Raw genomic sequence first — 69,674 nt, 5'->3', positions numbered from 1 at the left:
TGCAAAGCGATCGATGTTTTTGGAATTTCCTCTCTGCTTGACGAACAACGAGCATCACTGTGTAGTGCCCACTCAGCAGTCTAAGCTCGTCGCTACCTCATCGCTTTATCCTTTCTTCCTCTCTGTATCTCAGCCACGCACATCAGATGTGTCGGGAGCGTTTGTTTTGATCGTGCACCCTTTCTCCGCGGAGGCCAACACCATCACACCCTCCTTGAGCACTGTGCAGCGCCCCAAACGGTGACTAAACAAATCTCCTCGTGCGCCCACTGATCTGCTCTGCTATCAGCCCAGCGAGCGCCATTGTGCGGGCTGGACAGGGTCCTGGTGCAGCCAGACCTCTGCTGCACCCGCCTTCTCTCAGGCACGCTGCTCTGACCTGCGAAGGACACCACCAGAGAACAATGGCCCCTATCGGCCGGGGTCATCACGCGTCCGGAGCAATGCCCGAGCGGCGCAGTGACAAATGTGCACGTGCGCGATCCTGCGTGCCCTCACGCACTGCGCAAAGCCACGCAGCAGCATCGAACACTGCACCATGCAAGTGCACCATGCAACACGGCGCATAACTTCGATGGCTGATTGGGCGAAGAAGTCAGGAGATTTTGCAAATGCATGCCTTCCCCTGATAAGGCTCTGGAAGAGATGTTTTAAATTTTATCGTTTTTTGTTTTGTTTATTTGACATGTTTTTTCGCACATTTCTTCCACAATCAAAATAATCAATTTGCCATGGAATTGGAAAAGTAGTGCTTGAAAGTATGACAGTTAAAAATATCTCCTGTGCAATTGGATAAGCTGTTACATAGATCTCTGTACAACTCAGTGTCTATGATAAGCAGTGTACAGAAGTCTATGATTGTAAGCATTTAACAAATAAAAATAAGTAAAGGTTTGTTTCAATCCACTTTCAATTACCACTCAATAATATTTTTTGGGAACCGCGAAGATACCAATCGTGCATCAAGGCTTGGAACTTACGAAACGCAGACGCATAAAAGGCACAACCACGGAAACATTCCTTGGCAGAACGAAGGGAAATATTGCAGGTCAATATCCGTCCAGTAACTTCTAAACTCATCACAATGTGCCGTTTTCTGGGATAAAAATCTACCTATTTAGGTATCCAAACGTTTAAAAGTTGTTTTTCATTGGCAAATATTTGCTCTGAATTTCTTTAAGTATTAAAATGTTATTGTCGAAGCATTTTTTTGTAATTTGAAGATTATTTTGTAGAATATTATGCTCTTTACCGCTTTAGTTATTTATCTATTATCATGTTTCCTTATCAGCCAATGTCGTATAAGATCCTTTAGGCTCGCACCATTATAAGAAATTGCAAATTTTCTGCTGAAAGCAAAGCAATGTTTCCGTTTTGACGTGGCCAAGCTTGGACGCCTAACCAGTAGCGGCAGAACACCTCTTAACCCGCGCCCCACTGGGGTCTGTGTATAACACGCCCTACTGGGGGGAGGGGGGCTATTCATAGCCCCCCCTCCTAACTCCGAAACTACTGGGCCGATCGTCAAAATTCAAACGGCGTCTGATAGCCCCGGAAAACTGTCGAGCGAAACCTAATTTCATTGACCTCGAGGTCACCGATGACGTCACAGGTCAGGTCAAAGTAAAAATTATTAGCACTTTGGCTTGTTCACATTTTGGGCTCCGTCTTACAAGTCAGATCAGGCTCATTTTTGGTTTCCACACTCGTGAACAGATGCTCTAGATACCTTGAGGGTACCAAACTTGTACTTTGATTTTCAGGTCAGGGTCAGGTCATCACAGGTCACGAAAATATTATATCATGCGTCGGTCACGTGACACATGTTTTATGGTCCATTTAGGCCAAAGATTTCGAATTTGATGTCGTCTGTGTCATTCAAGGTCATTTGGAGTCGAAATTAGCTTAAGTCAGGTCACTTTCAGGTCAAAAAAGGTCAAATTTTGAAGTTGAAATTTTTCAACAAAAAAGGTGTCTATTGGATGCAGTTTGAGCTCAGGAACACGATGGTGCCATTTATATTGGTGTACGATGCCAAATACGTACTGAAAAATTGATTTGAAAAATTAATAATTGTGAATTTTTTGCAATAATGCGTATAACTTGGCCATTTTTGAAGATATTTAGCTAAAACTTGCTAGAGTTAGTCATAATCATGCGTTCTGTCACATATATTCCGGTTTTTTTTTCGAAAAGTCAAAAACTTTTTGAAAAAAATATAAAAATATAAATTTTGAATATTATTATATAAAATTTTCGAAATTTTCAAAATTTTGAAAATCCGAGATAGCAGTTTGATAGCGCGGTCAATTCTGAGTTCTTTCATGCAAAGAAATTGGATCTAGCTTAAAAACTGAGCTCTTGGGAGCGATTGCCGTGGTTCAATGTTTTGCATCGAAATCGGACCAACATGACGTCACTCTGACGTCATTTCCGGCCGACCTATGGTAGCTACGAAGTTCAAATTTTGACACAAGGTGTCAAATTGATGCAGCCGAAGGTACTGAAAGTTTGGCGTCGATTCGTCAAGCGGTTTGGAAGTTATTGCAGAAAAACTGGAGGGGGGCTATAAATAGCCCCCCCCCCAGTGGGGCGCGGGTTAAGAGGGGGGGTACCTACTGCCGACTTTTGGTCCCATTCTTTCCATGCAACGCCCATAGGGCTAATGTTAAAATGCCAAAATCAAAGGGGGGCACGGTGCTCCGGTGCCCTCCCCGTTCCGCCGCCTATGCGCCTAACGATTTGCGAATGCGCCGGCCCACCCCAGCGAGCTGACGAACTGCCCCTCTCTCGACAGGCCTCCGCGGTCGCCCGCTCGCCTCAGTCCCAAAGGTACAGGCAGCGCCATCTCAGGAGAAAATGCTGAACTACTATCTGCGGACCATTAGAGTAGCCGGTTTTAGGGATTTACGCAACCAGAAGCCCGATGGCGACGATGGGGTAAACATTAGCCTTCCTCATCGTATCATTAGGGCACACTGAATTATAATTTTATCAGAAGATGCTCATGGGTCTATATTGAGCGCATCCTACAGCAATATTTTAATTTCTAGCCAGGGCATATTTTAAGGCACTTACTGCGTCCCATTCTGGGACGCAGCCCCTGCTGATTTGACCGAGTAGTAAAGTAATCTTGATTTGACCCACTGCGTCCCTGCCCTGTGCCCTGTCCGGTTCCCTGACCTGTGCCCTGCTGTGTGCCCTGACCTGTACCCTTCCCTATAAAATGTCCTGTGCTATGCCCTGTAACCTGCCGTGCCCTACTTTCTGCCCTCCTCAGTGCCCTACTCTGTTCCTTGCCCTGTGCCCTTAGTCGTAGCACGTGCCCTCTGCTCAACTTTGGGACGCAGTAAAAATTTGTTAAAATATGCCCTGTTTCTAGCCGCCTTCTTCCAGACACGAACGACAAAAACCTATTGTGATTAGCCGTAATTAGGTATAAGGCAGAGGGGCACGGCTGAAGCGTTGCTGCTTGCTCCTCACATCAAAATATAACCATTCATGAGCTAAAGCAGTTTGTAATAGGGTGCTCAGTAGGCTCTGACAATTGACTTATGAGACCCGATCTCTGGTCACCCCTTCCCTCCACGACCTCCTTAGTCCTTTGACCGAGCTCCACGTCTTGTAACAACTGCCGGTCAGATTGCCGCTGTCACCACTCCGGTCACTCTGTGTGGTATCCGGGACTTTCCGTAACCGCAGTGACTACGTCTCCGCAACCCCGTGGGTGCCCCTTACCGACCCACGTGGCTTGGCCGAGTGTATTGTATCGCGCCGCGTCAGCACAGCGTCACTCATAACACCGTCATTGTCCCGTGAGTCGGCTGAGCAGTGAGTCAGAAGGGTGACTCGGGCTGACGAAGCGATCGGTGAGTAGGGGCTGAGTCGACATCATTCCGGCATGAGCACGTGCAGAGCGGGACACCGGTCACCGGCACGGAGCTGGGGTGAGGTGACGGGGGGGGGGGGGGCAGCATGAGTTGAAGCTCTAACGCCCAGTGTGTGTGCTTCAAGCAATTGGTCAGTCGTCAGATCTGGGCATATCACTCGGTCAATATTCGTTACCGTCGGTTTTACTCTCCGGCTTTCCGGTAACAAGATTTTTTCCTCAAACGACCTAAGCCGATGTTAAGTATGCTTAATTCCGTACAGATACCTACCTATTACTTACCACCACGATACAATTTTTTTATTATCACATGTTAGCTATACCTACAGTCATCACATACATGATCATAATGCTTCAGTCTCACTCTCGTGTTAGGACAGAGTGTGTTGACGGTGATCTCTGCTCCTACCTCGAGACAACTAACCGATCCACGTGACTTCGTCTTGAGTCACGCTCGAGTGAATCGCATGCACCCAGCTCAAATGAATGGCTCGCAAATGCAAATACAACACAGCGAACACCCGTGGCCACCCCGACGAGCCCCCGGTTCCATCTCAATCGGCGACCACTCCTTGAAAATACCGTCATCCTCGCCGGCACCACCTCACCGGTTCACATCAACATTCAACGTCAATCCCATCGCATATTTACCAGTGGCATTCCACCTATTTCGTTTAGCATCGACGGCATGACGCACTGGTCAGTGGCCGAGAGGACCGGTCCAAAACGGGCGGCGCGCGCCGCACGGGAGCCGCACCGGGCGATCTTTGACCAGCCGCGCCCCTCTCGCTGACATTCCGAGGTGGCTCGAATGGCCCCTCTGCTGGCCTCTCGGATACCGTGGGGCCGACGGTCCCTACTGGACTGGGTAGGGTCTGTCCTGCGTACTTTCGCTGGGACGAATGACATGCCGCTAGGTCAGCAGAGTTATGTTGTTGGTGTTTGGGGTGTGGTGCAGGACCACACAAGGGTTCGGGGTCACGAAGGTCGCTATATATAGCGACCTTCGTCTCCCTTATAAGGGAGATGTTAATTTGACCGGTAAGGAGAGACGGAAGGTTCTGTTCAGGACGGGGGAGAGGAGGGCACGAAAGGGATATTGCCTTGCTAAATGGGCTGTCAGTTGAACAGCAACGAGCCTGAGCCCTGACATGATGCAGAACGGAAAGGCATGTCGTGTCGGAGAGGACATAGAACTTGGGACTTGGTAGATTTGGCCATGAACTACCGCTTAGATGGTTTAAAGTGAGTTGCAGCCATCACTGGATGGCTGGGAGTGACCATGCATCACATGACGACCTTGAGAGACTTCTTTTCGTCACTAACAATTGAAAACCCATGCAGAACTTCCCTGTGGGCACGGAAAGGCATTAGCAGCAGTTCATTCAGTGGTGACACGTTAAATCGGAGCCCAGCATATAGTGACAGAGCGCTTTACCGTTTACGCCCTCTGCCCAGTTACGCCGAGATAAAATACACCGCGGAGCGGTAGCGGCTTCAGCACCTGTCAATATTGATTTCTGCAATGATCAGTATTAGTCCCTATAAGTCTCAGAAGCAGACCTGGAAGCAGCTATCAGGAGCTACCGGTGCCAACAGCTCTCAGAGCTTCTTCAGCTTTCAGTAGCAGCACCATATAGTGGCTCAGTACCTATAGCTCCAGCGGTTCCAGCGCCTCTGGATAGCTCTGACTAGCTCTAACAGCTTACAGCAGCTCCAGCAGCTCCCAGAAGCTCTAGCAGTAGCAACTGCCATTAACGGCCCCAGGAGCTCTCAGTAGCGGCTGCGCCCATCCATTCACCAAAGCCTCTGTCGTGCGCCTGCACCACACGCCTCGCTGACTCACGACCCGTGCCGAGTGCAGAGTGTTTGACCGGCCCACCGTGCAATTGAGCGATGACGCACCGGCGCCGGGTCGTCATCGGTCGGATTCCGATGACGCCGGACGTTCTACCGATTGAATATCGATCACCGCTGCCGTGGACTCATGACCTGTTACGGCAACAGCTGCGAGAATGGTGATGGGGACCGAAGGGGAGTCTTGTTGGGCATGGTTATATAACGGATCAGAGGTAATAGCGGCGCTGGACCGTCGATGGCCGGTGTTGAAGCTGCTTTAGGGCCCGCGACCGTCAGGGGTGGATGTATACAGGCTCGCTGAACGGTCAGTGGCAATGCCGGCAGTGGTCACAGACCGGGAATCGATCGCAAGCTCTTTGTGGATCGATTGGATCGGCGAATGCCGTCGGCGATGAGGGAATCGTAGGCGGACAGCAATGATTCAAGAATGCATTTTTGGCGACATAATATAATCAACTACTATGATTGGTTTGACAAGGATCCAGCCAAAAAAATTTCCCAAATAAAGAACCATCACCGTGCTCCTCTTTTAAATAGCACCCATTCCCTAGTTCTTCGAAATTTCGCTGTTACCTGGCTGCTGGTTCACAGGACATGGCAGAGTAGTAGAAAGTGTTACGACTTTAGACTAGCCGAAATTAATGCTTGAACTTATGGTAAGGCCCATTTTAATGTGGCGTAAATGATGTTTATCGTTACATCATAGGTAAAAAAAAAAATCAACGATAATTGGCAAACCAAATATCATATTATACTGCAATGTTTTATTATGAACAAGGTGAATGTCATTAGACACACTTGACAAACACAGTGGCGACGCGCGTGAGCCTCAATCATCCAGCATTGTGTCCAGCATCGATCGGGATCATATTCAATGGGTCGGTGTCAACACGAGTTAGGCGTCAATCTACTTGAAATAGCGGGCCCAAGAAGAGTACGGGTATCCATAGTAGCTTATGTAAGACATGGCCGAATCAGCCTGCTGGTCCTCGGCAGGGGCCTCGCGCTTCTTCAGGTAGTGAATGTACGAAGAGTAGGGGTAGCCATAGTAGTTGTTCAAGTACAGGGCAGGGTCAGCCTGCTGGTCTTCAGCTGGGGCCTCACGCTTCTTCAGGTAGTGGGCCCAAGAAGAGTAAGGGTAGCCATAGTAGTTGCTCCAGTACAGGGCAGGGTCCGCCTGCTGATCTTCAGCCGGGGCCTCGCGCTTCTTCAGGTAGTGGATGTACGAAGAGTAGGGGTAGCCAAGGTAGCTGTTGTAGAGCAGGGCAGGGTCTGCTTGCTGGTCATCAGCCGGGGCCTCAGGGGCAGACCGCTTCTTTCTCTGCGGATCAGAAAGCAAGATCAGGTTAGGACGAGATTCGTCAGCCTTATATTTACAGTGTGGACTGTGGACCTCGAGGGCGTTCTTTTGGGTCTTAGGTCAACCGGGACGGCACACGACTTGCCACTCCTACCTTGAAACACTTGTACTAAGTTTATACGCTTACTTGCGTTCAGATTCAAAAAGAAAGTACGTCCAAACTTCAAGAAACGCCTAAAGAAAGGCGATAGCATAATTATGGAAGTTGTTCACTAAGCCCTTTAAAATCAAAATAACGTTACATTTACAGTGGGCAATGTTGTGCTCTAGACGTATTGTCTGGTAACTTATACACTGTACTTGCCACTGTACTTGCTAAAAAGGTATAGAGTACTTACCCAGATGTAAGGGCTAACGCCGCCGTAGTAAGCACTTGGTGTGACGAAGTAGTACGCCGAGGCGCACGAGACCACAGCAAACAACAGCACCTGAAAATCGGAACAAATGTTGTCAGTATGTGAAAGTCAGAAATAGAAACGAGACATTTATAGATTAGTTATATTAAAATGAGAAAATAGTGAGGAAATATAGTAAAAAAATGAAAAGTCATAGTTCACGATAAGCCTGCGTTGCTCACACGTGCCAGATGAGGCGAGGGTTTAAGACAAAAGTCTAGCTATTGAGGTGACCATGTCCCAGTGTCAACTTACAATGCACTTCATCGTGAGCTGAGATGAGTTATGGTTTGACGAGTATGATACCTTCTGAAAATGAAATCTGCTTTTATACTTGCAGTTCTAAACGACACGCCCAAACTTCCAACCAATCAGAAGCAACCATTTAAGGGCGTCTCCAACTCCCTGTAGATAAGAAAAAACCAGTTTTCTTGGGACTCGTTTGTGTCCAATATGTGGAACTGTGTGCATGCTCGCGTCCCGCATTATTTTTGTGGGTGATAAAATCGACTGCAAAGCATAGCTAGCAAAGGTGTTTTGTGAAGAGCAACAAAGAAACAAGTATGCGACTCTGAAAACCACACGAATGGACGCTAACCAGTTCTTCCACCCCACGCGCAGAACACGTTTGCCGGAAACAACAACACTGTAGAAACGTGAGGGTTGTCGTGTTTTCAAACAAAACAGCAGCTAGCAGACACTGTTTGGCGTTTGCAGGATTTAAGCACCCACCACGCATAAACACTTGCTGTGATCTACATGTATTAATACCTGCATATCTACATAATATGCATATTTGCTATTACTTTATGTAGATTTCTGAACATTTAGATGTTTTACACTTTAGTTAAGCGCGCTACGCTAATGTTACGCTATATTTTGATTCATGGACGGCACCACCGTGGTGCATGGGGGCAGGCTGCCCCAACTGGCCCAAGGCAGTGGGCGCAAGGCCATGTGTTTGCCCCCACTGAATTTGTTAAATCATGAAGATGGCTGTGTTCAAGAGCAGTGTGAAGTCAGCGATGATATTAGCCGTTTTCACGACGGCCATCTGGTACACATCTGGTGCACATTTGGTGCAGATTAGGTGCAGATTTGGTCAAATCAGGTTCAGGGTGTCTCTTAGTAGCTATCAGCTAGGGTTACGCTAATTGCTTATATCCCTGCTTAGTGCTTTGTCATATTATCAGAGAGTATCATCGATGAAAACACTGAAATAAATTCATAAAATAAAGATATTTGCTGTAAAAGAAATTAGGTGCAGATTGGGTCAAATTAGGTGTACCTACTATCTGGATAGCCCGTCGTGAAAACGGCCATTGAGAGCAAAATTGATTCTAAAGAAGAAACGTTTTAAGATATTGCAGCTTGCAAAGCATATACATTTTTAAAGAAAACATTTGGGAGATTTGGAGATTTGGAGATTCATTTGGAGATTTCGTATCTATTAACCCGCGCCCAGATGGGGTCTGCCGAGCAACGCGGTCTGATGGGGGGGGGGGCCATTTTGGCCCCCCCCCCTCAGATCTCGAGAACCACGCAACATAGCGACAAGCGGTAAACGGTGTTGGATAGCCCCAGCGGGGAACTACCTTGTGACCCAATTTCATTGACCTCGGTCAAACTGATGACGTCACAGGTCAGGTCAAAGGTCGAATTTTCACCGTTTACAGGCATTTCAAGAAATGCGTTGTAAAATCGAGTAAAATGCATTTCATTGACAATCATCGATGGAGAAATGTTCTTCAAACACATATTTTGCTATTTGAGGTCACTGATACCAGGTCAGGTCACAGAGGTCAGGTCACTGGGGGGGTCACAATATGAAAGTGTCGTGTGATACATGTTTTATGGTCCATTTTACATGACAAATGCGATTATGTGGGTCAGACAGACTTTAGGGCCAGCTTAGGTCACGTTTTGGTCAAGGTCAGGTCAAGGTTAGGTCAAGGTCAGGTCAAATTAGGTCAAATTTCAAAGTTGATATTTTTGCATAAAATGGGTATCGATTCGATGCAGCTCGTCACGGGGAGTTCAATGGTGGTCTCCGTTTTGCGTTACGAGGTCTAGAATTGCTAAAAATTGAGTTCAAAAATTTGACGTCATCAATTTTTTACAGTTTTTTCGCTATAACTTGGCCAAAAAAAGAGGTATCGATCTAAAATTTGGTATGTATATCGAAGAGCGCAGGGACTATCACATATGTTCCGGTTTTTTCGAAATTCGAAAAAATTTTGGAAATTTTTTGAGTTTTTATAAAAAAATCAATTTTTTTGATTTTTGGGGGTCAAAATCCCAAAATTTCGAAAATCCGAGATAGCAGTTTTGTAGCGCCGTCTTTTCTCTACACAACCACATAAAGAACTTTAAAATTGCTTGTTAACTGTAGAATTGGTGAGCGTTTCAAGATGTCATGTTTTTTGCTCATTTTTGCTCGAACATGACCTCAGTTTGACCTCAATAACTCCTGACCTGAGGTGACCTGTGACTTGAAATTTTGTGTGAAGGTGTCAAATTGATGCCCGGTAAGGTACCCAAAATTTGGCGGCGCTGCGCGCCGCCGTTTTCTCGCTATTTAAGAAAAACCACAGGGGGGGGGGCCAAAATGGCCCTCCCCCATCAGGGCGCGGGTTAAAGTTTGTGAGGCAAACTTTTTAAAGCATTTAGCGGTAAAAAAAAAACATGGAAAACACTTCCGCCGAAAACTGAATCCCTGAGCACAATCAGATAAAAATATACCCAATTTCAAGGGTTAGGTGCTTTCTTCCGGTTGAGGGGAATGCGTTTTTGGCCATATCCGAAAGTTTGTCTTGCGTGTGTTAAAAAGCTGTACACATTGCAGAGCGCCGCGAAACTTGGTATATTATGACAAATCAATTTCGCATCGTATGTGACATTTTTGACCCCAGGGCCTCGTTTCATAAAGCGAGTCCGTATCTTACGGCGGTTTTTGGTCTTGTATTGCAAGCGCATGTGAAGCGATGACGGTAGTTTGAATCGTTGAATTTATTTATCTTGCAAGCAAGAACAGAAGGGAGAAGGGGAAATAAATTTATCACTTCACACGCGCTTGCAATACCTGCCCAAAAAACGGCGCAAGTTACGGACTCGCCTTATGAAACGAGGCCCAGAAGGCCAGTTCCCCAGTTCAAGTTAGTGACCCTGCCTCCAAAAAACTTCATCATGTAATTCTGTCATTCCTACACTTTACATCCTAGAAGTTGGAAAGTCGGGGAAATCGGATGAGGAAATCAGCACCAAGTATTTGTATATCTTAGAATTGTCATATCGGTGACCTAAAGCCAGGTCAATTTTGTGACCACTTCATTACATATAAGTCAATGGGAGAAAACTGAACAGCTCTTTTTGGATGAAAGTCGTACTACACACTCCAACATCGAGTTACAGGTAGGTAATCACACATACATGACACACTGAATTGGAAAATTGCATTTGTAGCTCCTTTCAATGCCCCTGAGGTCATATCAGGTCATGAAAGGTCTCAAGCATATTTTGAAAATAATTTTAGTTAGAGACATAATAAAACGATAGAAATACCTCAGATGCGTTAACCCGCGCGGGGCTGGGGGGGGGTAAATTTTACCCCCCCTCGCGAATTTTTGCGATATCTCAAAAACGGCGGCGCGCAGCGCCGCCAAACTTTCAGTACCTTTTCTTACATCAATTTGACACGTTCCCTGAAAATTTGAGCGAAATCCGTCGGAAAATTTTTGAGAAATTGACGTTTTAGTGACGTCATGTTCGCCATTTTCGCCTCAAAAACGGCAAAAGTTCAAACGCCGCTAACATCTTCATTTTTAAAGGAATCAAGACGTAACAAAAAAGGTTATACGTAATTTTACTTTGTCTATCAAATGGCTATCTCGGTTTTTTGAAAATTTTGGATTTTGGCCTAAATTTTTTCAAAAAACTGACTTTTTTGGGAAAATCATTATAAAATCCAAAATTTTGAGTCTATCGAAAAAACCGGAATATATGTCAGAGAAGTGGTCTATGTGCACCTACATACCAAATTTTAGAAGAATCGGTTCAAAAATGTGGGAGTTATTCAAAATTTTATGACGTCACGACACACAAATTTTTTGAAAAATGACTTTTTTGGAAGTTCTAGACCTCGTACGGAAACAAAAATAGCACCATTCGATTCGCCGTGAAAAACTGCATCAGATAGACACCTTTTTAGGCCTTAACAACCAACTTCAAAATTTGACCTCACTTGACCTGACCTTGACCTGACCTCGACCTGAAATTCATCCAGAGGTGGTCCATATCACTTATTGAGTGTGCCTATTGAATTCTATGAGTAAAATGACCCATAAAACATGTGTCGCACATGCCCTTTTCTATATTTTGTTTTTTGGTGACCTGACCTGACCTGACCTGACGTTGACCTTGACCTCTGAATGATATTGTATGCAACGAATATTGTCTTGGTAGCCTAAGAACACGTTTTGGGCGATCAGTCTCAGTCCATGACTCCATTCTTCGGCAACTACGGTGCAAGGCCGATACTGTAGAAACTTGTAATTTGTACCCTTGACCTGACCTTGACCTTGACCTCAAAATTTAAATTAAGTACATGTTTTTAGTAGTTCGTGATGAGAGCTTTCGATTGGCGTTTGAATTTTCCAAATCGGACCATTAGTTCGGGAGATAACAGGGGGGGTAAAATTTACCCCCCCCCCCAGCCCCGCGCGTTCGGCTGGAGACCCCAGCCCCGCGCGGGTTAAGCTCGACGATACGAAATGGTTGATATGCTTTTTGACCTTTTCCGTAACTTACCTGCGCCGGGCCGGTGCTCCGCGACTTCCGCGCCGGGCCGGGGGGGGGGTCTGAACACCCCTTCTAACTCGGCTCCCATGGGCCACGTAGAGACACGCGGTAAGCGGCATCGAAGAACGTCAAAAATAAGGACCAAAACACGTAGATCATTTTTTAGGTCAGGTCAAAGGTCAGGTCACCAGAGGTCACCAAAGGTAAAATGTGGGCTATTTCAATATTGTGGAAACTGCCAACGGCTATCTCGGGAACCGATAGAGCTGCAGCGTCGTGGAAAAGCGTATTCGATAGCTCTTTTAACGCTATTTCGCCTCATGCCCTCATATTTTACCTCAGGTCAATGGTTTAGCCTCCAGAGGGCAAAAACTAAAAAATAGCCGTTTTTACGAAAAGTGTTTTTCGGCAATAACTTTTGACTCAAAAGAGCCATGCCATTCCTTTTGAAAGCAACGTGTTCCTCTCGTCGAGACGCGTCGAACGAACTATAATTTGACCTTGAAATATCAACTTGAAAATTTGAACTCAGTTTAACCCGCGCCGGGCCGGTGCTCAGAGATTCCGCGCCGGGCCGGGGGGGGGGGGTTGTCTGAACACCCCCCTTCTAACTCGGCTCCTGGGCCACGTAGCGACATGCAGTAAGCGGCAATCGAAAGAAAGTCCAAAATAAGGACGAAAACACTCCGGTCATTTTTTGGTTCAGGTCAAAGGTCAGGTCACCAGAGGTCACCAAAGGTAAAATGTTGACTACTTCAACATTTTGGAAACTGCCGACGGCTATCTCGAGAACCGATAGAGCTACAGCACCGCGAAAAAGCGCATTCGATAGCCCTTTTACAGACTTTTCTGAATGATGCTCTTAGATTTGACCTCAGGTCAACGGTTTAGCCTCCAGAGGGCAAAAACTCCAAAAATAACCGTTTTTACGAAAAGTGTTTTTTCGGCAATAGCTTTTGACTCAAAAGAGCCATGACATTACTTTTGCCAGCATCGTGTTCCTCTCGTCGAGACGCGTCGAATGAACTATAATTTGACCCTGAAAAGTCAACTTGGAAATTTGACCTCAGGTCAAGGTCATGACCTGACAAGAAAAGGTCGGCGCGGAGCGCTGCCGTTTTTGATATCCTCGAAAAACCGCAGGGGGGTTCAAACACCCCCGGCCCGGCGCGGGTTAAGCCGCCAAGTCAAATTTTGATTTTTTTACAGGTTAGCGTATAGTATAATCGACGTTTCTCAACGATAGCAATGCGATGCCGGTAAAATAAGCTTATTGCAAGCTTGGTGCCAAAAGCAATTGCAAGAAAACGAATTCCGCCGCCGCGAAAACGCCAAATTTTGAGTTTTTTCCCTCATGGAAGCTACACTGTTGGCCATAGGTCGCAGCTGAGGACATTACTGAGAAAGAACTATGAAAGAGCTATCGAAAGCACTTTTCCGAGGTGCTCAGCTCTATTTGTTCTATGCGCCGATTTGTGAAAAAGCTGTTAAAATCGGGAACCATTTTCGTGCTAACTTTACGCTCGGTGACCTCCAGTGACCTCACCGATGACCTAATCGAGAAATGACCCGCATATTTCTGAAAGATCTTATAGCGAACAATTTTTTGTGTCTTTCTATCTTTCTTAGTTTTTAGATAACCTACGGTCTGATTTTCGTGTAGCTGCTTCCTAGTCCTTTTGCAACGTTCGCTGAAAAAGTTCAAGTGTCTGTGGTCTTTGATTTCGGAGATCGATTCTGTCTTCAGGTCATGTCATGACCCATATAACCAATTCCCAATCACTTGCGTTGGCTAATGACTATAGGTATTGTGAAATTTTGACACCTTGATTTCGTTTTTTTTTTGTTGCCAGTTTTACCTCCCATGTATCATGGAACACATGCTATTCGACGATGTACATTATTTTGTTCGCGACATTTTTGCAACAAACAGCAACATTTTTAGTTTGACCTGAACTGTAAGGTCAATGATTGACCTGAGCAGTAAACCCTCGCCAGGCGATGGCCTTTTCCATAACGCGAGCGGCGAGGGGGGGGGGGTACTTACGACCCCTCCCCCCTGGCGATTGGCTCTTATGGTACTTAGAAACACCAAATTTACAGGGTAGGTGGGCCCATAGAAGATCTCGCCGCCTCGTCCCTATGCAAATTTGGTGAGTCTGGGTCAATATTTAGGGGGTTTTGGGGGTAAAATGTAAATTTTTTGCTAAAACAGTTCAAACGTTTTTCACCAATAACTTTTCTTCTGGTTAAGATAGAGCAAAAATAAAAACACCAGTAAACTCAGCACGTCAATGCGCAGCCAATGATATACTTTGTTACCAGTTAAATTAAAGTTGAAATTTTACTTAAAGTTATGTGAACTTAAATTGATTTCATTAGTTCCGAAGTTCATCCAAATGCATCAAATCGCATACCTATCATTCGACTCGGCTGATCACAAGGAGCACAAAATGACACCATTTTTGAAGCTCTATCTTCATGGTGTGCCAGGCTATCAGCGAAGACGTAGTTTGAGCTCATTTGACCTCAGTTGACCTGACCCTAGCATTTTTGCAGCAATCAAACACCAAATTCATCACGTATTGATGTAAGCTGATGTACATATTACAAGACAAACACGTTGAAATGGAGCATACTTTTTTACAATTTGAGCTATTCGGCCAAAATTTCTCAGAATTTGACGTGACCTCTAGATGACCTCAGGTCATCCAGATTTGAAAAACCGGGATGCAGGTTATGCCACTCTGTCAGATTAGCACAATCCTGCCAGTTTGAATCAAATCGATTACCAACTTTATACTTTATTAACAAAATAGTGTATTTTCAATGCCATTTTGACCATGTACCGGTTTTGGTGACCTTGGGAGGACCTGACCTGAGGTCACTGGAATTGAAAACTACCAGAAATCGTGACAAATGATTTCCCCAAGCTGTGTCTGAACTTTGGTGGTGCTACGTGCCACGGTTCTCACACTATTAACGAAAAGCTCTGTGATTCCGTTGCCGCCAAACTTGTCCAATCTTATCCTGGCCTTGTACCGGTTTTTATGACCTGGTGACCTGACCTGAAATGACTGAGACCTGAAATTTTCAGGAAAGGTGCAAAAAGGTTGCCCGAGAGGGTATGCCAAACTTGGCGGCACTACCGTTTTTTTACGTTATTTGCGAAAAACCTTCAGGAAGGGTGGGTGCATCAATCCTCCCTCGCCGGGCGAGGCTTAAAATTAGGTACCGTTGGATTTGCCTTTTTTCATCAAGTCTAATGAAAATTGTTGCAAAGCTCTATCACCACCAAGGGCTGATATCAGGGCCCATGTTTTTCCGATAACCACTTCCACTTGGCTATCTCAACTCAATTTTCATGCAAAGGTGGGATAGTCACTTTAACGATTAACAACTACAACCGACAAAGAAAAAGCGTGACGGTAAACCTATATACCTACACATTTCTTTTGTGCTTTTGTAGCGACGCAACGACTTTCTGTGATCATTACTGTACTTGCCCTTCATGTTTTTAGCGGGTTGGGTGCAATCGTTTTAATTCATGCCACTGATTTAATTATACCATCATCCGTCACCATTCTCGTTCTCGTTATTGAGTTCTCTGCCAAGTGCCAGAGCGGCTTAGCGCCTGAGAGACACGCGCTCCCCATATAGCGCAATATGTAGCCGTTCTTTTTTACCTATAGAGCTCAACATGAATAAGTCACTTAGCAAATCATTTCTTAATTGTCTTAGTAGGCAGCGCAACAAAACAGCGTTTTTAGAGTTGTCTTGCATTATGAGCTTGTCACTTGCGAAATGATGCGGGCACACATCTAATTCCACACGAACCTGCTTCAGAAAACTGGTTTATTCTTATCTGAAGAGTGGAGGAGACGCCCCAAAACAAACGCCTCTGATTGGCCTGCTGTTTAGGTGTGTGTCGCTCGGAACCCAGTATAAAAGCAGTTTTCATCTTCAACCAGGCATCATTATCATCAGCTCAAACTACTTCACAGCTCATTATGAAGTGCATTGTGAGTAAAGTGTAACGTGAAACGCATGTTTTTAATCTTTATTTAACAATATGTGTCCTCTGGCTTATGTGTTTACTGGCATATAATTTTCTGCACCCCCTTATTACTGATAATATTTGTTCCGATTTCCAGGTGCTGTTGTTTGCTGTGATCTCCTGCGCCTCGGCGTACTACTTCATCACCCCGAATACCTACTACGGCGGCGTTAGCCCCTACATCTGGGTAAGTGGCCACAAACACTCTAATGTAGTTCCGCCTTTACAGTGAGAATAACATACATTCGTCGTGTGCTCTTCTCAGAGCAAGCCACGCACTTTTAGAATGTGGATCGCTCATGATTGTTCAATACAATACAATACAATACAATACAAGAAATCTTAATTTAATTGCAGTATCCGGGAGATACTTTAAAACAGGGCTGCGGAGTCGATGGATTTTAGGGTGACTCCGACTGCGACTCCGACTCCGGCTTCAAAAATCGACTCCGACTCCAACTCCGACTCCGACTCCGGACGGTTCTATGAATACCCATATCATGATATTGAAGCTCAATGGAGATATTTTTATCTTGCCTGAAACGATCCCATATGTGCGTTCCAAAGGCTTTGCGTTGCGCCAAATATGCATTAAAAATAACATGCAGATTTAAAAAGCAGGTTCTGGGGCATTCACCGTCTTCTGCTCCTTTCGCTGAAAACGTTCGTCCAAAACAGAAAAATGACCTATTTTCGACAAAATCTAATTTCGAGTGCAGTATCGTCAATCAAACAGGCAGTGCATGGCGTTGAGCCATGCAGCGTTTACCCTGACTCCGGAGTCAGAGTCGGTAAGATTTGGGCGACTCCGACTCCGACTCTGACTCCGGGCAGAGCTGTCGACTCCGACCGACTCCAACTCCGACTCCGACTCCGACTCCGCAGCCCTGTAATTAAAGTCAATTTGTCACGATTCTGCAGACGCTGGTGGTGGTTTCAGCTTTTTTTCCTGAACGTACCCATGCGTGCTACATGTAACGGAAATAACTTTTAGCAGTTCCCTTCCAGGGACATGTCAAATAATATGCCGGCTCGCCTCAGTTTTCTAAGTAAGCGTGTCACTTCCCAGATCACTCGTTAAAAGCATTTTGCGAAGGGATTCCATCCTAATCTGACATGGCTTTCTGATCCGCAGAGAAAGAAGCGGTCTGCCCCTGAGGCCCCGGCTGAAGACCAGCAAGCAGACCCTGCCCTGTACTTGAACAGCTACCTTGGCTACCCCTACTCTTCGTACATCCACTATCTGAAGAAGCGCGAGGCCCCGGCCGAAGACCAGCAGGCTGACCCTGCCCTGCTCTACAACAGCTACCTTGGCTACCCCTACTCTTCGTACATCCACTATCTGAAGAAGCGCGAGGCCCCGGCTGAAGACCAGCAGGCGGACCCTGCCCTGTACTTAAACAGCTACCTTGGCTACCCCTACTCTTCGTACATCCACTACCTGAAGAAGCGCGAGGCCCCGGCCGAAGACCAGGAGGCTGATTCGGCCATGATTTACAGAAGGTTCTATGGCTACCCGTACTCTTCGTGGGCCCGCTATTTCAAGTAGATTGTTCTGTCACCCGGGATTGATGCTGCCCCCCCCCCCCCAACGGATTATCCTACTGATCGCTGCCGACCGCAACAGATATCTGATGGTTCAAGTTGACTTGTTTGGCGTTAAGAGTGGCATTAAGTTGTGCTTGTCAATTGTGTCGACGATTCTCGCCTTGTTTATAATACAACATTCAAGCAAATGGAGCTTTGTTTTCCGTTGATCGGCGAATGTCTTCTGATAACTTGAAGGGATTATCAGGGTTTGAAAATTCACAGGATCATTCTGTTTTGAACGTTATGTTAGGTCACTGAGGCCCTGCTGCTTTCAATGATTTGCATAAAATCAAAAGTTCGGATTACGAGTTAAATATTGCCTGATTGTGCGAATTTACAACCATTTTTAAACTCGGCAAAATACCTAGTGCTCATTTTCGGCCAGTAACTAATTTAATGATGTCCGGTTTGTCCAGCATTATTGGGAAATATTCGCCAGGTAGATACGATTTCTGTAATACCAATTGTCATGCATCGTAACGGGAAAGGTAATCCATATCAAGAGAAGAACAAACAATCACATATCATTCAGCGCAAGATCGCATGTAGCTTATCCGACCTGAGGAGCACAATTCTTCGACACCTGGAGCTCAAGAAGTTGAGGGCCTTCAAAGAAATCTTCTCATCACCAACGCGGTCAAAGAGAAACGGAAAACCTGAGCCAGGAAGCCTTACAAAAAAAAAATCAGCACACGATATGTAAAAATTGGTTTTCACTGATGAAAAGAACCACTGTTTAGATACCCTTTTTATCGCTGATGTTCGAATTTCTTAATTTAGGGCATTGGAGATACCAACAAACATCCAAAACAACCGCGTGTACGGAACGGGAAAAGCTGACATCGCTCCTGACAGACTGCCATTAGATGTCTACTTCCTCAATGAAAACAATGGCCAGCGCTGGCGTACCCTGGAGATGAAAGATTCAAATATTCTTTATCGAAATTCACTCAATACTCAGCCAGGCTGGGCTCACTGACTTGCCTGTCAGTCGTGAGCCTGTGAGCTGTTGAGGAACTTAACTGCTATCTGCATCTGAAAAACGTTATTTCGTTGGGTTTATCCCCAACAAGACCGAACCCTCCCTCACAAAAGCATGGCAAACCAGCCCTTTTTAACAGACGGATGCATTTCGTCGGCAGGGACGAATGGCCGCCCAATTTGCCCGACTTTAGCCCACTGGACTACTGCGTCTGAAGCGTCTTGGAGGAGGCGGTGTTAGAACACAGTCGTTAGAAGTTCGACTCTAAGGGCTGCCCAGGGCCCTATAGCCCTGCCGTGTAGAGGCTGTGTGTAGGAAAGCGTCTATGGACACTTTCAGGTGAATCATCCTACAGTGAAAGCGTCGTGTACTCGTAAACGTTGCATTTGGCTGCAGAGGGAGAAACCATGGCTCATGCGCGAGAATAAGGCCGCTTGAAATGATTTAACCTTCGCCCCAGTGGGGGGGGGGGGGGGGCATTTGTTACCACCCTGTCGCGTTTTTTGCGTGTGAATAAAAAACCGCGGCGCGTAGCGCCGTGCCGCTTGGGGTAGCTTTTGGTACATCAATTTTGGACAATGTGTGAATTTTTTACCCCAGGTCATGTCAGGTCAGGTCACCAGGTCAAGTTAACTGACCAAGCCTAAAAAAGTTTGCAATCATGTCCAGCATGCAGTGTTTGTCAGAAAGGTTTTAAACTTGGTGGATTGCATGATGTTATGGGTGCCTACAATTTGTATATCTCGGATTTTTTATATGCGTGACCTAAGGTCAGGTCAGTGGCGTGACCTTACCATTATAAGTCAATGGAGAAAAATGAAAATGATTCTAGATCCGTGTGTACGCATCGGAACAGTCCAAATATTTCAGAATCTCAATGATTTGGACCACCCGTGACGACCAAGGTGTCATTTTTGCTGATAGCCTCTAGAAAGGTCATCCGAGGTCATTTGAGGCTACAAACAGTTTTTTGCCAATAACTCGCGATTGGAAAGAGATAGAACGCTGGGGATGGTCTCATTGTGTTTGTCTTGTTGAGACGCATCGACTGATATGCAACATGACCTTTTCCGGTCAGGTCATGACCTTGACCTGAGTTCAAATTTTCAAGTTGACCTTTCAAGGTCAAATTATAGTTCATTCGACGCGTCTCGGCGAGAGGAACACGACTCTGGAAATATAAATGTCGTGGCTTTTTGTAGTCGAAAGTTATTGTCGAAAACACTTTTCGTAAAAACAGCTATTTTTGGAGTTTTTGCCCTCTGGAGGCTAAACCGTTGACCTGAGGTCAATTTTGATTATGACCTTATCAAAAGAAGAGCTCAAAAAGCTATCGAGTACCTTTCCATGCGTTTTTCTAGCTATCATAGTTCCTGAGATAACGGCATGTTTTCTGAAAAATATAATGACCATTGGCAAATTTTGACCTTTGATGACCTCTGGTGACCCTAATGTTGCTCTAAGATGAAAAATGACCGAATACTTTCAAACGTACGCATTAAGAGCTGTCGACTGCTTTTTACCGCGTCTTTCTAGCCCTCTTAGTTTTTGAGTTAATAGAGGTGTGTGGTAACATATGCCCCCCCCCCCCCCCCACTAGGGCGAAGTTGGCCGAGACCGCCACTGGGGCGCGGGTTAAAACATTTTATGAATTTTACATTTTGTCTTCTATTATCCCGTACCGTAGACAGTGTTTACAATTGCTTCACGTGCAAAGAGAGAAAATTATCAGATGTTGTTTAACTGATTTGTTAAATGTCTAGACCATTATAGCCTTGAGACGATTAACAAACTGTTAAACGTCTAGTAGACATTTAGTCTGGTCTGAAATGTTGTTTTTTATATTAAATGTATTTTTACCAGGGGTGCGGAGCCGGAGCCGGAGCTGGAGCCGGAGCTGCCGGAGCCGGCATATTTTGCCCGGAGCCAGAGCCGGAGCCGGAGCCGTAAAACAATATAGCCCGGAGCCGGAGCCGGAGCCGGAGCCGTCGAAAAAGAGGCGACTCCGGCTCCTTTTTTTGAAGAGGAAAAAATTATTGACCTAGTTCCGTTTTACAGTACCTATGTACAAGGCAGTAAAACATGTGGTATTCATAATAGCCTTGTTATGCAAATACAGAAGCAACGTGAACCAATCCCTTCGTCTTTTTTCTTCCACCCGTATTTATTTGTATAGACAGTACTGGATTTGTACGCACTGAGTACTGGAGCCGGAGCCGGAGCCGGAGCCACCGGAGCCGCCATGACATTTCACCCGGAGCCGGAGCCGACTAGTTTTTTCTCCGTAGCCGGAGCCGGAGCCGGAGCCATCTGAAATTTCCACGGCTCCGCATCCCTGATTTTAAACGCCCAAAAGATTTCGGCGGTACGGGATACACAATTACTAAACCGCTCGTAGGCAGAAAATCTTTTAAACGTCTCGCCTATCGGTTCTACCTACTCGCGGTTAGATATATATTAAACCGCGAGTGGGTTGAACAAATCTTTTAAACGTCGAGCCGATAGACGAGACGTTAAAAAAAAAATTATTCCTACTCGCGGTTTGATAATTTTATCCCGTACCGCCGATATGTTCCGGGCACTAAAGGTAAAAAATACATTTTATATAAAACGACATAATTCAAACTAGACAAAATGTCTACTATAAAGACGTTTAACAGTTTGTTAATCGTCTAGACAAGATGTTTAACAAATCAGTTAAACGACATCTGGTAATTTTCTCTCGTGAAGTAATTGTAAGCACTGTCTTCGGTGCGGAATGGTAGCCGTTTTCACGACGACCATCTGGTACACATCTGGTGCACATTTGGTGCAGATTAGGTGCAGATTTGGTCAAATTAGGTTCAGTGTACCTCTTAGAAGCTGGCAGCTAGAGTTGCACTAATTACTTATACAGGGTGGACCAAAAAGGATGGAAACATTTTAAACTCGTATAAAACATGCATCATTGCATGCATGTGACTGGGAATGATACCAAACAAGAGTACATTTCGTGGAAATTCATAATGGCATAACTCTCATATGCTTTCTCTCGTTTTCAGTCTCTCACAGCAAATGTTCGAAGTGACCACCTTCGCGAGACAGGCACAGGGCGACCAGCCTGGCTGCTGACACGATAGCCCGCTTGTATGGCTCACACAGCCTTGCTGATCGCTCTCTTCAGTTCAGAGGCTTTCTGGACCTTCTTTGTAGACCTGGCCTTTGAGATGACCCCACAGTAAAACATCCATAGGGGTCAGGTCGGATGAGCAGGTAGGCCAGTTCCGACTGGCACCGCGGGATATCAGCCGGTCACCGAAGTGGTTTTCGATGCACTTGAGCGTTGTTTTTGCGATGTGAGGAGGCGCACCGTCTTGCTGGAACCACATAAGGTCTATGATGAGCTGCCATGCTTCGTTTGGACTCTCTCTCAGAACTTCCTCAGCGCCGCCTGGTATGCGCTGTTGATTGACGGTCACGGTATCGCCGCTCCCTTCCTCGAACCAAAGTGGACCCACGATTTCTTTTCCGCTGAGGGCACACCATTTCGGTGACCTTGCTGCTGTGCAGTGACTTCTTTATCATTTCATCTCAAGGGCCAGGTCTACAAGGAAAGTCTCTGTGACCTGAACAGAGCGATCACCAAGACCGTGTGAGCCATACCAGCGAACATGTGTCGTCGGGTGAAGGAGTCAGAAGGAGAATGCGCACGCGCGTATTATTTATTTATGAATACGTGAGACAACGATGGATAATACAAGGCCGTATAAGTTGGATAATACACTTTGGATCGAACCTCACGACTGTATATATCCTACATGGCGCGGTCGGTAGGACCCGTAGTAGCGAATATGTAAACCTAAGCATAATTTTATAGTTAGGTTTGTTCTCGTGATATCCGGCGGCGCATTGGACGAAAGCGCAAATGGCGAACAGTGAATCTGGTATGAGGCTCCGGTCTACGAGAGAATATCAGTCGCCGGACGGAGACGAGGCTTCTGATTCCACAGATGGTGTGCTGCTCGACAATAATGCGACGTCTGGTAGTTCGGTCGATGTCAGCCAGCTGCTCGCAATGATGCAGCAGCAACAAGCTGCACTTCTAACTATGGTGCAAGAGCAGCAGCGAATGATGCAGGCGCAGAACGCGCAGCTGCTGGCGCAGCAGCACAGTCAAGCAAGCAGTGTGCCATCACAGACAAGCGAAGCTGGCAATAGGGCCTCGAACATGCCAGCAAAACTCCCAGCATCATCTCTGCCAGAGAAAGCGGCATACTCGATGTCAATGCAACAATGGCGAATTTGGCGACGTGACATGGAACAGTATGCGAAGATAGCGGGCTGGGACGAACGCGTCACGGTGATCAGCCTACGGATGCAGTGCGATGATAAAATGAAGAGAGTGATCGAGGCGGAGTACGGCGATGGCTGGGAAAACATGTCGGTCGATGATGCAATGACGGCGCTTAAAGGCATCATAAAGAAAACGTCGAACCCAGCTAGGGAAAGAGAACTATTTCACCGTCTACAGCAAGTGCCAGGAGAGTCCGGCAAAGCATTCGTTCACAGATGCGAACAACAGGCACTCGAGTGCGACCTCGCATGCCCTCACTGTGCCAGGGATATCAGCGAGTGGTGCGTCCGGGATCGCGTGTTGGCTGGTCTCAGTAGTGACGCACTGAAACTTGATCTATATCAGAATATAGACAAATACCCGTCCCTGGGCAGTCTCATGACCAAGATAGAGATGTTTGAGTCTGCCCGTTCCGGATGCTCTCCTGATGTTGGCAGTGTTGCGATCATTGCTGGGCTGGAGTCCAGTGATGCGGTTGAGACAGCGGCAGGAGACGATACACTGCTAGCGGCTCTGAAGTCCACGTACAAAAAGTCCAGGGCCACACAAAGACAGGGACCGGCTAACTTCAGACAGAGGGCAGAGACTTCAGACCCTCGCAACAATGGCACACGCAACAAAGACCGTCTGAAAGGCACCAAGTGCTTCAACTGCGGTGGGATCGGTCACAAAAAAGCACGGTGCCCCAGCGTACCCCAGACGTTTGCAAACAACCATGGTGACACAGAAGGCGAATTAGGACAGTCTCAGGTCGTAAGCCCCGTCACGACAGAAGAGTTCCAGTTGTACAGCGTGCATGAGCCCAGAAGTAAACTGGAAGAGGTCAATCTGTTCGTGAAACATGGGAAATGCAGCTCACCACGGAGGTGTCCTGCGGTGGCGGACACAGGTGCTGAGTGCTGCGTTGCAGGGCAGCTGCAGATGGATGCCATGGGACTCAGACGGGCAGATCTTGACAGAACAGACGGCAAGATACGGCATGCAGGGGGAGGTGCCTTGAGAATTCTAGGTTCTAAGCTGTGTACGCTTCAGCTGGCAGATGTGAAGACGGTGCAACGGGTCTTTTTCATTCAAGGCGTAGAACGACTGTTCTTGTCCGTTGGTGCATGCAAGGCACTCGGTCTTGTGCACAAGAATTTTCCGCACCACACAGTGAGCCGGGGTCGCGAGGAAACGTTGAATAGCATCCGGAGTCCGCAGGCCACGAGCAAACTCTCGGACAGAGTACCGGAGCGCCCTGATCGGTTACCGGTCTCACCCACCGAAGAAAACATTCCTAAGCTAGAGGAGTTTCTGAGGCAAAAGTTTGCCAGCTCAACTTTCAACAGGGAAGGTGCGCCTCTACCTGAAATGGACGGACCGCCTCACACCATCCACCTGACAGCGGACGCCGTACCTCACGCTCGTCACTCCCCTATTCCAATCAGCAAACACTGGGAGGCGGAGGTGAAGGCACAGCTTGATGAAGATGAAAGGATGGGTGTTATTGAAAAAGTACCCACTGGCGAACCCTCGGTATGGTGCGCACAAATGGTCGTCGTCCCAAAAGCTAACGGCAAACCACGGCGGACTGTCGACTTCCAAGAACTCAACAAGTACTGCATCCGTGAGACTCATCATACCCGGGTACACTCGGGGGCAGATTGATGTTCCACAACTCTTTATCCACCGGGTTCCTATGGCTCAGCATTGGCAGCAGCCGCCTGGTACCGGTAGACTGTGCCGCTTCACTTACTTGTCAAGCGGCACAGCCTACCCACACCGTATGCCACCGGTCTGGGTCGGTGGCTGAAAGGCGATGTGGGCCGCCTGTGACGTCAGCGCAGCGGTGAGGGCCGAGCCCGGAGGCATGGCTCGGGTCGGCGCGGCGCGGCGGCTGGCGAGGGCTGGGGAGTGAGGTGGGGTGGGAGCACGGACCATCGCGCGGCTGAGCGAGTGTAGTTAACTTTCGCGTCTCAAGGCTCCAATTATTCTACCTAACAATTGTGCTAAAGCAGTTGTTAAAATGTCCTATTCCCAAGACAGCGCCTATAGTATCATCATACTTGCCATGCACATTACGACACACTTAAACGTGACATTGGGACAGCCGATAGAATTTATATCACACGTGCATCGAGTTGCGGAGCTACAATGTTTTTAACAGATATGTATTAAGGCCTTGATTGAGCTCATTGGTGTCTATTATTTCGCACAGCAATCGTCCAGAGACGTGGGAACTGGGGTTTTTGGATAGCGCGGCGTCCCAACTTGAAGCAACTCTTATGTTCCTCTAATGTGTGGTCGCAGCCACCAATAGCAAACCGTTCCATCTAGGAACAAATAAGTCTCGCACCTGGGACGGTTCGAACCGGGTTTCTCCAACCGGTCACCCCACGACGCTAGCGTGTATCCACTGAGCTGCCGAAACCAGCGACCACCCGCCGCGGTCAAACGCGATCAAATGTCACAATACTGTCATTGGCGGTCAGCGGGTGAATGTCATTTTGTTTCGTGCGGACGAGGACCATTCTCGGTAGCTCAGTGGATGAACGCTCGTGTCGTGAATTGGCCGGTGGGAGAAGCCCGGTTCGAACCCCCCTGAGTTGCCGACTTTTTGGCTCCTAGTTGGAACGGTTTGCTATTGGAAGCTGCGACCACATATTAGAGCAACAGTAATAATCGCTTTAAATTGGAGCGTTGGCTGCGGCACTACTCATAACCCCCAGTTCCCACGTCTCTGGACGATTGCCGTGCGAAACAATAGACACCAATCTGCTCAATCAAGGCCTTAATACTAATATGTTATACAAAATATAGCTCCGCACCTCGATGCACGAGTGACATAAGTTCTATCGGCTGTCCCATTGCCACGCTTAAGTGTGTCGTAATGTGCATTCCAAGTATGATGATACTATAGGCGCTGTCTTGGGAATAGGACATTTTAACAACTGCTTTAGCACAATTGTTAGGTAGAATAATTGGAGCCTTGAGACGCGAAAGTTAGCTACACTCGCTCAGCCGCGCGATGTCCGTGCTCCCACTCCACCTCACTCCCCAGTTCTCGCCAGCCGCCGCGCCGCGCCGACCCGAGCCATGCCTCCGGGCTCGGCCCTCACCGCTGCGCTGACGTCACAGGCGGCCCACATCGCCTTCCAGCCACCGACCCAGACCGGTGTCATACAGGTGGGTAGGCTGTGCCGCTTGACAAGTAAGTGAAGCGGCACAGTCTACCGGTACCAGGCGGCTGCTGCCAATGCTGAGCCATAGGAACCCGGTGGATAAAGAGTTGTGGAACATCAATCTGCCCCCGAGTGTACCATTTGACATGGTATCATCGGTCCCGCAGCACGCGTATAAGACAACTCTAGACGCCTTTTGGGGCTTTCATCAAGTGCCCCTCGCGGTGGAGAGTAGAGCTCTGACAACATTTATCACACCATGGGGTCGGTATCGGTATCTGCGAACGCCGATGGGTCACGTATCGGCGTCTGACGCGTACACAAGGCGATACGATGACGCAGTAATCGACATAGAACGTAAGTTCAAATGTGTCGACGACGTGCTGCTGTACGACTCCAGTGTAGAGCAGGCGTTCTGGCACTGCTGGGACTTTCTGGAAACGTGTGGCAAGGCGGGTGTGACGCTGTCGCCGGAAAAGTTCCGATTCTGCAGGAGGGAGGTTGAATTTGTCGGTTTCAACCTAGGATGGAACAGCTATGCGCCGGCGGCTAGTAAACTCGCAGCCATCACACACTTCCCTATGCCAGAAAAGCCTACCATAACCGACATCCGGTCATTTGCTGGGTTAGTGAACCAGATGGCCCCGTTCATGGCCACAGCGCCCATCATGGAACCGTTCAGGGCGCTGCTAAAAGATACGCACAACAAACACGTCTACTGGGATGAGCAGCTCAGGAAGCGGTTCGAGGAGGTGAAGTCGCGTGTCTGTCAGCTGGTAGCCAGTGGACTTCAGTACTACGACAAAGACAAGCCCACGGCTCTCCTTACCGACTGGAGCAGGACAGGAGTCGGATTTGTTGTCCTGCAACAGCACTGCCAGTGTTCGGGAACGGAGAGGCCGTTCTGCTGCAAGGAAGGCTGGAAACTTGCCTTGTGTGGCAGCAGGTACCTAACGTCAGCTGAACAGCGGTACGCAGCCGTAGAAGGCGAGGCGCTAGCAGTTGTCTGGGCGCTGCAAAAGGCACGGCTGTTTCTTCTCGGCTGCCAGAACCTGGAGATCATTACGGACCACAGACCACTCCTGAAACTCTTCTCTGATCGTGAGCTTAAGGACATCACCAACCCACGGTTATTTCGGCTGAAAGAGAAAACACTGCCGTACAGATACGTTATCAGGTTCCAACCTGGCAAGAAAAACGTCATAGCGGACACCCTGTCGCGTTACCCAGTGGAAAGACTGAGCCCGTCAAGGGATGACGTGAGCCTTGAAGAAGAGCTGAGTGTGGCAGCTTTGGCAGCCATCGAAAGATGCAACGATATTGCAACCATTGACCAGAGCACAGTACGTCAGGCCGCCGACACTGATGACACATATCAGTGCCTGAAACAGCGGATCAAGGAAGACAGCTGGCCGGAGAGCTGTTCGCAAGAAATTGGTCAACTGAAGCCGTATTTCAAGAAACGAGACCGCCTGTGTATGGTAGATGACATGGTTTGTTACGCATACGAAGGTGGTCCGCTGAGGCTGGTGATCCCGGCAGACCTCAGGAGAAGCGTCGTGCGGAATCTGCATGCAGCACACCAAGGTGTTGACAGCATGATGCGACGAGCAAGAGAAGCTGTTTACTGGCCCGGGATGGAAGGCGACGTAGAAATGATCCGGCGCCAGTGCTCGGAGTGTGATTATCATGCTCCATCACAACCAGCGGAACCGCTGATCATGACGCCGCCTCCGGAGTATCCATTCCAACAAGTGGTGGCTGACCTGTTCGAGGTATCCGGAGTCCGGACACAGATACCTGGTATACGCCGACAGACTAACGGGATGGATAAAACTTGACCACCTCCGGTCATTCACGACCGACAAGCTCATGCCCATATTCCAGCGGCACTTCGCGCAGTATGGGGTTCCGGAGCAGATCTCCGTAGATGGTGGAACCAGTCTCGTCAGCGCTGAGAATAGATGCGGAGTTTCTTCCAGCGCTGGACAGTACGCATCCGTCAGTCATCAGCGCATTACCCTCAATCGAATGGTAGGGCGGAGGCTGCTGTCAGAACCGCCAAAATGATAATGCGTGACAATACTGGACCGACCGGCAGCTTAGCCATGGAGCGTATAACGTCGGCTCTTCTCCAGTATCACAACACACCCCTGAGAGAGGGGGACAAGTCCCCTGCGCAGCTGTTGCTTGGCCGACAGCTCAGAGGTGGAGTGCCAGTAGCCACAAATCACCTCCTGGTCAGGCAATGCTGGAAAGAAGACCTGGACCGGCGAGAGAAGATGATGGCTGAGAAAGCTGAAAGACTGCAGGAGAAGGCTGGAGCAGCTATGCATCTACCGAAGCTGACAGTGGGACAGCGCGTCCGTGTCCAGGATGCTGGCACGAAACGCTGGGACCGGACAGGGGTAGTCACTAGGATCATCCGTCCCATCCGTCAGTACACCGTGCGATTAGATGGATCTGGCCGGCTGGTGTTGAGGAACAGGAGATTCCTGCGACCCATCAGTTGGGTCAACGACACAACCCGGGGGCTCAGCGACGGACAGCAGCATCCGGTGTCTCAGACAGACGCCGCTCACACCGCCGCCGCCCCCGCCGCTCTCAGACGCTCTGAACGATTCGCACACCGGAGCCGAGTGGTTACAACATGAAGGGGGATGAAAGGGAGATGAAGGAGTCAGAAGGAGAATGCGCACGCGCGTATTATTTATTTATGAATACGTGAGACAGCGATGGATAATACACTTTGGATCGAACCTCACGACTGTATATATCCTACATCGGGCTATCGCGTCAGCCACCAGACCGGCCGCTCTGTGCCTGTCTCGCGAAGGCGGTCTCTTCGAACATTTGCTGTGAGAGACTGAAACGAGAGAAAGCAGATAAGAGTGATGCCGTTATGAATTTCCACGAAATGTACTCTCGTTTGGTACCATTTCCAGTCACATGCATGCAATAATGCATGTTTTATGCGAGTTCAAAATGTTTCCATCCTTTTTGGTCCACCCTGTATGCCATTTGTCATTTTTTTACGGCTGAAGTGGGAGCCTACCCCACACCTGGTGACGCAGCCGGGGACGACGCACGCGGAACGGGCGGAACCGGGAATCGAACCCGAAACCCGGCACTGCCCGCACCGCGGGTCGACGCCTTAACCGACCGCGCCACCAGGGCCGCTATCAGAGAGTATCATCGATTAAAGCACTGAAATGAATTCATAAAACGATGATATTTGCTCTAAAAGAGATTAGGTGCAGATTTGGTCAAATTAGGTGCATTCGCCGGATAGCCCGTCGTGAAAACGGCTAATATATAGTAATCTTGATTTATGTTTGACTTTGAAACTTCGTTTATTTTCATTTTGAGTGGTTAAGTGTCTCTGTACCTACCAGCTAAACAATACAGCATATAAAACAGCATTAAAACAATTCAAAAGAACATCATTGGTTTGCTTTTCACTTTCGATACCGTTAACCCTCGCCGGCACAGGCCATTTTGAGTCCTTCGACGGCACAAGGGGGGGGGGGGTTGGTACGACCCCCCCTCGCGTTTGGCCCCTAATCGAGCTAGAGCTTCGCGGAAAAAACGAGCGTGTTGCCCGTCACGAGAGGAAGCCGATGATACCCAATTTTAAGGTCCTAGGTCATCGGGTGACCTTCCAGGTCAGGTCAATGACCCGAAAACCGGGAAAATCGGGACCTGTTAGAAAGTCGTAAAGTGTGGCTGCTATGTGGTTTTCCGGGGTGCTGATCACGAATATCGTGTTAGTTTTGATCAGAGATGATGTCCTTAAGTATTTAGACCAGGTCGGGTCAGGTCAGGTCAGGTCAACCAGTAGGGGTTGTGACGGGTATTCGTAATACGTGTCAACCGCCTCGGACAGCTTCGTAACATGTTACGAAGGCACCAAACCACTTCGTAAATGTTCAAATGGTTGCTAAATTCGAATTCAGCTCCAAAAACTAGCCTAGAAACATGTAAAACTCGAAAAAGTGAACCGAGGTTACCCGAGGTCACCAAAGGTCAGTGACCTGACCTGACCTTCAGGTGACCTTGACACCCACCCAAATGCATGGGAGTAACATCAAATCACATGTTTGAACATCGTTGAGAGCTGTTGCGAGGAGCATGATAATGATACTTCCTTCACATGTTTGAACGTTTGAAACCACGAAAGGCTTGCAAACGCGCGGCTAATGCGAGCCGACATGCGCCGAACCGCGATTTCGGCCAAACATGGTCACAGAAAAGAGGTCACAGGTCAAAGGTCATTGGGGTCAGGGTCATGAAATTTTCAGGGTAGGTGTAAAATTGATCAATGCGAGGGTACTGAAAGTTTCGTTGCGATCGGCCGCTTTTTACGCGAGTTATTCGCGAAAAACCTTAGGGGGGGGTTGCATCAACCCCTCCCCCTGTGCCGGCGAGGGTTAAAGAAAGTGAATAATCGGGATATTGGCAACACACTTGTACAGCCATGAGTAACAATATTACCTTCTGCTGATATTACGATAATTTATCTACAATCATGTAACACTTTTATTCAAGCCAAAAAGTTCGAAACGTTTTTTTTTTTTTTTTTTTGGGAGAGGGTTAGGAGGCAGTCGGTACCTACTGTCTAAAAGAATGCCTGCATGAAGGCAAAACTGAACAAATCAATGCGTCCGTTAGACCCTAATTACGGACGTTTGCACTATTTGACCGAGCACGGACCGAGCACTTGCACTTTTTGGAGCTTAAATGTCTTTTCTTATGGTTATTTGTGGCTCAGTTTTAATGAAATTTGCTAAGCTTACAAATAGCTCAATCGCTTTGCAATGGATCACGGCACATCGTCTGAAATCACGGCACTGCGTGACATTCGTCGTATCATCGCAAACTGAAAAAGGAACCTCAGCGAACAACAGCCAACAAAGTTCATCGTGATTTGAATGTTTTATTATAAACGATGTCCGTTTGACACAACCACAACTCACAAGCGCAGTTCATACTTAGCATATCAACTTGAACTCTCAGATATTTGTTATCGGTCGGCAGCGATCAGTTTTAAAATAATCCGTGGGGGAAGCATCAACCCTTGGTGACGGAACAATCTACTTGAAATAGCTGGCCCAAGAAGAGTACGGGTATCCATAGTAGCTTCTGTAAATCATGGCCGAATCAGCCTGCTGGTCTTTGGCCGGGGCCTCGCGCTTCTTCAGGTAGTGGATGTACGAAGAGTAGGGGTAACCATAGTAGCTCTTGTAGAACATGACAGGGTCAGCCTGCTGATCATCAGCGGGGGCCTCACGCTTCTTCAGGTAGTGGGCCCAAGAAGAGTAAGGGTAGCCATAGTAGCTGTTTAAGTACAGAGCAGGGTCCGCCTGCTGATCTTCAGCCGGGGCCTCGCGCTTCTTCAGATAGTGGATGTACGAAGAGTAGGGGTAGCCAAGGTAGCTGTTGTAGAGCAGGGCAGGGTCAGCCTGCTGATCATCAGCGGGGGCCTCAGGGGCAGACCGCTTCTTTCTCTGCAGATTAGAAAGTGAGGTCAGGCGAGGACAAGATTTTCTTTTAATGCCATTTCACCAGGTGGATGGAGCCAAAGTTGACCGCAGCCATACATATCAGGGAGAACAGCATGCCACTTCACCCAATGAGCAATCATGAGCTTCCATGCCGATTTCATTAGGTCCAGCTGCTCATTGAAGCATGAGCCTTCCCGTAGCTACCGCTTACACCATGCGGTAGCTAGCCACCTGATAACGTATTTTCTGGGACCAATAGTAGGTACCAACTTTTGATTGCCTCCCAGCTGGATGCATGGTTTCTATTAGGTATAATGTGATTATTTGTAATGAACCCTTTTTCCATACCTAAAAAGGAAAAAAACTGTTTCCTCCCCCGCCCCCATACACTCAAAACTCAAATGATTCCTTTTTTGGTGTAAATGGGGTGTGGTCTAAAACGATACCCACTTTACGCCCTACTTAGACCAGAAGAACACCATCTTAACCCTCTCGAAACACCAAACATACACCCTGTACACCTGTCGAACACCGTTCATACACCCCTCTTGCACCCTTTTAACACCACCAGTAAACCTATATGACACCCGTATCATACGCACTTGCACCGGGTTTACACCCCCTGAACCAGCTTTATGCCACCTTTGCACCTTATGTGCACTCTTTTTACTCTTGTGCTACACCACCTTGCACCCATTTTACTCCTGTTCTACACTCCCTTTGCACCCATTTTACTCCTGTTGTACACCCCCTTTGCACCAATTTTACTCCTGTTTTGCACCCTCTTTGCACCCATTTTACTCCTGTTCTACACTCCCCTAGCACCCACGGTACACCCGGCTAGCACCATCCATGCACCGCTCCCCAACACCACCGCTCCTCACCTTTTTCATTTGCAGACCCGTCACCAAAGTCAGCCAGCTGGTGCAACATGTATTACAACGAAACTTAAAACGAAACGCATAACTAAACTTAGCGCATACGAAACTTAGCGCGGCCGCCCAGCCGCGGTGGCCGACTATGACGAACAGTTTCAGTCTATCTTGAAGGAACTGCTGGTCTTGGATGTCGGCCGGGGGCCGCTCAGTGGCTAGGAGTAGCACTCTGATTTCTTGGCGGTCCCTTGTTTGATAGTTCTCGTTGATAAGCCTCTGTTGAGAGAGGTAGTTCCGCCACTGCTGGTTGAACTCGGGCGGCGGGAGCACCAGCGGAGGTGGGCCGTCCATGGGGCGCTGAGAAGCCCAACCCGGCCGAGGTGTCGAGTCTGGTTGCGATGGCTGGGCAGCGCGGGCCGGCCGGGGCGGCTGTAAAAGAGTCGCCACTCGGCGGGCGAGCTGTTCCAGCTGGTCGTCACCCAGAAGCACCGGCTGGGTGGGCCTCGCGCCCCCGGCACTGCCTTCGGATCGATCCAGCTCGAACTGTAGCTGGCGAGCCACCTGGCTCCTGGTGTTCCTCGACGGCGTGTCGGCTGCTGAGAGTCGTTGGCGCGATGTGGAGGGCGTACCTGGGCAGTCGTTGCCCATCCGCTCCTTGGAAGGGCAGAATCTGGCCGCGGGTAGGCACCGTGGTGCGTCCCGCTAGGCCAGAGGGAGATCCTGCGTCGCACTCCGCACTCACAGCCCACTTAATAGAGGTTTTCACTTTTCACCACCTAGCACTTGGGAAGCTCCCCTCGTCGGAGCGTCCTGAGTCGCGGTCACGGCGAAACTGAGCCGCAACTATTTTTCCTGTTCATCATCTGACGCCATATGCTGCTATTTTAGTAGCAACGACTCAATTTTGAATCGGTCCCGCCGATTGCACAATAAAAGAAGATAGATACAACACTTTTGCGGTATCACTGAAAAACTTATGCAGTGCTGTTATCAAAATTCTCATAACACCGTTCGACAAACCTGAAGTCTTTTTGAAATAAATATGCTAATATTTTTCGCTTCAGGCTCTGACGCCAAAATAATGAATTTCGTAGTCGCAATCGCAAGATTTGGCTGCGTTTCTGGCGCATGCCGTTCATTTGTGGCGCAAAATAATGTAAACTATGGCACTATGTACCCCCGAATTAGAATCTAATTAATTCTAAACCGAATTAACTCTAATTCAAATTAGAATCCTTACAACCAAGCAACGACAAGGCGATAACATAAACAAAAACCCAAGCGTCGCTGTTTGAAACAAAAGCGCCATATACTGCGACTTTTTTTTATAGAGAAGGACAACGCATTTCGGTGGGTTACAAGTACTGCAAGTACTGCTTCTTTTTTGCAAAAATAAAAACCTTTTTCACATACGAAAATGTGCTAGGAAATTTTCATATTTTATAGAAACTACAGTAGAAAAAAGAAAGCTCATTATCTCCCTTTAACGGCGGCCGAGGGCCCGCGCAGGGGCCTAGGCCGCTTCCCATTGGTCGGCCGCGCTGACGTCATGTCGGCAGCCGTTAGAAAGCGCGCGAAAAACGGCGTTGCTTCCTTGTTCAATGAGTGTAAAAGGGGTGTTTCCAGAAAGTTCTTATCCCGATCTATTCCCTTATTACACCCCGATCTGGGCATCGCCATATGGTGTACAGATAGTGTTTCAACGATGGTGTTCGTATAGTGTAAAAAGGGTGTTTCCAGAAAGTTCTTATCCCGATCTATTCCCTTATTACACCCCGATCTGGGCATCGCCGCCCTAGGTGTACAGGTGGTGTTTCAACGATGGTGTTCGTATAGTGTAAAAGGAGTGTTTCCAGAAAGTTCTTATCCCGATATATTCCCTTATTACAACCCGATCTGGGCATCGCCATATGGTGTACAGATGGTGTTTCAACGATGGTGTTCGTATAGTGTAAAAAGGGTGTTTCCAGAAAGTTCTTATCCCGATCTATTCCCTTATTACACCCCGATCTGGGCATCACCTAGGTGTACAGATGGTGTTTCAACGAGGGTGTTCGCCTGGTGTATTGATGGTATATTTAGCGGATCGGTGTATGAGCGGTGTTAAAAAGGTTCATGGGTGCAAACAGGGACTAACAACGGTGTATAATGGGCATCAGGTTGGCGTACTTCTGGTGCATATCTGGTGTAAAGTGGGTGTAATCCCAACTTAAGGTGTCAATGGGGTGTAAATCGTGTTTTCAGTGTACAGGACTCGACCGTCCCGAATGCTAACCCAGATGTAAGGGCTAACGCCGCCGTAGTAAGCACTTGGTGTGACGAAGTAGTACGCCGAGGCGCAGGAGACCACAGCAAACAACAGCACCTGGAAATTGGAACAAACGGTGCTTTGAAAAGGGAGGAAGGGAAGTTTCAAAATGAATAATTTGTATATTGATGATATATGAATTATGATAATCTAGATGTCACGGGGTTTTCAAAAAATGTTTATATGATATCGTGGCCAATAGCCATGTTACTCCTATAAACTTACAATGCACTTCATTCTGAGCTGAGAAGAGCTAGGATTGGAGAAATATGATGGTTGATTAAATTGAAGCGTGCTTTTATATGTGGTTCTGAGCGACACACCCAAACTTCCAACCAATAATGAGACTTCCTTTTGGGCGTGTTCAATTCCCTGCAGCTAAAGATAAGAATAAACTGGTTTTCTTGAGACTTGTGTGTGCCCAAGATAGCAACTGCCTGTATGTATGCCCGCATCACTTTAGGTACATGCGATAAAATCGGTCCAGCTGACAAAGCTGTTTTGTAAAACGCCACAAAGAAACCAGTCCGAGCCGTCGGAAAGGGAGAAAACGTAAACTATATGTTGACATCATATAGTTCACGAGAAGCCGCTTAACAATGACCTTTCAAAATCCGACACCAAGCAAAGTTACTTTACGGCTATGCACTGATGTGCGCAATTTCTAACGCACATCTGACGGATGTTGTTTGCGTCAAAAAAAGTAGTGAGGTAATCTTATTATGGTTATCTTATATGGTATTCGCTAAAACATTTCCGTAATTTTGCTTCTTCGAACACATAATATACTTGCTTCTCAGATGAACACATCATGCCTTTCTTCCTTTCTTCACTCTTTTACGCAATTTGTTTTACCATTTCGTTTTTTCCATTAGTCACGAAATTAGCCGAAGGAGCTCATATCGCATATCATTTGATTTGGCAGGCTTTCCTGAGTCCATCGGGGGCTTTCCCGATTCGCTATCTCAATTTGATCGGAAGCTATTGACGAAAAACTTATGACCCTAGTGACGTCATAAATGACGTCATTCAAGGTCAACAATGCAATAGTGAAGCATCGGACCTTGTGCATGAAATCACGATTCCGTGTGCTTGAGATAGTTTGAGATCGTTCCCGGCGCCAAAATAGCAGTTTTCATTTTCCCCGTTGACTTGTAATGGTGAGGTCACGTGACCGACCTGACCTCAGGTGGTCTTAGGAAAAATCGAGATATACATATACAAGTTGTGATACCTCTGGAGGATACTACGTCGTGACTCGTGAGTTTCATTTCTCTGTGACTGCACTGGCACTGAGTGTGCTGCGAATTTGCGACATTTGAGGACCGAGCAGAGGTTTACTTATGACGTCATATGTCAATGACCTGACCTGACCTGAAAATGCAATTGGTGTCACAAGATCCGGCTTGAAGCAAAGATCAGTTATGCAAAGTTTCAGCTCTCTATCGCCGGTTCGTTCGGAGCTATCGCGAAAAAAAAAACCTAGGGGAGGGCCCCACGGCCGGCGAGAGTTATGAGAAATCAGGGTTAAAAATTGAAAGGAATCGGCTTATTTTGGATTGCTTAGGCTTTCCTAATTCTTTTGATATGCAAAGGTGCTCTGTAAAGCCTAGGCTCCACTACGCGATTTTCTGTGCGATTTTGCGATAATGCGAGAGCTCGATGCCCTTGGCGATGCCAGAAAATGTTTATCTAGTGGCTAGTGCAAACGGATGCGCTGAGCCACACTGCTGAAATCGCATTATTAAGTCATGCAATATCGCTGACGCATTATCGCATTATCACAAATGGGATATCGCGATATCGCAATATCGCAAAATCGCTAAATCACACGGAAAAATCGTGTAATGTAGTCTGGGCTTTAGTGTTTCAGGTACATCCATTTCAACCTGTGCCGGGCGGGTGCTCAGGACCAACCACGAAGGGCGGGGGAGGGGATAATCGACCCCCCCGTCTAACTCGGCTCCTGGGCTTCGTAGCAAAACTTGGTAAGCGGCCTTCGAAAGAACGTCAAAAAGCATGGCGAGAATACTTAAGTCATTTTTTAGGTCAGGTCAAGGTTCAGGTTTCCGGAGGTCATCAAAGGTCAAATTTTGCCTGCTTCAACAGTTTTCATGCATGTTTATAAATCGGCAGATAACTCTGAAACCAATAGAGCTACGACGCCACGGAAGGGCGCATTCGATAGCCCTTTAACTCTCTTTCTGGACTAAGCTCTAAGAATTGACCTAAAACCAGCGGTTTAGCCTACAGATTGCAAAAACTATCAAAATAACCGTTCTTGCGAAACATGTTTTTCAGTAATAGCTTTCGATTCAAGAAAGGCACGACATAGCTTTTCTCAACATCGTGTTCCTCTCATCGAGTCGCGCCTAATGAGCTAAAAGTGGAGCTTAAAAGGTTATTTATAAAATTAGACCTAAAGTCAAGGTCGGGAACAGGTTTGTCACACCTCAGTCGATGCGTACCGTCAACCTGAACACATCTTAAGTGTTTTCATCGCTCTTACCTTTTTCTAGCAAATGTTAGGTATTGTCAAAAGAAAAACTGGTGGAAACCTTTCATGATCTGATATGACCTCAGGGACATAAAGAGGGGTCACAGGTACGATTTTCCGATTCATTGTGTGATGTTAACCTGTAGCTCATGATGTTTGACAGTGTTTAGAATGACGTTCGTCCAAAAGAGGTGCCTTCCAAATTCCAATGGCGCCTGGAAGAGGAATCAAACATTGGGGGACCAGCATTTGAGAATTAGGCAATTTTGAGACGAATAACTTTGGTATTGATCTTGTCTCATCCACCTTCCTCGACACATTACACTAAATAACTCCGAAATTTTGCAGAAATAAAACCTGGTACCTAATACCCTTAAATGCTAGTTTTCGGGACGGGCAGACACCGTACCCGAACACTCATTTATCGGACGCTCTAGCTCCGAGGATTGACCTCCTGACGTCAGGCGCGCGACCGCGGCGGCTGGGACGAGGCCGGAGGCTCTTTCACTCACTGGACGGCGCGCCGAGCGGTCGCGACCAGCATCCCACTGCACCCCCACCCCGACTGCCACCTGTGTATACTGTATATAATGTATAGCGCGATGCTGTAAATGTACGTTATGCCATGTTTTATGAAGACTGTATCTGTATACGGTATGCAGTCCCATGCGGGTACGCTCGTCTGCATACGTTTCAGCGATTTCAGAGTTATCTCATATCTGTCTTTTGCGGAAAATGGATTCCTGTTTGGTCAGTCATTTTCGGAAGGTATTCGCCAAGGCATAGTGTTATATCTTCTGGGCGGGTCACCTCACAAAGGCTGGCTTTGTGACTGACTATTGTGTTGCCTCATGCCTGACGAATACAATCCCTGAACACGCGCCAGCCTTTTCCTCGGGAGCGAGACGGCGGATAAATACTTGTATGGTGCGAAACAACGATTTTCGTTTTCATTCTGGTAACTGAATTGGAGCGTTGGCGACAGAGTCCACTGAGTCCACTCTGCTCCTTCAGAACCGGCTGCGTCCGGTTCGTGGCGCGGCTGAGGCGTTTCCGGCGCGAGTGACCAGCACAAACGGCGGGGGCGGAGCGCGCGCCTCGACAGGCGCAGCCTCGTCGGGGTCGCCCGCTTGATCGGTGCGTCAGAAGGGAGGCAGCTACTCGCGTGGGAGGCGGCACAGATGGAGTAGCCACGTCCGGGGTCGCGCGGTGTGGGACAAATGGTGGGGGCGGTGGGAGGCCAGGACGAATACCCGGCCCCAATGGAGCCACTGCAAGTAACTTGGTTTCTCATGTGAATTCATGCAGTTTTTGTCTTTTGAGATACTACTATATAGTAAATTGGTAATGCAATGCACTTTCAGTTTTCACTGCGACTCGTACGTTCCCAAGACTTACAAGCTTCAACATTGTCCCGCTGGTTGCATTGAGCCGGGTTATATTGTCATAGTTTCTTCATGACATCAGCTTCATTGTACGGTCATTGTTTACACTTAGCATACGGCTGAATGGGCCGCTATTTCCGGTATGCGGTTTGAATCAGGGTTGAAGCGCAGCCACCGGACGGTTGGCCATGAAAGGTCACGGTCAGGACTCAGGAGACGTGAGAGACCGGCGTAAGTCATGGCTAGGTCACGATGCTGACTCGGCAAGGATGCGCCCAATGCCCTGAGTGCAGTCACGCAGCCCGTTTCCCTTTCTCACAGAAAAGGTGTGAGAAGGAGCGGGAACTATGGAATAATGACCACAGCGGAGTAGCCTCTGTGTCTTGTGGTCTGTGGATATTGTTGAATAGGTATAGTTTCAATATTATTCAAATAGTTCAATGTTGCAAGTTCGCGATTCCCTCAGTGTGCCAGGCGATTTTTCACATGCAGCTGAAACTGTCAAGTCTTAGTAACCTCCCAATGCCTTACAACTTGCATATCTCGGATTCCTCCTAAGTAACTGTCACTGAGGTGTCTCTTATATGACCTCACCATTATAAGCCCGCGCCCTGCTGGGGGGGGGGGGGGGGTGTTGAGCATCACCCTGCAGTTTTTCACGAATATCTCAAAAATGGCGGCGCGAAATGCCGCCGTTTTTGGTACACCTTATCATACATCTTTTCTACATATGTCGTGAAAATTTCAGACCCAAGTCGCTTAAGGTCAGGTCACCAGGTCAGGTCAAGTTACCTCACTACATAAAAAGTTTCAATGTCTGCCACAGCTACACCGAATGACCGATCGCTTTAAAACTTTTAGAGATTGATAAGAGCAGCAATGTGTACAAAAAGCTTATCTTGGAATTTTGATATCGATGACCTAAGGTCAGGTCAATTTTGCGACCTCCCCATTAGGTATAGGTAAGTCAATGGGAGAAAATTGAAAGTCGCCTTTCTTAGATGGAAGTCATTTTAAACACGCCAAACACGTCTGAATTACTAGTATCTTTGACACACTGAGCATGAAAATGGCACCCGTGACCCCTTTTTACGCCCCTGAGGTCATCTCAGGTCACTAATGGTATCTGGCTGTTTTTCGCGAATAACTTTTGATAGAGGCATGCTAGAGCGATGAAAATACCTTAGTTGCGTTTGGCTCGACGAAACGGATCGACTGATATGCAACTTGACCCTTACCGGTCAGGTCATGACCTTGATCAAAGGCCAAATTTTCAAGTTGACCTTTCAAGGTCAAGTGATAGTTCAGTCGACGCGTCTTGGCGAGAGGAACACGAAAATAAAGTTCGTGCAAGGTATGAGTCAAAAGTTATAGCAAAAAAACGGTTTCCGAAAAAAATCGGTTATTTTGGCAGCTTTTCCCCCTGCAGGCAAAACCGTTGACGGTAGGTCAAATCTGAGAGAATTACTCAGAAAGAGCGTTAATAGGGCTATCAAATGCTTTTTTCCGCAGCGCTGTAGCTTTATTTGTTTCCGAGCTGTGCGTCGATTTGCTGAAAGTTGTTGACATCTGACCTACAACTCGGCGAATTTTGGCCTTCAATGACCTCTGGTGACCTGACCTTTGACCTGACCAAAAAAGTGACCGAAGTGATTTCTTCTTTATTTTTGACGCTCTTTCGAACGCCGCCCTTCCCGTATCGTTAGGTGGCCCAGGAGCCGAGTAAGAAGGGAGGGGGGGGGCGTTCAAACACCCCCACCCCCACCCCCCAGCAGCAGTGGCGGTCGCAGGGGGGGGGGCCATCAGGGCCATGCCCCCCCCCCCAAAGGCAAATCAGGGGGGGCCATCATATCATTTGGCCCCCCCCAAACAACCGATGGGCCCCCATGGGCGTATGGGGCCCTGGCCCGTATTCGATTGTCACGAGGCTCGAGAAACCCACGCCAGCTATTAACAGCTCCCATACCGGTCTTTGAGGGTCCTACACTGACCTCTGAGGGCCCTTCAGTGGCGGTCAAGCGTCCACATTGACCGCTGAGGACCCGTATTGACCTCTGAGGGCCCTCCACTGGCCTTTGAGGGCCCCTAAACCGGTCTCAGGGGCCCAACCGGCGGCTGAGGGCCTTACACAGGCTCTGGTGGTCTCATTTCCGTCTCAAGACTAGCCTTTAATTGCCTCTGAGGGCCCCGCACTGGATTCTGAAGACCCGATGTCGGCCACTAAGAGCCCGGATCGACCTCTGATGGCCCCTCTTGGTCTTTGAGGGCCCTCCGCTGGTCTCTGGGGTCCAACGCCGGCCTATGCCGGTCTTTTAGGGCCCCACACTGACCTCTAAGGGCCCCATGCTAGCCTATGAGGACCCACATTAGCCTCTGAGGCCCCCCGCACTGGATTCTGAAGACCCAATGCCAGCCTCCAAGGGCCCGCATCGGCCTCTGAGGGCCCATCTTGGCCTTTGAGGGCCCTCCGCTGGCCTCTGGGTTCCAACGCCGGCCCATGCCGGTCTTTTAGGGCCCCACACTGACCTCTGAGGGCCCCATGCTGGCCTGTAAGGACATACATTAGCCTCTATGGGCCCCGCACTGAATTCTGAAGACCTGATACCGGCCTCTAAGGGCCCGCATCGGCCTCTGAGGGCCCATCTTGGCCTTTGAGGGCCCTCTGCTGGCCTCTGGGGTCCAACGCCGGCCCATGCCAGTCTTTCCGGGCCCCATTCTGACCTCTGAGGGCCCCATGCTGGGCTGTAATGGCGCACATTAGCCTCTGATGGCCCCGCACTGGATTCTAAACACCCGATGCCGGCCTCTTAGGGCCCGCATCACCTTTGAGGGCCCATCTTTGGCCTTTGAGGCTGGCCTCTAGGGTCCAACGCCGACCCATGCCGGTCTTTAAGGGCCCCACGGCGGCCACGCTAACCTCTGAGGGCCCCATGCTGTCCTGTAAGGACCCACATTAGCATCTGAGTGCCCAAGTCGGTCTCTGATGGTCTCAAACTACCCTTTGCAGATGGTCAAACGCCGGCCTCTGGGGGTCTGACACTGTACTCTAAGGGCCACATTGCAGCCTCTATGCGATAGGTATCGCCGAAGCGTTATCCATGGGCCTATTGTAGGAGTCACGGGTGCAGTGGGTGAAGTTGCACCAACAATAATTATCCAGTGGGTGCAGACAATGTATTCTCTACCCACAATAATCTGGAATAAAACCCATTTTCTCATCAACACTACTTTCGATGCAGCACGACAAATTCAGGATATTTTGCCCACTACTAGGTATCCATCTTTCGATGCATTTGCTACTGTGATGGTCTTCAAAACTTACATGTGTGCTCAAGTGAAAAATAAGAAACGGAACACATGTGATTGAACACGTACCGATGACTCACTGTCAAAAGTTTTAGCACGATATCTTCAAAATGGCTAAGTTGGCCGGTTTTACTTTTTGCGGTAGTCAATTCACAGTTGCGTGAATTATTGACATTACCAATGCTTCCAAATGAACTTACCTTTTCGACATAGTACACTCTCAAAGCTGGCAATGAGCCTCCGCTCGGGTGCCGCTCCCTACCCCCCCCCCCCCCCCCGCTTCACCGGTCATGGCTAGATTTCTGCACTCATGCACTACGCCCGTGGGCCCCTTTAAGCTAGCACCGGGCCCCCCGGGTCAGTGCAAGGGCCCCTTTGCCAAGTTGGCCCCCCCCAAACGCCAAGTCTGCGACCGCCCCTGCCCAGCAGGGCGTGGAAATCGACCCCAGCCGGGCGCGGGTTAAGGGGGGAAATATGGAAACTTATGTTGACGGCAAAAATGTTCTAAGACTATCTCAAGCGCATCAAATCGTTGCTTTATACGCTACGCCCCTCGCAATAAAAAATAAACATCGTATGTATCTTAAGATACATACGATATTTATTTTTTGCGTTGTTGGACTTAAGCGACGTCTGTACGGTCATCAATTCTTTTCGTCATTAACTCCCGATCAAATCGATCTAGAAAGTCGGCAAAGCCATCAATGGATTCATAAGTCCATTGACCTGACCTCATGGTCACCACTCACCAGTTTACCTGAAACCTTAAATTCGAGTACCAATAGGTACTCCGTGGAATGGGGGGCGAGATCCCTCCGGTCCACACCCCCCCCCCCCACGCACACACATGCACCTTAGGGGGCGGCACGGGCACTGGACTGAGAGGCGGCACCAACCAGGCAGAGAGGCGGACAATGGACATCGCCTCATCAAATGGAGGCACTTATCCTGAAAAGCGGAACATGTTCAAGGGTCGGCACTTGGGTAGAGGGTGGTAGGGTAGACCGGGGCAAGTCGCCCCGCCGAGGTAAAACGCCTCACCGATGTTTCTCGGAACTGGCAGAGTTCTGGGGAAACATCATCTCTTCTACAAAACGTGCACTATATGATCATTATATGAGCAGACTGGAAAGAAATTGTGATGACTCTTTCGGGAGATATAGCCAAAAATGTGTTTTTTGAGTGATTTTTATCTTTTGTTGTCAGATTATGTATCATGGCGTTCTTTTATGGTCCACATCAGGTTAACGACTTTTATGTATTTTGAACAACTATTGTCTAACGCTTATCATGCCGGGTTGGTTCACTGGCGGATCCAGGCTTGCGTTTTGGGGGGGGGGGGCAACTCATGCAGGAGCCAAACCTAGGGTACCCCCAAATCCTGTTTTCGCATCGGATTTAGGCCACTTATTTTTCGTCACAGCCCTGACACTATGAATTTTTTTTTAACTAAAAAGAAAAATATATAAATGGTAGCCCACCCGACCCATGCCTTTATATTACTTTGTAAACACTGTACCATTGTTTTTATCGACCAGTTAAAGGGACCCTCCAACCTTAACATTAGATTTGAGCTGAGATAGCCAAAATGGGGTCCCTGGCTCACAATTACCGGTTTCGGCACGCACTCACAACATCGAGAAATGCCTTAAATCGGAAATATTGAATTTCAAAATTGCAGCATTTTGATTCAGAGGGGCTAATGCTTTTGGATGCCCCTCTGAATGTGTGACGTCAGTGGAGATCTAATGATTTTTTAATATTTTACTAAAACGTTTGGTAGCATGCGGTGGTATAGGCTGCTTTGCGCGCAACAAATGCCGCACTTTCAAATAAAGTCGCTAGGAACAGCAGCGGATATCCCAAAAAGTAAACAAAAATAAAAGTCTAATCTCTTGAAAACCGGTGAATATTTTTCGATAAAATTTGGTAGATATTCGTTTTCGCCCTTTCTGAACCTAGCGACATCACTTTCATGCCAATTCATTAACTTTTTTGAAGGTGGGAGGGTCTCTTTAACCCGCTTCGAGTCAGTGCTTGGGTCCCTTTGCGGGCCGGAGGTGGTAAAACAGCCCTGTCTAACTCGGCTCTTGGGCCACGCCCTGATTGAACTATGTTTCATTATCGTTTGGGGGAGGGGGAAAACGGGCCACTTTAGGCCTCTGGGAAGGGGGCATGGCCCTAAATGCCCCCTCCCTGGATCCGCCAGTGTAAGAAGAGACCATTGGAGCTGCAGTTGGGTACCTCAGACATCAGGGTACGCCCTCAGCTGTATGTATAGGACTCGCATGGAGACCTCTTATGCTATAGTGTACTGAAAGGACCCAAAGGAGCCTGTCTATATGGGCTCCCGGAGATAGACGTGGGCCCTCAGGAGCCCGCCAGAGCCCCAATGAGGGAGAAGTGAGGGATACCAAGTGCCTGCAATTGCATATTGCATAAGCCATAACGCCTTTACAAATCAATATATTATGCATCAGTGGCAGATCCAAGGGGGCCACATGGGTCATGACCCCCTTGGTGCCCGGGGGCACCACAGGCCTGTCAGGGGCACCACCGGCCTAGTAGGGGCACCACCAGCCCGCCAGGGGCACCACAGGCCTAGCAAGGGCACCACGGGCCTGTGAGGGGCCCCACAGGCTTGTCAGGGGCACCCCAGGTCTGTCAGGGACACCAGAGACCTGCCAGGGGCGCCGCCGGCCTCGCAGGGGCACCATGGGCCTGTCAGGGACACCAGAGGCCTAGCAGGGGTACCACAGGCCTTACAGGGGCACCACCGGCCTTGCAGGGGCACCTTGGGCCTGTCAGGGGCACCACAGTCCTGTCAGGGCCCAGGGGCACCAGCGGCCTAGCAGGGGCACCACAGGCCTGCCAGGGGCACCACCGGTCTAGCAGGGGCACCATGGGAATGTCAGGGGCCCCACCGGCCTCGCAGGGGGCACCACCGGCCTCGCAGGCATCACGGCATCACGCAGGGGCACCTTGGGCCTGTCGGGGGCATCACGGGCCTGTTGGGGGCACTTTAGGCTTGTCAGGGGCACCACAGTCCTGTCAGGTCCCAGGGGCATCAGCAGCCTAGCAGGGGCACCCTAGGCCCGCCAGAGGTACAGCCCACCGCTAAAGTAATGTAGGGTTTTACCAAACTCAACGGTTGGCTTTGACTGGCGACTGTTTAATGCGAAGTGATTGAAAAGAAGATGTCAATAGCTAAAGTTGCAGCTGCAAGGGTGACGATACATATAAGCTACATTCAAAGTTTCATTGTAGTCTGGCTAATCGTTCCTAAGCTTCAGAAGCAGAACATACCCATGACTGAAACCCCACATTACTTCTGCTGTGGACTGTACCACCATGGATGGTACCACAGGCCTGCCAGCGTCCAGGGGCACCACAGGCCTAGCAAGGGCACCACGGGCCTGTCAGGGGCACCTCAGGCTCCCGTGCCCCCCCCCCCCCCCCCCAGATCCGCCAGTGATGCCACACCACGCGAAACACCGCCAACTAACTACCAGCTGCCGCGCCATAAACACGTGCCAACAACAGTCTTTTTTTTAAGGTCGACTCCGCTCGCGCAACTTTTGACTGACCCTCACTGCTACTATATTCCCAGCTAACAGGAAACGTTACTACAACGTTGTCACAACGTCGTGTTTCGGTAAGTTGCGAAATTACGTTTTAATTACGTTGTAGCAACGTTCTGAACGTTGTGAAGCCATGGTTTGGTCCGAAAGTCGTGGTAAAACGTCGTGACAACGTTTTATTGGTACGTTGCAGCAACCGCGCACTTGCAGCATTATTTTTTGATAATGCATGGTGACATATATGGCCATATAATGCATTTCCTTTGACTTTCAATGCGCATATTCAGTTTTCATCGTTAAATTTGACATATTTTAACACTTGGACTGTTCACGTTGTCAGCTGGTGGTCGCCAACACGTTGTTAAAACGGTTTTTCACAACCTTGACATTATAGGTACTGAATAATTAGCGGTGTTTTTACAAATAAATTCTGATACCTTTCTCTCTCTCTATCTCTCTCTAATATATATATATATATATATATATATATATATATATATATATATATATATATATATATATATATATATAATGTGTAAATTGCAAAGCGTCATTGGCATGTTTTGCAACATCACAGGCGGAGCTAGAGGCTTGCAACTATCCCTATGTAAACGCGGCTGTTATCCGCGGCTGCCAGCAAGCCACGCGGGCCGCCACTCAGGCGAACGGTGGCTCGCGCCCTGACCTCGCCTGAGGGGCCGTGACGTCAGTGTCACCGGCCGGCGTTCAGAGCCAGCCGGCCGAGCCGCAGTCTACGCGGCGCGAGCGAGCAGTGAGGGCCGGCGACGGGCGCGGCTGAGATAGCTGGAAGATGAAAGATAGCGCCAGTTGTCTGCGTTTGATGCGATTGTTGCTTTGACTGGTAAGTCAAAGTACCATTTACGAGTAGCATTTGCAAGATTGTGCCTTGTAATATCGTGCGGTCTAGGCTATAGTTCATTGTAGCTCTAGCCTCTAAGGTGTTGACATGTTTGATCTATAGCCTGTCGCACTGTTACGGAAAGTGGTGCAGGTATTTTTGTGATTTTTTCATGAATTGAATGTCTGATTTTCCCCCATGTCTTCCCGCAGACGTCTTGCAACTCGTCAGCGCGCCTTGTGGCAGGCCTACTGTCGGCAATGCAGTAGCGAAGTGGCTGTCTGGAAGCTGCGACCGGAACGGGGGGTGCGCAGACCGTCTAGTCAAGCACTGCCAGCTGCCTAGGGACATCGAGGCCGCAAATGAGCCGGTGCCTAACGGTCCGCCGAGTGATCCTCATCCTCCCAGCGAGGGTTAGTGAAGAAGTGAACTTCCACCAGTTCTGGCGTGCTAGCAGCTAGCGCCAGAGCCGGTAGAACCCAATTCCGTCCCACGCCCCCATGGGGGCGCCCCTGGGCCCCATGCCCCATCACCGATGCCGCCGCCGTCGTTTTTTTTTTTTTTTTGTAAATTGACCTGTGTGATGTATTGAAATATACACTTCTTACATGCCTTTTTTACAAGTCTAGAGAACGGGAAGAGGGCGTCGGAAACACATTCTGAGTATGTTGCGAACACGTTGAGAGGGCGTTGCGAGAATGTTTAGGACGTTTACTCGGGGGGGGGGGGGGTCGCAGGGACGGCAATACGAAGTAGCGACAGCGTGGTGCGCACGTGATAAAAACGTCGCAGAGACGTTGCCAAAGCGTTCTATACTCCTCGTAGTCACGTTGCGGAAACGTGGTGACAACGTTCCAGAAACACTGTTGGTACGTCACAGAAAACATTTCATAACGTTGGCGGGACGTTGTAAGAACAGTTTTGGAACGTCACGGCCACGTTACAGAAACGTTGTGATGACATTCAAATGCATGGTCGGATGACGTTGTCACGCCGTTGTCTGGAGTCTACAAAATTACGTTGTCACAACGACAAATCGGAACGTTGTGGTAACTATTTGACAACGTTTAAACGACGTTGTAACAACGGCAAATTGTTAGCTGGGTTGCTTCCATATTATGCTGTGGAAAGCTTTACTTCACCAAGTGGCTAAAAACCTCCGTCAAGGTATATTTTCTTAGCAATTTTTCTGGCGTTTTGGGGGGGGGGGGCAAACAGGCCACTTTAGGCCTTTGGGGAGGGCCATGGCCCCCGTGCCCCCCCCCCCTGGATCCGCCAGTGGGTTGGTTCGTGTTAAATTACGTCTTGCTGGAGTGCAAGGCGTTGTTCTCTGACCGAACTACGTGATGGGGTAAAACGCCCCAGTAGGTCGCGGGGCAAAAAGCCCCTGGGGCGTTTTACCTCATGTGTTGTTCGGGCTACCCACTTTCTAATGTTCGGTAGCTGGCGAACAGTAAGTTTCTATGCCTTTATGAGTATTTTTCTCAGCAACTGGATGGCAAAGGAAGTATTTTGTTAACATTTGCATTGCAATAATTTATTATTTGGTCTTATGAGATAGGTGAAAACCCTGCTCATACAACAGTGTCATAGCTGAACACCTGACAGGATGGAATGTGCTAACTTCAGTGCCGTGCCTCCAGAGGTCTAACGGACCTCTAACATAAGATTTAGCCAACTACAATGTTAAATCTTTAATCTAAAGTATGGGGCTACTTGCCCCAGGCCGTGGGGCGTTTTGCCCTGGGGTTGGGGCAAAATGCCCCATTTGCAGTTGCTTCACAAATCACTTCCTAGCTTGAAGTCCGATCATAAGTGAATGAATTTGAGGGGTGCAATTTAAAGTAAAATGTCCAAAGAACGCATTGAGCACAAATTTGGCCTTCCAGGTGATGTGGGACAAAATTTATGTAGCAAAATAAATTATCTGGGGTGTCTTGCCCCAGGCTACCCTATACATTGAGAGGCGTCCTCTCAGCTCGAGGGGCGGCACCGTCTTGAAGGGCAGCAACTTTTTGTTTTTGTTTTGTTGGGCTCCTTCGGTCCGAGACCTTTTCAGAGCAGGGGAAATGTATAAGAATTTGAGGGAGACATTGGTCTGGGCGGGCACCCTGGTGCTCCACTGGGGATAAGCCCATCACGTGGAGACAGGGCACCAAGGTCCGCTAACGGGCCGGCCACAGGCCCATGCTCCTAGTAGGGTGGAGCTACCTTACCTATCTGGGATAAAGGTGCCCGTCCAGCCCAGAACAAGGGATGGAGTTGCGGAGAAGAGGGATTTGACTATCCTGAGGATGGAAGCGATAGAACGGAGGGGCGGCAACCACCAGACAGGCGGTAACTACCTGCGAGGCGGAACATCGGCTGCTAGGTGTTCGAGGGGCGGTACCTGGAGGGTGGACTGATGTGGCGGCCGCGGCCCATATAGGGAGTAGCAAAAGCCAACTTTGGCCTTTGGGTTGAACTTTTCAAAAAATGAGGGCTGCACGTTCAACCCAAAGGTTCGTGACTTTTCAACCCTGCATTTGCCATTCTCAGATGATGTGGACATTTCAATTAGCGAATAGCGATGGCCGGCGATGCGAACTTTTTGTCTCATGTCTGTAAACCGACAATGATATGTCGCAAACTCCCTCCGCCCTGAAGCGTCACCTGCTGGTAAGCTACAAGCGCCATCTGTAAAGAAATTGTTCAGACTGATGCCAATTTGACGCGTGCCTGGAGGACACTAAAACAGCTTAGTAACTTAGATAGAATTAAAAAATATTAAAAATAGTACGATTCTAAATGCTAAACTCAAGAAACTGGTCAAAAATAGGTCACGCGCATAATCTTTCTATGGTTTAACACATTTTCTTGCTGCCGAACAGGCAAAACGCTTTATTTCCAGCATATGGTAGCTTTCATAACTTGCAGAAACGCCGCAGATATTACAATAGCGGAGTCTCGTATTTTGTTCGAAAATGGAAGCGAACAGCCTGAACGAAAAGCTTTGGAAAAAATACTAGAAGTTGCCAAGCAACCTGCTGGATTCTCTTGAATTTGAAACCGAGGCCGCTTCCTCAATGACCACTAGCGGAAAACGACAGCACCTAGCGAACAGAGTCGAAATTGAAGTGTGGAGTGGTGCGGGGCAAGTGCGGGGTGCGGCGTGTTGGGGTTCGAAACTTATATCGTCTTGGGCGTTCGCAAGCTCAATCTTGTTGAATTTATCAGTATCATTAAATAATTCTATTTTGTATTAACTTTCTAGAAGCCACACCGGGTAAGTGTTGGCGAAAGGGTATGCGGCCAATTTGCGGCGTGATCAGCCAGACGAGCCAAACCACAAAGCACCACGGCAATCTCGACTATTCAATCAAGGCTATAGACCTCCACGATGCCTATATCAATGTCATCGGTGTGGTGCGTAGGTGCTTGGTCAGTGCACAGTACGGTGCAGGTTTCAGTCACAGACGCAAACGTCTGCTACAGTACCAGGCTGGTACTGTAATTGTGTTGTGTTGTGGCGGCCTCCTGCCTGGCGGTACCGTGGGCTGTGAGCCACGTGCCGCGCTGCAGTTCACAGCTGCCGCCGGCTGGCCGCCGACCGGCAGTCACCGCGGCGCCGCTGAGCGTGTGGCCTTGCGTTTCGCTGTCGCCTATGTGTTAAATATAACTGCTCTCACTGGAAGCCGACTCCACTCTTCCTTACTGGCCAACACAATTACAGTACCAGCCTGGTACTGGCGTTGTAGCTCAAATATAAACTAGTTAATTTCTTTAATATAGGCATTTTTCTATAAAGTTTAAAAACCCGTGTGTGGCATGAAAAATGCACTATCCAGTTAATGTGATTGGCAATTTTCAGCAGGGCAGGCTAATTAATTGTTTTCTTACCACTATTTCAGTTGAGTTACAGTTTGTTGTCAACCTGAGTATGTTTGGTCATTGTTTTGTTTATCAGCATGCTGCTGGCCTTACCAAAGAAGGAAGCTTGTTGCTTATGTTTCTTGGCTACTCAATGGCCAATCACACAGAACATGTAAATATGATCAATGAGAAGCCAAGCAATAGCAACGGGCTACAATGGCTACTGAATAGTGCTCAGCCTCAGTCACCATTTTACTCTGGCTCAGCTGTTGCAAAATGTCATTATGCAAAGCAACTTGTGAGTGAAGTCGTAGCTCAAAGATTTTGCAATTTTTGTTGGTAGGCAAACATCCTAGTTTCATTTATGTTTGTTTAGGCTAGGTAGGGTAGGATTAGGTTGATTTAGATTAAGTTAGTTAAGGTAAGGCTAGGTCAGGTTTGGTGAGGTTCTGTAAGGTTTAATGTATATGTCAGCTTTCTTCTATTTAGGTGAAGGGGATTTCACCATCAAGACTTGTGAAGACAACAATTGGTGATAAATGATATACTGTCCTAGTCCCAGAGGTGTTTTAGGATTGTTTTTCCATTGCTTTAAAGGGACCCTCCCACCTTAACATTAGTTTTGAGTTGAGATAGCCAAGTTTGCGGCCAGGCTCAGAAACCACCATTTATCCTGGTCGCAACCCCCGCAGCTTTATGGTGTTCAAGAAATTTCTTTCCTTTACTTGCAGGGTGGGACCAGCGTGGTCCCTATCTCTTAACCATTACGGGAATCTGATGACGTCATCAGGCTTTCGAACGTCCGTTAAATGTTTGACTAAAACGTTTTGTAGCACGCGGTGGTATATGCTGCTTTGCGCGCAACAAATGCCGCACTTTCAAATAAAGTCGCTAGGAACAGCGGAGATCCCAAAAAGTAAACAAAAGTAAAAGTCTAATATCTTGAAAACCGGTGAATATTTTTCGATGAAATTTGGTAGATATTCGTTTTTGCTCTTTCTGAACCGAGCGACATCACTTTCATGCCAATTCATTAACTTTTTTGAAGGTGGGAGTGTCCCTTTAAGGTAAGATGTTGCAGTTAACTGGCAGGAACTGTTAAAAAGTGCATTATAGTGTTTTGTGATACAAATTAGCTTCATAATTAACTACATTTTAAGATGGTAGGGGACATTTGCATCTCTGACCTAGGTCTCTAATATTGCAGTGCAGATTTTGCATGTAGCTGTGTGGGCCCTAACATGTTAGCATGCAAAACTGCTGTGCTGACAGAGCATGGTCCAGTAAAATGTACAGGAGACACAGTGGGCGTGGCAATGGAATGATCAACCCTCTATTGGAGTTTTTTGTTATGGCCTATGGGTGCTGTAATCGCCACACCAATCCTCTATCATTTTGAAAAAGGCCATATACTGAAAGAGCACTCTGTTTTTAACTGGTGAAAGGAAAGAAACTATCACTGCTTACAATATTTTGGTATGAGGCAATAATTATTTCACATTCCACCTTCCAAAATCCAAGTTAAGCTAAGGATCCATGTTTAAAAAAATAAATGCACACCTACTGGCTGCTATACTTTTTGATCAGATTTTTTTTTTTCTGGGGACGCTGATAGTTGATTTTGTTTAAAATTATTTTTTTGTGTATCTCTGTTAGGTTGGGACAGGCGAGGACAAGCCACCCAGAAGCCAACTCCACCATCCATCATCTGACCATAAATTTTGGGGATTGATGTATTGTATTATTTCAAATCGGCTACAGACACTGGCTATGATGCTGATGCAGATGGCAGTCCTCTTGGGCCGAAATTTGACATATTTTTTGTGTATTCTACAGAAATATTGCCCAAATGATTTGATTGTCTACCTATCAGCTTAGTAACAGAGCTATGCCGTTTTCACATGTTGTGTCTTTTTCGTATGCAAGCGAGATGCTTTAGATTAATTGATATACTAAGAGTAAGACAATGTGGCGCTGTCTTGAGGTCAAAGCCATGCAAATTGCTATGTCAAGTTGCAATGTAAAGGAAGGACGTTTTACGGATTCAGCTCAGTCAATATAATGCTTTCTTTTCAAGTCGTTTAGATCAGAATGGTTGCCGGATTGCGGTGCAGCAGTAAAACTGAGGATAGAATCTGCTGCTGTCTCAGCGGAGCGCGGGTTAAACAGAGGGCATAGTCTGCCGGTCACTCAGTGGGGCACAGGTTACACAGAGAGGACATAATATGTCTCTCCCAACAGAGAGGACAGGATATGCCTCGCCCAGTATGTCATGGGTGAAACAGTGACACAATCTGCCATTCATTTTGTGGGGTGCCGATTAAAGAGGACGAAATCTCCTGCCGCTATTCTGTCTCTCAGTTGTCTGCATTCGACGGAAGATTCGATCGGGGCGCAGTTTGGATTTTCGCTAAGCCATATGCAATGTGTCTTTGCAGTTTGCACTTAACCATTTTTCATAACAGTTGATAACATATGTCTGACTTGTATAAACAACTGTATTTACAAGTTACTTGATGCAAACACAAATATGATGATCACTTGATGTTATGTCGGAGGGTATCTGTCACATTTCGCAAAATAGCGTCAACGCTCAACACCTTTCCCATCTCTGTCCTTATTTTAGTCTCCTTCATGGCCCTATTTGCTGCGGCTGACACGAAACGTAGCTTATGGACACCTCCAAAACGTCACCGGTTTTACTCCACTATCAAGCCATCTCAGTCATCCTCTTCATCACGATCTTCGTCGTCGTCATCTCTCTGACTATCCAGATCGTCCTGATCGGGCTCCTCGTCGGCGGGTCGCTCTTTGGCCTCTCGCTCTGCCAGCAGTCGCTCCTCCTCCCGCTGTGGGTACAGCTCTGCCGCCTCCTGGCGCTCCTCCTCCTCGACGGGGTCTTTGTCGATCCTCTGCAGCCGCCGGCCGTACACCAGCGCGTCCACGCTGTCGACAGATGCGCACAGATCGTCTCGTTACACAATAAAACGGGTGTGGCGACACGCATAGACAACGTGGAAAGATACGGATGCTAGTGGTCGGGTTTTCGTTTCGGTTTTTAGGTAAGATGTAAGGTTGAAATGTTTTGACCACCTGCTTACTTCTTCAGACGTCGTTAACGACCGTTAACAACCGTCGGTGATCTTAACTCAAGAGGGGACGAAAGTCTGTCTACTAACCTCTGTAATACTAACACCTGGTAATAAAGCAATCCGATTTCTGAATAATTCGGAGAGCTCTTTGTGCCACACCGCAAGCATGATGATGTGGTGGAAGCAGTGGGAGCAGGACCTACGATACTGCAACATACTGAAATTGTGTTTGGTACGAAGGCGAACAGTTCCGCTGTGGTGGCCTGACTAACCGGTACGAGTCAGAGTCGGAGACAGCGTTGTCGGCGATCACCAGCGTGGTCAACTTCTTCATGCGACTGAGGTGGTACGCCTCCTCCACCTCTTCCAGGTTGTTGCTGCGGACGTTCAGGTACTCGAGCGTCTCGTGGTCCTCCTCCAGACCCTTCAGCGAGCTGATGCGGTTGTCTCTCAGGTGCAGACGACTCAGAGAGGTCAGCCGGCTCACCCCGGAGAGGTTGCGCAGCTTGTTTCCCGCCGCGTACAGTGTCTTCAGGGTGCGGTGCTCCAGGCCGTCCAGCTTCTTCAGCGCGTTGTTGGTGATGTTGAGGTGGATGAGGTTAGGAAGGTTCTCCGTAGTCATGTCCTCAAGATCCTCAAGCTGAGTTTTGGATAGGATGAGCTTCTCGAGAGAATGCTGTTTAATGCCTTTTGTACTTTTGAGAGGGTTACCGGTGAGGTCGAGAAACTGAAGGAACGGGAAGTTGGACATCTGGGGTGATGTGAGCTTATTGTTCGTCACCTTCAATGACACGAGGAATCTCATGTTCTGAAGAGGGAAGAGCGAGGTGAGCTTGTTGAACGACAAGTCGACGTACCGTAGGTGAATATACGTTGACAAAATAAACACATTAGTCAGTTCACGGTTCTGGACGACCAGTTTGACGTACGCCACTTCTAGTCCATCGCCTGTCTTGCACAACATCGATATTCCTCCTTTGATCATTTCTGCAGTCAGAGGGGTTTCTTGAGGCAGCACTTTCGGCTCTGGTTTCTTCTCGCCATCCCCAGCTTCGAAGCCGCCGCTGCCGTCGCTTCCCTTCTCTCCGGCATCTGGCTCTTCCTCGGGGCCTTCTTCATTGTTTTCTTCTTCATCGCCTAGCTCAGTATCGAGATCGTCGTCTAACTCCGGATCTTCATCTGATTCAGACATGGCTGGTTTTGTGAACGGTTAGATATAGGCAAACTACAGGTGCTTGTGGGAAACTATGGGATGCTAATCTTACACGAAGATCCACTTTCTATTGATGTCTAAAAAAGCTACGATCTTGTCTGATGCAAACTGATCTAAAACACTTGTCCATTCGCAGCTCAGTTAAAAAATAACACAGTGAAAGGGCTGTTTTTTTTTTGTTCTGGCTTTGATGAGATGAAATAAATATGTTTTAGGGCCTTGAGATGAACGGCAATATTCCCAATTTAAAGCGAAAAACAAAGGCCTGTAAAAATTACTCATACGAGCATCACGTGCTCCAAAACCTAACGCATCCCTCGCTGAACAGTGAACAATGTTCACTGAACATGATGAACGGTCGTATGTAATCCATTCATATCAGGGGCGGAGCTTCCTATACAGTTGGTGGGGCGGCTGCCCCACCAACTTGGTATTTTGCCCCACCAATAAGCGTTTTGCCCCACCAACTTTAGCTGATCTCTAAGACTTTGTTGCTTTGCAAATTAATCTTTTTCGCATTGAAGAGGTTTGGAATGTCTGTTTAATGCAAAATAATATGTCTAATGATAGGAGTTGATTCAGTGTGGCATTTCATTCAACTTTATAATCGGACATTGTGGGTTTGACGACTTTTTGCCCCACCAACTTCCCCGGAAAAGCTCCACCTATGATCCATATCATGTAAGGTGGCATGTCCACATGCTTGAACATTATTTATTGTAGCGAATATATAGTCTTATGATCCTTCAAAATGTACAATTAATTGATCAATTAACTCGTCTCAGTGGGGTGAAAGACTTTCTGGAAGGCCGTGTGCGATTAAACGTGAATAGCGATGAGTATCGACATGAGACTGTGTTTCGCCTTGATTGCATTTTGACGGTACCTTTTTGTGTCTTTCAGGCTAGGTCAAACAATTGAAGATGAGTGCCCAAACGATGCAGAAAGGAACTTTTTCATCGGTAAGTTCCTTTTTTACCAAGTTTTCTTGCCGTCTCTTTTTCTTGCGCCATATTTTAACTTGCGGCCTTTTTTATGACGTCATGTTCTGCCGTTTACCATAAGAATGCGACATACAACAAGTCAAGCGAAAGTATTTTATCTTTTTCTTTTGTGACGTGCTGCGAACCACACTGCGAACTAGCCAATTTAATTGTCATTGTCTTAACCCGCGCCCCACTGGGGTCTGCGTGTAACACGCCCTACTGGGGGGGGGGGGGGCTCTCCTAACTCAGAAACTACTGGGCCGATCGTCAAAATTCAAACGGCGTCTAGTGATAGCCCCGGAAAAATTGTCGAGCGAAACCTAATTTCATTGACCTCGAGGTCACCGATGACGTCACAGGTCAGGTCAAAGTAAAAATTATTAGCATTTTGGCTTGTTCACATTTTGGGCTCTGGCCGCCGTCTTACAAGTCAGATCAGGCTCATTTTTGGTTTACACACTCGTGAACAGATGCTCTAGATACCTTAAGGGTACCAAACTTGTACTTTGATTTTCAGGTCAGGGTCAGGTCATCACAGGTCACGGAAATATTATATCATGCATCGGTCACTTGACACATGTTTTATGGTCCATTTAGGCCATAGATTTCGAATTTGATGTCGTCTGTGTCATCCGAGGTCATTTTGAGTCGAATTTAGCTTAGGTCAGGTCACTTTCAGGTCAAAAAAGGTCAAATTTTGAAGTTTAAATTTTTCAACAAAAAAGGTGTCTATTGGATGCAGTTTGAGTTCAGGAACACGATGGTGCTATTTATATTGGTGTACGATGTCAAATACGTACTGAAAAAATTGATTTGAAAAATTAATAATTGTGATTTTTTTGCAATAATGCGTATAACTTGGCCATTTTTGAAGATATTTAGCTAAAACTTGCTAGAGTTAGTCATAAGCATGCATTCTGTCACATATATTCCGGCTTTTTCGAAAACTCAACGTTTTGAAAAAAAAAATATAAAAATATAAATTTCGAAATTTATTATATAAAATTTTCGAAATTTTCAAAATTTTGAAAATCCGAGATAGCAGTTTGATAGAGCAGTCAACTCTAAGTCCTTTCATGCAAAGAAATTGGATCTAGCTTAAAAACTGAGCTCTTGAGAGCGATTGCCGTGGTTCAATGTTTTGCGTCGAAATCGGCCGAACATGACGTCACTCTGACGTCATTTCCGGCCGACCTATGGTAGCTACGAAGTTTAAATTTTGACACAAGGTTTCAAATTGATGCAGCCGAAGGTACTGAAAGTTTGGCGTTGATACGTCAAGTGGTTTGGAAGTTATTGCAGAAAAACGGAAGGGGGGCTATGAATAGCCCCCCCCCCCCCAGTGGGGCGCGGGTTAATTCTTACCGTGAACATTAGGAATGCCTGCTGAGTGCATTTATTGGTCATTACGTTTGTGTCATTGTTTTTTTTTTCAGGACAGTGATGTACACGTCACACGTGAGGACCAAAGCAAGATCAACAAGTTTGCGAGACTCAACGCCAAACTGCAGGACCTTCAGGATGAAATCAAAGACAAAGAGGTGTGAAAAGTCGTCTAGCCAGGCTTATTAGACTATAATATAGGATGCCTATTTGCCTGTTATCCCGGCATATTGGATAGCTCTTGTTAAAGATGCCGCCTGTCTGACATCTACCTCAATTATCCTTCCTTCATGAAAAAAAAATACCGACATCCATTTGTGTTCCGAACATTTGTAGGGTTAGACATTATTTTCCAGCGTGCAATGTATGTGCGTCGGGTTGATTTAGGGATATACCGCTAATTAAAATCCACCTTCAAGTCAGCTAACACTATCATACTGCGTAACAATCATCGATCGATATCTTCACGAACTGTCTCGTCTATTCGCAATTCGTTTAAGCTGCACCATTTTCCAACTTATTTCCCGATATCCGTATCTCGATCTGTATGCATCGTGTGCATTGTCTTGAGACATATTTAATTTAGACCTGCTTTCTCAGGACGTATCTTAATCTGAGATAAATAACTTCCGCATTTATCGAAGTCACATATTATCTTGCTGGAATCAATGATGAGAGGCCATACGATTCTCCTGAACAAATCGTGTCTTGCTTCAGAAGCTCACAGCGCTGGGCGGGAGGTGGCTGTTGCCTTTATGGTTGTTCATCTTTAAACTGTTCCCATATCCATTCCGTCATCACGTATATATGTGCGGTTGTTGCAGAACCTGATGAAGAACCTGGACGACGCGAGTGACGAGCTGCTGATGGTGGATGACGAGGAGGAGCCGGTGCCGTTCATGGTGGCGGACGTCTTCTTCCACACACCGCTCGAGGAGACCAAGGTAGGGACAGAGGAGATGGGAGATAGGGGAAGATAGCGTCTCCTTCCCCACGCCGCTCGAGGAGACCAAGGTAAAATAGGCAAATCGGGGACATGGGATGGGGAAGATAACGTCTTCTTCGACACGACGCTTGAAGAGACCAAGGTGGAGTAGGAGGGATAGGGGGAAATATTATCTTCTTCCACACCCCGCTCGAGGAAACCAAGGTAGATAAGGGAAATAAAGGAGGATAAGGATTAAGGGGAAATGACGTCTTCTTCCACACCCCGCTCGAGGAAACCAAGGTAGATAAGGGAAATAAAGGAGGATAAGGGGAAATGACGTCTTCTTCCACACGCCTCTCGAGGAAACCAAGGTAGACAAGGGTGAAGGTGTTCCTATAGAGAAATATCGATGGGGAAGGTAACATCTTCTTCCACACGTCGCTCGATGAGACGAAGGTAGATTAGAGAGATGAGGATAAGGGGAGATGTCTGCTTCCATACGCCGCTCGAGGAGACCAAAATAGAACACGGGGATAGGGGGAGAATGTGACGTCTTTTTCCACACGCCGCTCGAGCTCAAGGTAGATACTAGATAGGGAGTATATGTAGAATAGAAGGAGATGACGTCTTTTTCCACACGCCGCTCGAAGAGACCAAGGTAGATAAGTTAGAAAGGCTGGGGTACAGGTGCGTGGGAAATGACGGTTTCGTCCGTACTACTCGAGGAGACCAAGATAGGGACAGGGGAGATAGGGGGAGAATATGACGTCTTCTTCCATACGCCGCTCGAGGAGACCAAGATAGGGACAGAAGAAGGGCGAGAACTCCAAGGTGAAGCGGAAATATGCAAGGGTGAAAAAAACGATGGAAATCATGGCAGCAGGATCAGACAGACGGAAGGCAGGGAGATAAGGACTATTGGTCAATTGCATATATTTCGTCAAAAGGAAATAAAAAACGTGGAAAATTTGACGAAATTATGAAATGTCATCAATTTAAAGGAAATAGTTCACTTTTAACATGGGGTTTGGAACTGGAATAGCAGTTGTGTTGCTTGCGCTGAGACTAGCACAAATCAGAAGCTTTTACGGCCCAATGATCACCCTAGACGAAGATATTCCATTTTTCGTTCCGAAAAGAGTGCCTTGCAGAGGAATGCGTGCCTTGCTGAGGAATGCAGTCACGTCATCGTCAGCCAATCAGAATGCTGCTTACAGCCGATGGGTTTGTCCTACGCAATATGATTGGTCAACGCGTAATAAGCTTCCGCGTCAAACATTATTTTATATAGAATATAGTTCTTCTTATACTAAAATATAGAAAATAATCCTTTTTACAAAAACGTTTTGTTTTATTTTCTGATCATTTTGAGCATAACAAAACATAAATCCATAGCAAAATACTAATTTCAGGAAAGTGAACTATTTCCTTTAAACAAAAACGCATTTTATCGTTTCATAAAAATAAAACAAAGTTGACATTTAAACTTATCAGTTGCAGTTTTGCATTTATGCCCACCTTCCCACTGTGACATTCCTATGCATTGCACGGTCGAGCGAGATACCCACCTCCACTTCGTGACACCCTCGTCCCTCACGTGCTTCTCAGGCGAAGCTGGAGACGCTGAAGGACGAGCTGACACGGCAGATGGAGGAGCTGAACAGCAAGGGCAGCCGCTTCAAGGAGGAGATGGCGTTGCTGAAGCGCGACCTCTACGCCAAGTTCGGCGACAACATCAACCTGGAGCCGGACGAAGACTAGGCGTCAATCGAGCTGTCATCCGCGGGTGGGGTTAGGGTGATCCACTGAGACTGTGTGTGGGATGAGCGCAGGCGTGACCGAGTGGCAGTGTTCGTGTCCAGTAATCATTGCCGTCTGTGTGAGACTGGACTGGACTGTCTAACCGCTCAGAGTTTGTAATGAGAGCTGCTCTGTCGGAAGCTGCCTGGGAGTGCGTTTGTGCGCCGTTTGTGCGTTTGTGAAAGGTTCAGTTGGTGTGTATTTGAAAGGTTCAGTTGACTCTAACATGTGGTTAACATATGGTCATTGTTTGGATAACACGTGTATGCGATGGTGGTCGATACAGCATCAAATTGTCATAAAAAAATAATAGCTTTCAGGCATTGGGGAGTCTGTTACAGATTTTATAACTCTTTGTTGACCATTTGACGTAGTTCTCTGCGAGTTTTGTTGGTTGAGTTTCCGTTGCGCTTAATTTCTTACCAGTCATTTAACATCCGCCACCTCACTATATGTCCTCACGGTACTCGTGGCACGTACCAGTGTCCATTTTGCCGACTTTGTTGTGACGCTCGCGTAAATTATGCTGTCTGTGGATTTGTAACATATTGATAAAGGTAAACTAATTTGACAAGTCGTTTGCAGTTTGCAGTAAGCTGATCCGACGAAACTCAAATTTAGGGTTATTTATTGGGGCACTAGTGAACATATTCATGTACTGAACGTAGTCAAGTATCAATATGCCTTGTATGACCGCCATAATGGCATTACTACATTTCTTTTGGGGCTGTTTGTTCTGAAGCGTGAGGTGGATATACATTACATTTTAGAAACAGCCTTATCCACGGCTAGTATATAAACCATCTCATCTAACCATTGCTTGGAGCGATTTGTCACTAGATTCATTTTTGTAGACAAGAGTAGAGTAGATGTAACACTTTTCTTCTTTTTCTTCTTTATTGGGTTAGGCCCTTTCGGTCTAATGAGACCATTTCAGAGCCGGGAGGATGATAGGAATTAGGGGGAGACATTGGTCTGGGCAGGCACCCTAGTGAGTCGCCGGGGCTGAGCCCGTCCAGAGGACAGGCCACCCAGCCCCAAGGCACTCACTGCACCCGGCTACGGGGTGCGCTCCCTCGGGAGCAGCGGTGCCGCTCCAAGGGAGCAGCCGGCATGAGATGAAGTTGCCTGTCCAGCCCGGAGGGGGGTTGCGGCGTGGAGAAGGATTTCAGTATCCTGAGGATATATGCACGGAACGGTATAACACTTTTTATACGAGATGGGCATCAAGATTCCTTTGCAGGAGGTGTAGGCATGGAAGGCTCGACTTCGCGCTGAGGATGACGGGGAATGGACGCCAGACGTTCGGATAATCCGCCTTCGAAAGTGCAATTGTACCATTCAATGAACGAAAAAATACGCTCTATTGGCATTCGGTAATTTCGCAGATTGCTCATTTCCTCCATACCATTTTGAGATAATGAGCTCCGGCAAGATTACTTTACTACTCAGCTCCGGAGCGGATGAAGAGTTTCCTTTTACTGGCAGCATCTGGTAGCACTACCGTGATACGAAAATAACGCCGCCGCCGCCGCCGGGGCGCTGCTTGCGGTGATTGCACGGTGATTGACAAAAAAGCACACGGGGCGCTGTTGTGAGCGTGGTTCCGTGTTATATTTAGAGGGGTTTTACGTTGTTATAGGCGTAGCCCCAAGAAAAACTTATACGGAGAAGAAGAGAGTCTTTCAAGAGGGTACGTATTCATAAAGTTGTGGTAACGTGGTACAGCACAGCTTCGAGTTCCATGCATTCAAAGATCGCTTTGTTTTGCTCCGGTTGGATTGCAATGGCGGCTCTGTCGTGGTCCTAGACCTTGGTATTGTTATAAACTAGGTATTGGGCAAGGGTCTGCTGATTTTTCTGAAAGACGATTCTTCATTCAAGCTTGGTGCACATTTTCAGCGTTCTTGAAATGCATTAGTCACCAATTATAAGCGTGTGTGACGAATATGACGCATTCACATGTTTCTTTTGATCCTCTGGCTTGAATCCTAACTTACAACATTTCAGTGGCACCTGAGTAATATATTTATTCATAAAATATTTTCAGATAGTTCTTATTCATGCTTGATTTGTTGGCATATAACTTAGGTACCTAGTTTGGCTGCACTGGCACTCAGAATGCTTCCTCCGAATCTTGCTGAAAACTGTCTATTTTATCTGGTTAGGATCTTTCTGTACTTAGAGTAAGACTATTGAAATTCAAAGAGTAGGAAGGATAATAGCTGCCAGGGAATGGCATTTGCATGGGAATGCACTATCGCGCTTATTATTGCACTGCCGAGCCGAGGCAGAACTGTCCAGCTTGGAAGAGGGCTTTAGAGGTGTGGAGAAGGACTCAGGCTTTCTGAGTCCTTAGGATGTTACAGAGGCATTAGAAGATATTATTGAAAAGTGTCATTAATCGTAATCATTTAATCTAGCAAAAATTTAGTTGTAGTTATTAAGTTAAGACAAAATTTCCCATTTAGTCATTATGAAAATTCATGTCATTTATTTTTCTACAGATAGGTATAGCTCAAAAAAGGAATGAGCAGATTGATATAGCCAGAGCCCATGCTAAGCAGCCCTTTTTGAATAGGCCTTGATCCCTACAGTCTGATTGTGCAATTCTGGATAACAAGATAATTTGGACGGCAAAGTAAGATTCAAAGCAGGACACTGCCTGTCCTAATCAATTGATTTCAGCTAGCTGTGGCTACTCCCACCAACTGCAGACCATCCTTGTCGAGGGGTCTGATATCAGGTGCCGGAGTGACTTGAGTGTAATGTGAATGTGACAAGTGACTCACCACCAGGAGTCCAATGCTCTACCTAGTGAATCACTGGACAATCAATTTCCATTTTCAATGAAAAATTATCTTATAGTATCATCAGATCACCAGTGTATTTTGTCTTGCAGCTTTTTGGCTTTTGTACCTATGCAATGACAAGCTGCATGTCTCTTTCTGTCAAAATATACCTCTATTATATTTGTTTTTTGTGCTTTTTCATAGCATGATGGTGGAAATTAAAATAATTAATAATGCTCATGATGTTCAGTTTTTAGATTTAGTGCTATATTGTATTTGTGTCAGTACACACTTTTCATAGAGAATGCTTGCCATATCAGGACCAGTTGTGAGTTGTGTCACAGATAATTCACAGAATGTGAAGTAAGATTATTTACAGTCAATTTAGGCAGAACATTTTGTTATTTGAAAATTTAAGAAGACCACTTTCACAAAGTGTAATGCTATGGGGTGTGCTGTGTGGTTACTGGTTGACTGGAAATGGATACAATGGTAATGATGATGTCGACAGTTTCCAGCAAGAACATCATAAGTGTCAAATTTTCGAAATTGATATTTTTGTAGGTACCATTCGACGCAGCTCATCGAGCTGAATAGAATTGTTGATGTGTATAATTTTCTATGAATCATGCCATACCATACCCAGATATTTTTTGCCATTCTTACTAGTACTACCCATATCTATTAATTTTGTTTTACAGAGGATGTCGTCGAACGCGGCCTCCGGGGCCGGATCTAGCGCGAGCGAGTCCAATGGGAGTAGCCAAGGAAGCCAGCAGACCGACAACAAGAGTGAGGAGAAGCACAACAAGACCTTGACCCCCAAGGCCTCAAAGTCACTCAGCACCAGCGCCAAAAGGTAATTAGTTATGCGGTCCTACTGCACTCTAACTGAACAGGAAGGTTTGAGTGTGGCTTTAGGCCAAACGAAAATATATGAATTAATGATGATTCTGAGGCACTGAGATGTATCATTTTTATGATACCTAATTAGTGCATTGGTTGGCATTGAGATGATTCCCTGATTCATGCATTCATTCATTCATCCATCAATGCATTCATACATTCATTCATTGCCTGCTTACACATTAATATTGCCCTGATTTTGTAGCTGACTGTGATTTTATATTTCTCGCTCTGTGGACTATGCATGTTGTGATTGCTGCACTTAATCATTTGTGTTTTGTTTGGTGCTTTCGCTCAATCATATCATGGTCCTTTGCCTCAGCCTGTTTTGAAATGCTGACGTCCTGTGCCCTAATTCATTGCCCCACTGAATGTTATTCCTTGTTGCTCGCACAGGATTCAGAAGGAGCTGGCGGAGATTACACTGGACCCGCCGCCCAACTGTAGTGCAGGGCCCAAGGGCGACAACCTGTACGAATGGGTGTCCACCATCCTGGGGCCGCCGGGCTCTGTGTACGAGGGAGGCGTCTTCTTCCTCGACATTCACTTCTCGTCAGAGTACCCCTTCAAACCGCCAAAGGTGCGCCGATAGCCTTCTGGAGACGGGGATTTCGGTTCTGACTTCTGAGTGATTGTGAACCCTGGGGATGCTAGTTCTGTTTGAATAAGTCGGCATCAATTCGGATAAGTGACTCGTCTCATCAAAACACATGACGTGATGCAACTCATCTCATCAAAATACATGCCACGATGCTTTTTATACGAGTATGGACACATTTATGCCAGTGATTATTGATTGGTATGTATGCGACTCTGTTTGCGGTTGAAGAAGAGAGGCCATCAAGGCTGAACTTCACTAATCCAGTGTTCCTTGCAACTGACCGTGGTGCCGTCTCTCAGGTCACATTCAAGACGCGCATCTACCACTGCAACATCAACAGTCAGGGCGTCATCTGCTTGGACATCCTGAAGGACAACTGGTCGCCAGCGCTGACCATCTCCAAGGTGCTGCTTTCCATCTGCTCGCTGCTGACCGACTGCAATCCAGGTACGGTGTGCCGCCAGGCGGGGCGATCGGCGAGGGGTGGGATCAGTGTGTGGGTATTGTGGAGTAGGCGCCACAGAGCACAGTGTGACTGTGAGGATGTTGGCTGGGGGGGGGGAAGGGGAGGGAGGAGAGGTGTGTGCTTTGTACGGAAAGCATGGCTTTTTAATGGACTTAGGCAAGTTGATTTTAGTGTTACGTGCGAATTCATTTATGGAATATCGAAATCGTTCAACTGGACGCCAATTTACGCCGTCGTGATGATATTGATAGTGGAACAAATGGTTGGACAAATGGTTCATTGTTGTGAGACTGAAGGAACTTGGAAGCTATTCCATTGTTTACACCAGGATTTAGCACTCTCAGCTTATCTGTGACAGTTTTTGCCGTCACAACACGGCTATGTTGGACGTCCGTGACATTTACCCCTCCCCCGCTGCCCTTGATGGGCATCTGAGTGGGAATTCACTGGAGAGAAGAGCTGATAAAGAGAAGCTCATTTCCAGCTATGCTCGCATTCGTCAAGGTCGGCAGCTGGGCAGCCGACCGGTAATTTGACATATACCCCTCCCCGGTGACCCACTAATCAGAATATCACCTGTCGAGCCAGGCGTCCCACGGGTACCCTCCCCCTGTTCCCCCACCTCACTAGTGTTACTGGGAAAGGGACGGAGGAACATCGACTGTGTCCGTCCACTGACAGCCGAGTGGCCCCACTGTCGGTCCAGCTCAGCATCGGAGCCCCCCCCCCCTCCCGACGGCTGACGTCTCTGGCCACGTCCCCAGTCCGGGGGGGGGGGGGGTGTTCAGTACGTTATGTTCGGTGTCGTCATGACACAGACTGAATGCCTGTTTCCGTTGGCCGCTGTGCCGTGCCGAGAGAGACTCGGACAGGATAGGTGCATACAATGCCTTGTTAGAGTTATGGTCATGCAACAATAATCAGGAATTGTATGCAGTTTTACAACATTTCCAGCTAACTACATGCTGTCAAAGACCAGTATAGTATGGATTTCCAAGTCGGTGTTTCAAGCTCATTTATTTGTTTGATGGTCACTGAACAACACAACCATTTCGAACTCGAACTGGACACTTTTTACGTAATCTCAAAAGTTCGGTTGCCCTCCTTTTGTCTCATCGTGTCGTGTAACAGGGCTCGGCGCCGGGTCGTTTATATTGGCTCGCATCTGTCGGTGTGATGACCCGCTCGTCGTGGTCGTGGCTGTGAGCTTTAGGGCGGCGGAGGGGGGGGGGGGGGCGCTGGGACTGGGACGATGGGGTGGGGTGGCTGACACCGTGCTGACGAGGTGTGAGAGGTGTAATACTCGGCAATAAGGTCGGGGAAATGGGTAGCTACTAGCTACTAGCTATCGTGGTAAAAGAAAAGTGGGCATAATTATGATTATTAATTTGATCGTGATGTGTTTTTAACCCAAGTGCCGTCCCACACTTTGCCGAGCAAATGACGTCTAAACAATCGATTGCTATTAACAATGTGGTCCCGTCAGATCCCAAATATTTGGTAGGCACTAGCACTGCTCGACGTTACATTTACCGTAGGATTCGGACATTGTCTCGGCTCGAAGTGCTGTTCAGATCCCACCTATTGCCGATCACTCGCGATTGGTGGGATAAGTTAGCTGCTTATTGGCGAATCCGGCGTGAGAGCCTCAGCCCCTATTTTCCAGTTCCGAACCTCGCTTCCTTTTACGTCGTCAACTCCAGAAGTTTTGAGACTGGCCTCGTAAATTCCATATGAACAGTGCTAGATACTTGTTGTTTTCACAAGTCCTTACCACAGTTGTTATAAACGTACTTGCGTAATTTTGTTTTTCTACGTTGCAAAAGACGGCAACGGCGTCACCCTGAACATGGCAAGTCGCACGCGGCTTGTCACAGTGACCAGTGTAGAGTACAGTCAGGTTGTTCATGTGAAGACAACTTGGAGGGTCGCTGTACAATAAAATTTTGGGATTAGCTTGGCAAAAATGCCCGAGAAACATAGCAAATTGGCTCTCAAGTGACTTGAGACGAAAGCTGGATGTATTTTTACCATCATGAGACCAAGAGACAAAAGGTCCAATGAAAACATACTGACTCATTCAGACCCAATAAAGACAGACAGCGCAGGTCCCCTGGGAAGCTCAAATTAATCCCTTACTTAGAACAAAAAGGCAAAAACTTCATAACCTGGGTCCCCTACACGGCCAGATTGTCAACAAGGAATGATTCGTGAAGGTTCTGAGGGAGTTGAGAAAGAGATTTCGCCGCAAAAGGTCGGAACTCTTCAACTCTGGCCAGGGGCTCCTGCACCAGGACAGCGCACACACCCACAAGTCCACCATGGAGACGAACTATCTGACACAGATGTGCGTCAAAACCGTCCGTATCCCTTCCCACAGTCCTGATCTGGCCCCCTGGCTTCTGGATGTTCCCCAGACTGACAGGGAAACTCAGGGGCCGTCTTTCGGAGGATGTGGAGGAGATGAGTGAGGCTGTGACAGAGGCCCTGGGCACCTTCACTTTGAAGGCCTATCAGCAGGCCTTCAGGCAGTGACAGGAGCGCTAAAGCAGGTGCATTGGACTCGGGAAGTTCCATTTCGAGAGTCATACAAGTTTCATGCTTCTCTGAAACAGACAACTGTCTCTACTGAAAAAGTCTCAAAACTTCTGGAGTGCACCACGTAGTTTTCCGATGGATCAGTATCTAGCCTCCATCTCCTGGATGGCTCTCGCGGCTCGCCGTTTCTGCCATCCGTGTGAGAGCCACTGCCGCGTCACATCGCCTGAGATCCAGTCCAAAACTGATGACCTCGCCCGCTGCCGACTTCATTGTCTCTTCCACATCCGGTCGTGCCACATCCGCAGCACCTTCTGCCATCGTTTCCGCTCGCATCTTCGTCACCATCTACCACCTGCCTCCACGTCCTGCCGTCGTCCCTCGTCTCCACCAGCCGCCGTTCGTCTTCCACCGTCTCTGACGTCTCCGCCGGACTCATCTGTCCACAGCCGACCCTCTGGTGGGCAGTATCGCCACTCAATACCTGCAGAACCGCGAGGAACACGACAGAGTGGCGCGCCAGTGGACGCAGCGATACGCCACGTGATGTGGCCGTCCGGCTACTGGCTATGTGGTGCAGCATCAAAATCATGACTGAGCGCGTCGGCTCGGACGCGCAGGGACCGTGAGTCGCGCCGAGCCGCGCCCCTCTGTAGTGTAGCGTGTGCGCCGTGTAGCTCGTTCATATCCTGTGTTGTTCCTTACCTCGGACGTTCTTCAGTTAGCCGCCGCCGCCGCCGCCAGGTGACAAGAGCGGCGCGTTGGCGGCGTGACGCGGCGCGGTGTGCGCGGGACGGAGACGTCGGCTCGGCGGCCGCCGTCTGTTCGCGGCTCAGGTGTGTGTATGTCTGTGTGTGCTCGGGCGCGCGTGTGTATACGGTGTGGCTGATTGTGAGTTCGTGCGCGTGACCCGGATACCGTTCCGTGGCCACTGACGGTGTTTGGGGACGTGGGGCGGGGGACTGCCCCCTAGACACCGTCTCCAGGTCGGAGCGTGTCGATCTGTATTTAGTACAGAGCGTCGCTCCGTTTGGACGTTCTTTCCCGCCGGTTCAGTGGTCAGGAACACGCATTGGTGTTTATCTAGCCCAACGTTTGCGGTATACGTGCGACTTCATTTATAGCCGAGTTCTAAGGCCGGCTGGGTGGGCTGCTCGGTCCGCCCGACCCCGTCCGTGACACGGGCGGCCGGCGATGTGCGAGAGAGGACGAGTGTCAGTGGCGTACATGCTTCCACATCTCATTCCGTAACGTACTGTTTTTCAGATTGAAGACTGCTCGCTGGATGGGCGGGCGGAAATAAATGGGAATCTGAGACGGCGTGAGACTTGAGAGGGAGGTAGGTGTGGGCGTGGGAAGGTTGTGAGGAAAGCCAGCTGCAAGAGGACGGATGGGGATAGAGGAAGTACGAAACGGGCTGACTGTGTTTTCGTAGAATATAGTGACAGTGACTGGTGAGCAAAGCGTCACTACAATAGAAAATGACAAATTGGTTCCTCTGAGTTTCCCCTTTGTGCCCGATAAGTAAACGGTACCCTACTCGGCTATCTCAATTCCAGTGCAAGGCTGTTTTACTTGCATGTCTGTCTCACGACAGACGATTTTCAAGCCAGCTGAGGATATGCGATTGTGTTGAAACATAGCACGTTTGGACGAGACTTTCTGCAATGGTCTGGAACATTCGATAAATAAACAGGCATGGTTAGTGTACCACTTATCTCCCGGCATACCCATGACGCTGACGTAACGTCACGCCAGTCTGAGGGCGCGCCCGTGACGTCACCATCTTTACGTGGTATGCTCGACTGTGACGTTACGGTTGTTATGTGGATGAACGGTGCCTATTTTATTTGGCGGCTGTGGAATGTGGGTGCAGGAATAACTGGTTCGCGTGATAGCAACAATATTTGGGACTGAATAGAAAGGAACCCCGAATAACGGGAGGCTGCTCATTGGGAAATGAGAGCGGCATTATCAAACATTGTGCTTCGCTACTGGGTACATACATTATACATACACTATATAGTGCAATGCAACACATTATGGAGTATCGACACTTGACGGTGCCTGGGGCCCCTGGACAATGAGCCCCAATCATCCACTGCTTCGGCAGTTTACGGTTCCAAACACACCACTATGGCGGTGATCGAACTTCACTCTATATACCCGTTGTCTGAAGTTGTATATATTCCGGGTCTGGTTTTTTGGACGCCGGTCTTCCAATGACGTCGTCAACAACAGAAAATCCAGGGGGCATGGACTTCACAAGTGTGTAGTCGAATTGTCACGTAATTATAATTTGGGCAGTTTCATTCATCCAGTCTGTGGGCAAAAACAACGGTAACACTGAACTTTGTTTTTACTTTTTTTCTTTATTA

The 69,674-nt window shown here is 47.7% G+C and overlaps 6 protein-coding genes across 13 annotated transcripts; 3 read left to right on the top strand and 3 right to left on the bottom strand.

Moving 5' to 3' along the window:
* Positions 1–6,498: 6,498 nt before the first annotated feature.
* Positions 6,499–7,846, bottom strand: LOC122371817. 2 transcript variants are annotated; one of them, XM_043348533.1, is made up of 4 exons: positions 7,760–7,846; positions 7,448–7,537; positions 6,927–7,070; positions 6,499–6,827 (listed from the first exon to the last, which is right to left on the bottom strand). In XM_043348533.1, exons 1-4 carry the CDS (start codon positions 7,769–7,771, stop codon positions 6,657–6,659), a joined length of 417 nt encoding a protein of 138 aa, XP_043204468.1. In that variant the 5' UTR covers positions 7,772–7,846; the 3' UTR covers positions 6,499–6,656. The 2 variants fall into 2 exon arrangements, with proteins under 2 accessions (XP_043204468.1, XP_043204467.1); XM_043348532.1 differs by having other exon boundaries at positions 6,499–7,070.
* Positions 7,847–16,277: 8,431 nt separating this feature from the next.
* On the top strand, positions 16,278–18,120 carry LOC122371816. 2 transcript variants are annotated; one of them, XM_043348531.1, is made up of 4 exons: positions 16,278–16,323; positions 16,456–16,545; positions 17,494–17,538; positions 17,638–18,120. In XM_043348531.1, exons 1-4 carry the CDS (start codon positions 16,312–16,314, stop codon positions 17,905–17,907), a joined length of 417 nt encoding a protein of 138 aa, XP_043204466.1. In that variant the 5' UTR covers positions 16,278–16,311; the 3' UTR covers positions 17,908–18,120. The 2 variants fall into 2 exon arrangements, with proteins under 2 accessions (XP_043204466.1, XP_043204465.1); XM_043348530.1 differs by having other exon boundaries at positions 17,494–18,120.
* A 13,224-nt stretch (positions 18,121–31,344) lies between these two features.
* LOC122371821 lies at positions 31,345–35,420 on the bottom strand. Its single transcript, XM_043348543.1, has 3 exons — positions 35,337–35,420; positions 35,079–35,168; positions 31,345–31,931 (listed from the first exon to the last, which is right to left on the bottom strand). The coding sequence occupies exons 1-3, from the start codon at positions 35,346–35,348 to the stop codon at positions 31,518–31,520; spliced, it is 516 nt and encodes a 171-aa protein (XP_043204478.1). The 5' UTR covers positions 35,349–35,420; the 3' UTR covers positions 31,345–31,517.
* Positions 35,421–49,673: 14,253 nt separating this feature from the next.
* LOC122371820 (prefoldin subunit 4-like) lies at positions 49,674–60,567 on the top strand. 4 transcript variants are annotated; one of them, XM_043348540.1, is made up of 5 exons: positions 49,674–49,872; positions 55,800–55,858; positions 57,319–57,423; positions 58,090–58,209; positions 59,802–60,567. In XM_043348540.1, exons 2-5 carry the CDS (start codon positions 55,820–55,822, stop codon positions 59,952–59,954), a joined length of 417 nt encoding a protein of 138 aa, XP_043204475.1. In that variant the 5' UTR covers positions 49,674–49,872; positions 55,800–55,819; the 3' UTR covers positions 59,955–60,567. The 4 variants fall into 4 exon arrangements, with proteins under 4 accessions (XP_043204475.1, XP_043204477.1, XP_043204476.1 ...); XM_043348542.1 differs by having other exon boundaries at positions 49,680–50,004; XM_043348541.1 differs by having other exon boundaries at positions 49,724–49,749.
* Positions 53,066–55,163, bottom strand: LOC122371818 (leucine-rich repeat-containing protein 23-like). The gene is made up of 2 exons (XM_043348534.1): positions 53,956–55,163; positions 53,066–53,537 (listed from the first exon to the last, which is right to left on the bottom strand). Exons 1-2 carry the CDS (start codon positions 54,873–54,875, stop codon positions 53,312–53,314), a joined length of 1,146 nt encoding a protein of 381 aa, XP_043204469.1. The 5' UTR covers positions 54,876–55,163; the 3' UTR covers positions 53,066–53,311.
* Positions 60,568–61,523: 956 nt separating the features above from the next.
* LOC122371819 (ubiquitin-conjugating enzyme E2-24 kDa-like) lies at positions 61,524–68,613 on the top strand. Of its 3 annotated transcripts, XM_043348536.1 has the most exons (6): positions 61,554–61,686; positions 62,316–62,320; positions 63,485–63,644; positions 64,088–64,271; positions 64,592–64,739; positions 67,746–68,613. In XM_043348536.1, the coding sequence occupies exons 3-6, from the start codon at positions 63,490–63,492 to the stop codon at positions 67,841–67,843; spliced, it is 585 nt and encodes a 194-aa protein (XP_043204471.1). In that variant the 5' UTR covers positions 61,554–61,686; positions 62,316–62,320; positions 63,485–63,489; the 3' UTR covers positions 67,844–68,613. The 3 variants fall into 3 exon arrangements, with proteins under 3 accessions (XP_043204473.1, XP_043204471.1, XP_043204472.1); XM_043348538.1 differs by lacking the exon at positions 62,316–62,320 and having other exon boundaries at positions 61,524–61,686; positions 63,487–63,644; XM_043348537.1 differs by lacking the exons at positions 61,554–61,686; positions 62,316–62,320 and adding an exon at positions 61,764–61,809 and having other exon boundaries at positions 63,487–63,644.
* The last annotated feature ends 1,061 nt before the right edge of the window (positions 68,614–69,674 follow it).

This window comes from Amphibalanus amphitrite, unplaced genomic scaffold (genome assembly GCF_019059575.1).
Source record: "Amphibalanus amphitrite isolate SeventyFive unplaced genomic scaffold, NRLGWU_Aamphi_draft 001281F_arrow, whole genome shotgun sequence".
In the NCBI taxonomy this organism is placed as follows: Eukaryota; Metazoa; Arthropoda; class Thecostraca; order Balanomorpha; family Balanidae; genus Amphibalanus; species Amphibalanus amphitrite.
This window is presented reverse-complemented; position numbering and strand designations above follow the sequence as displayed.

Bases quoted from the DNA above. Each gene is read 5' to 3' on its own strand.
- LOC122371817 (XM_043348532.1), bottom strand. The intron at 7,071-7,447 runs GTAAGTACTCTA...TCTGATCCGCAG, and splicing joins GCGTTAGCCCTTACATCTGG to AGAAAGAAGCGGTCTGCCCC.
- LOC122371819 (XM_043348538.1), top strand. From the start codon at position 63,490: ATGTCGTCGAACGCGGCCTCCGGGGCCGGATCTAGCGCGAGCGAGTCC. The intron at 63,645-64,087 runs GTAATTAGTTAT...TTGCTCGCACAG, and splicing joins CTCAGCACCAGCGCCAAAAG to GATTCAGAAGGAGCTGGCGG. The intron at 64,740-67,745 runs GTACGGTGTGCC...ATCTGTCCACAG, and splicing joins GCTGACCGACTGCAATCCAG to CCGACCCTCTGGTGGGCAGT.
- LOC122371816 (XM_043348530.1), top strand. The intron at 16,546-17,493 runs GTAAGTGGCCAC...TCTGATCCGCAG, and splicing joins GCGTTAGCCCCTACATCTGG to AGAAAGAAGCGGTCTGCCCC.
- LOC122371821 (XM_043348543.1), bottom strand. The intron at 31,932-35,078 runs GTTAGCATTCGG...TCTAATCTGCAG, and splicing joins GCGTTAGCCCTTACATCTGG to AGAAAGAAGCGGTCTGCCCC.
- LOC122371820 (XM_043348540.1), top strand. From the start codon at position 55,820: ATGAGTGCCCAAACGATGCAGAAAGGAACTTTTTCATCG. The intron at 55,859-57,318 runs GTAAGTTCCTTT...TTTTTTTTTCAG, and splicing joins AGAAAGGAACTTTTTCATCG to GACAGTGATGTACACGTCAC. The intron at 57,424-58,089 runs GTGTGAAAAGTC...CGGTTGTTGCAG, and splicing joins ATGAAATCAAAGACAAAGAG to AACCTGATGAAGAACCTGGA.
- LOC122371818 (XM_043348534.1), bottom strand. From the start codon at position 54,875: ATGTCTGAATCAGATGAAGATCCGGAGTTAGACGACGATCTCGATACT. The intron at 53,538-53,955 runs GTTAGTCAGGCC...ATCTGTCGACAG, and splicing joins TCCGACTCTGACTCGTACCG to CGTGGACGCGCTGGTGTACG.